This window comes from Anoplopoma fimbria, chromosome 16, assembly GCF_027596085.1.
Source record: "Anoplopoma fimbria isolate UVic2021 breed Golden Eagle Sablefish chromosome 16, Afim_UVic_2022, whole genome shotgun sequence".
Classification (NCBI taxonomy): Eukaryota; Metazoa; Chordata; class Actinopteri; order Perciformes; family Anoplopomatidae; genus Anoplopoma; species Anoplopoma fimbria.
The window spans coordinates 16,629,700-16,701,788 of record NC_072464.1 but is presented as its reverse complement, the minus strand read 5'-3'; the positions used below and the strand labels follow the sequence as shown (position 1 = coordinate 16,701,788).

General features: G+C 39.4%; 4 protein-coding genes across 5 annotated transcripts; 1 reads left to right on the top strand and 3 right to left on the bottom strand.

Moving 5' to 3' along the window:
• Window positions 1-15,414: 15,414 nt before the first annotated feature.
• On the bottom strand, window positions 15,415-18,197 carry c16h3orf38 (chromosome 16 C3orf38 homolog). Its single transcript, XM_054615744.1, has 4 exons — window positions 18,012-18,197; window positions 17,709-17,884; window positions 16,722-16,960; window positions 15,415-16,174 (listed from the first exon to the last, which is right to left on the bottom strand). Exons 1-4 carry the CDS (start codon window positions 18,136-18,138, stop codon window positions 15,811-15,813), a joined length of 906 nt encoding a protein of 301 aa, XP_054471719.1. The 5' UTR covers window positions 18,139-18,197; the 3' UTR covers window positions 15,415-15,810.
• A 1,165-nt stretch (window positions 18,198-19,362) lies between these two features.
• On the top strand, window positions 19,363-26,881 carry zgc:152951 (uncharacterized protein LOC569013 homolog). 2 transcript variants are annotated; one of them, XM_054615895.1, is made up of 11 exons: window positions 19,363-19,541; window positions 21,454-21,693; window positions 21,986-22,103; window positions 23,158-23,310; window positions 23,418-23,603; window positions 24,610-24,683; window positions 24,822-25,019; window positions 25,477-25,614; window positions 25,720-25,809; window positions 25,925-26,068; window positions 26,741-26,881. In XM_054615895.1, the coding sequence occupies exons 2-11, from the start codon at window positions 21,454-21,456 to the stop codon at window positions 26,867-26,869; spliced, it is 1,470 nt and encodes a 489-aa protein (XP_054471870.1). In that variant the 5' UTR covers window positions 19,363-19,541; the 3' UTR covers window positions 26,870-26,881. The 2 variants fall into 2 exon arrangements, with proteins under 2 accessions (XP_054471870.1, XP_054471872.1); XM_054615897.1 differs by lacking the exons at window positions 23,158-23,310; window positions 23,418-23,603.
• Window positions 26,882-30,815: 3,934 nt separating this feature from the next.
• LOC129104945 (zinc finger protein 654-like) lies at window positions 30,816-41,960 on the bottom strand. Its single transcript, XM_054615809.1, has 12 exons — window positions 41,835-41,960; window positions 39,806-39,951; window positions 39,226-39,307; window positions 38,784-38,919; window positions 37,854-38,056; window positions 37,409-37,545; window positions 36,964-37,105; window positions 36,402-36,683; window positions 35,150-36,298; window positions 34,056-34,822; window positions 32,499-33,586; window positions 30,816-32,388 (listed from the first exon to the last, which is right to left on the bottom strand). Exons 1-12 carry the CDS (start codon window positions 41,958-41,960, stop codon window positions 32,384-32,386), a joined length of 4,263 nt encoding a protein of 1,420 aa, XP_054471784.1. The 3' UTR covers window positions 30,816-32,383.
• A 5,640-nt stretch (window positions 41,961-47,600) lies between these two features.
• On the bottom strand, window positions 47,601-48,797 carry htr1fa (5-hydroxytryptamine (serotonin) receptor 1Fa). The gene has a single exon (XM_054615722.1). It carries the CDS (start codon window positions 48,795-48,797, stop codon window positions 47,601-47,603), a length of 1,197 nt encoding a protein of 398 aa, XP_054471697.1.
• Between the last annotated feature and the right edge of the window lie 23,292 nt (window positions 48,798-72,089).

Sequence of the window (72,089 nt, the reverse complement as noted above, 5' to 3'; positions counted from 1 at the left end):
TTGGGACGCAGGCCTGGTTTTTGTTTTTCTCTGACACCTCACGAATGAAACAAGATTTGAGGACAAGAGGGGTCAAAAAAAAACCAATTCAAGTCAACAGAAATTATGACAAGATGAGAGGAGACAACCAAAGACCAGATGAAGAGGCAAAAGGACGACTCTTACGAGTTCACTGACCCTTTAGTAAATGAGATGAGATCAGACACTCCAATGAGACAAAATGAGAAATGACAAAAAAGATTAAAAAAGATTAACCAAGGTGCGATAAATAGAGACAGATACCACAGCAAAAAGAAGACGCCGCGTTGAGGCAAGAGTCTTTTCGTTTTCCTATTAAGCGGACAGAGCCCACAAGAAGCCTGCAGATCCTTATCTGAAAACCACGTCCTGTCCCCCTAATCACTGCAGATGTGATTACTGAATTATCCATCTCCTCTGATCTTTCCGTCTGATCTGGAAAAACTGCACTTCCTCTTCTCCGGGGCACAATTCAACTCCAGTGAACTGCCACCGTTTCCCAGCCTCGCATCTGCACCCCAGCTCTGATCATATCTCTGCAGTTCAGCAAGAGGAACAGCGGAGATCACATAGAGTCAATTGCCTGTCATGATACATTGGTTAAGGGCCGGCCTTGAAGACCGATGGTTGTAGTGTATGTCATGGCTCATAAGCAGCACACGTTTGAATCGGACTCTCGCGGTGCTAAATGGACAGAGGAGAACTAAGCAGTGAGCACGAAAGGCATAAACATTCTTTGCAAGTCCTTAAAGATCATCCATGTAAGACTTGTACTTGAATGAATGAAAATAAACATTGATAATGTACAAAAACACTAGAAGCATTCAAATGTTACATAACATTAAGTATGACAAATGTGCTTTTGGAAAAAAAAAATGGAGATTTCCAGAACAAGGTGAAAAAATGTACAAGAAAAAAATATAACATTTTGAAGGAAATGTTAAAGGCTAATATTACAACATAGAATGTGGTGAATAGGTGAGAACAGTCCTCTTTATGAGTCTATGACCTGAGGTTACAGGTTTCACCACATAACATTATCATTATCAAAAGATTATGAAAGATTTTTAATAGATTAAATGAAACCAGTTACATGATGATGTATAGGTCAAAAGCAGCAGTTGGTACACAGCAGCTACTTTATTTCTTACAGCTGAACTAAAGAGCATAGTCGTGGCATCATAAAGTGATTAAAGCGGCCTTCATGAAAAATATTTCTTTTGCAGCATTTGACCCATACAGACGCCAGTTCTAACCTTACAATATTCAAAAGGATCCTAACTTTTACATCTCTTTTTTTTTCTTGGTTGTTAGTTCTGAAACAACTTTTTTATTTAATTTTTTAAACTTGAGTTACTCTTCAGAAAATACAGCCTGCCTTGGCACAGTATTCAAGCATTCTTTCATTGGAAACTTTGTGGCAGTAATCATTTTTATTGTTTCATTTTAGCACTGCACAAATTCTATAGAATTATAGAGCTACAGCAAAACTCTAAAGCTGTTCTTTACAGCAGCATGAAGAGTTGTGAACAATTTTCTGTCATGACGCTGTGATAAAGAGTGTACATATGTGCCTGACAGGCAGCCTTTCAAAGCACTGGGGCCCGCTGACCTGCTTTGAGGTCCAAAAGTTTGCTTTATTGAATGTTATTCTGCTCAGCTTGATAAAAAAAAATAAAAAAAGGCCACTTTTGTGTTTCAGGAAAATTGATTATGCCACATAGCCCTCCACCTTTCTCATCCTCTGCAGAAGATAGATGCAAAATGATAACAGATAGCCAGTTAATGAAGCATGAATGATTAAAGAGCCCCGCAGGGAGAGGTTGTCAAACATTGCAGACGGTAAACCTTTTTTTATTTGTGTCATCCTCTGTTCACTTTCAGCCGGGGGCAGGAAATACACAGAGATAAGAAAAGAAAGGGAGGGAGATGCTTTGCCACAGGGTGAACTTGAAGTAAACCAGACAAATTAGCAAGAAATAAAATAAAGAGAGTAAGAAACAGGATAAAGGAGAGGTGTATCTCACCGTGAAAGAGCTCTAAGTAAGAGGTTTGGAGCATGACTATTAATTGCACAGGCATATTTAAAATACTCTGAAAGGTGACCTGTTCTAGTATGAAATCAGAATGGCATGAAAACCATAACATTATAATGTTCTCAGTTTAATGCGGGCCATTAGAGCGCCACATTAAACCCCCTACACACTCACATAACCCCACCACACACCTCAGACACACACCTACAGTGACTCAGCTTTGCAACTCTGCAACTTCCTTTCTATTTCATGTCTCTCCCAGCGACCCTCCATCTCTTCCTCCTTCCTTTGATCAGGAACCCTCAGTAAACAGAGGCAGGATTTACATCAGTGGAGGCAAGCTGCTCTCATCACTTTGCTGTGCCAAAGCTTTTTTTTTTTCCTCGGAGCATTTCAGGCACCCAACAAGGAGGAGGATTACATCAGCTCTTAGGGTGCAGCTTTTCTGTCAGCGAGACTTTGACTGTGTCTCAGAGCTAGAAAATAATCCCTAAGTGCTCCTTATTTGACCTCAGATTGATTTGTTGGAAGTAAATCTCGTTGCCGTGCGCACGAAAAGTGAAAGCTCTCTAATGAAAGTGTGAAAACATACTGTTGTTGCTTAGTAATTTAGTTTGAGTCAACCAATCAAACATAAAAAAACAATAAATCACTAAAACCTGTTTAGTGAATGGTGTTTAAGAAATGAATTCAACCCCACTGTGATATGGAGATTTTCAAATAACAGTAGCATTTTATGCTGATGCTGTAGATCAAGCTGTTTTTACAGCCTGTTATGTGACTGTAATTTAATGCCTCTTCAATTTCCTCACCATATAGGATCTTATTCACTTTGAAAACCCATCAAATATCCAGTTTACAGTCATTCTTCACAAGCCATGCTTGTTTAATCTTCTTTGGAAAAATCCTTCTCTTGTATTACTGTTATTGTTTAACTGACCAAAGGTTACTAATCCTACCAGAATTTACTCAGTAACACATTATATCTTGTTTGTTTAATCTGTTCAGAAATAACAATTTGCTTCATTTTAACAGGGCTTTTTAAGATGGCTAATTTAAAAAAACAGAATCTGCTGGAGAGAGTAGAAATGTGCAGGAATAGATTCAGATTATAAATATATTTTCCAAATTACATTTTGTGTGCGAAAGTGACACTTTTAATTTTCAGGATTTTTAAAATATCATTATGACAACTGTTTAATAGCAGCAGAGGGATGAAGCAAATAAAAAAGTGATGACAACGACTCATAAAAAAGAAACTGATAACCAGTCCCTATCACCTAATCAGAATACACCTACAGTATGTTACCTTGATCATATTCTAAAAGAAGGATTTTTGGCTACTCATCTGCGTCGCTGATCCAATCGCCTCTAACACAGATGTGCCCCATTAATGTACAATGTTTAAACAGACTTTTCACATAATGGTGGTCTCCTAATATAAATAATGTAAGTGAACTACCAGTGCTATATAAAGAATGATCAGAATGTGTGCTTAGCAGAGCAGATGGTTGCAATTCTGCCAGCGCTAACTAGCACCGAGCGATTATGTGTGATGATAAGTTGCTTCTCCGTTGAAAGCCTATCATTAGGGCTTTAATTAAAGCAGTAGCCAGGGTGGGTGATACTGCCACAGATTCCTTGTACCCATGGGGGTGGTGTGTGTGTGGGAGGGGGGGACGGACGTCTCACACTCGTTCTCTTTCTGTCAGAGCCACGTGGCGCACATGTGTGCCACATGAATCTCTTTTTCCCTTCGTGTAAGTGGCTTGGTATACACAGACTCAGCAGCATGCACGCACGCACATGGCAGCGTCTTAGACTCGGGGGCAACCAGTGTCGCCTTGTGTGGTCGAGCGTCTAGACTGAGTGGATGCCCGATGGCATTTATAAAGGGGATGGCTGGGGAGATGGCAATGAGGAGTCTAATGAATTAAAGCGGCCTTTCACTGTTGTTTGGACACAAGAGCCTGTCAAAGTCATTGCAAACTATTTTGCCCATTACTGTCCAAAACACCAAGTCCATAGTCCTATTGATAGAATGTGTATTTGAACAGCAGAGACATTCAACCACGTTTTGCAGCCGAGTGTCTGCTGCTCTGTGTCAACCCTGATAGGCAGCTCTATTACAAAAATGACATAAGCACTGCTCTGTGCATTTGACCCGAGTACAAAAAAATAAAAAAATAATAATAATGCCATCCGTACAAAGGACAAGTGGATAGTCTGGGCTCTGTGTGACTGGCCTAGTTTTTGAGGATGCAGATGGATTAATAAAACATAGCTGGGAATAGATGTTGTGCCCCAGACTCGATTTGAGAGTCAGAGGAGGACAAAGTCGCCTTTTAACACTTTTAATGTTTTGGCTCAAGACCCCACACCATCAAGTGTAAACACATAAAGTTTTAGAGCACCCTGGCCCTTGAGGTAATGATCATCATTCAAAGTAATTCTTAAATTATATAATAATTATTGTAGGTTTGCCAAGCACACTATAATTTCCATTAAATAATGACTACTTTCACCTGCTAATGACCAGACTGAAAACAGAAAGTCCCGGAACAAGCAACATGTAGACATGTGACCCAGCATGAAAGATACCATGTGTTTAGAGGGCATTATTCATTTCAAAGGATGTATAACATAATTACATTACCTTCAAGTAAAGTCAATTATCAAAAAAAATTCTGATATTGATATGACACCGTCAAATTAAAGCTGACAGTAAGCACTTTAACCTCAAAGCCATTGTTTCATTACAAATCTAAAGCCATGGAGTTCAGAGCCACATGATAAAATGTGTCTCAGTCCAATCACAGCATTAACCAAGCCAAGTGAAAAAAAAAGCCACTATCTTAAAATAATTGCCTTGGAGAAAGCACATCACTTAATTCTGACCCTCTTTGTGTCTCCCCTCCTTTCTCCGCATCTCACGGTCTCTTAAAGAGCACTTTGAAAGCACCAGGCACCGGGCAGCACCCTTATTAAAAGAATATACAGTTAAATTGAATGCCATCAATATCACTAAACTGCAGAAGCTGTATAAAATGTCAATCAGCGTCCTTGAGAGGCCAGCCATCGACTGCTGCTGGAGGGAGCTGATTTGAATGCTCCTTCACTCTGTTAGTGTCTCAAGATTTATGGAGGCAGGAAGGTCGGCCGACTTTATATCAGACAAATTGAAAGAAAAAACGACTGCAAATAACAGTTCATCTCTTTTACCAAGTGTTGTTTTTTCAGAACATCTAGTGTAGGTGGGAGATCTTTTCACTCAATACCAGCTTTCAGAATTTGTTATTTGTATCTGACCTAGCTAATACAGACAGAAAAATTACTCATAACATTATAGAAAAAAAAAAAATATATATATATATATATATATAGTTATTCATGTATACTTTGCTATCCTCATATATATATATTTAAAAATATAAAAATATTGAATACAATATTATAGTATTATAGTTTTTTTAACAGTGTAAGATAGCATATAAAAAATACAGTATTATATTTTTTATATATATATATAATATATATATATATATATATATTATATATATATATTTATTATATTATATATATATATTTAAAACAATAATATTGAATACAAAATAAGTTTGTTTAACAGTGTAAGATAGCATTAGAAAAAAACATTATTATATTTTTAAATATATACATAGAAAATATATAATAATATTAAAAGTAATAATTATAAATAAAACATTATAGTTTATACGTAAAAAAAAAAAAAAAAAAAAAGAAAGTATAGAAACTGAAATACCTTCTTTGCTAGTGTTGCTAAGTGTATTTGCCTAATTATTTTATGGTTTCGCCGGATATTTGGGATCATTCTTGAAAAGCCTGCTTCCATATGTTGCGTAGCTAAAGGAATGTGATCCCTGAGAGTTCAATGACGGTTTGTGAAAACATGAAGTAAACCTGATCCTTTAGTGAAACAAAGCTTGACTGATGGACGTAATTTCAGACAGTTTGGGTGTGTTAGTCCATTGCAGCAAGCTATCCAAACATCTTGAACTGTTTGAATTAATGCTGTACAGCACAGTAACCACCAGGAGAAAATTAAAATGGATGACCGGGCTATGAAAAACATTCCTTGGTCAAATCACCTCACATGCAGCCTCTGACTCTTAAATTAAAGTCTATGTTAGAATTTAGCTTTGAAGGGTGTTCAACCATGCACATATTCAATGCACATTTAAAGCTTTATGTGCCCCAAAGCCAAAGCCAGAGGAAAGATTTTATTTATTGACATCTCAGGGGAAGTAAACTAAATATCTCATATGTTTTAAATCCAATTGCATGTAATGCAGTCATGATCATCATCTCTGCCATTACCGCTGCTGCCCCCGAAATGAAATCTCAGAGTAATCTCGTCCCCTATTAGCTGTGCATTACATTACAGACTAGGGAATGTGGAGACAACATGTGTGGACTTGTTATGCTCTACTCCTTGACACGCCGGATTCATTCATGGCAATAGCTGCAAAGTTGCAATATCCTATAATTTACCCTGAAGAGACTTTCTGCCTGGGACTCTGTAGGGAGTAGTCAGCCTTCATTTGTTCTGCCTCTTTCTTTAGTTGTCTCTATTTCCCTCTGTCACTTTCTCTGTGACCCTCACTAAATGCAGTACAAACAATTACTGTCTCAAGCCTGGTGATATGAAGCCCAGAAATGTTCCACTAAGTACGATTATGTTCTCCAAATTGCCATGATATTGCTGTGATTTCCTGGATTTAAGCAAAGTGCTTTATATTTACAGTGCACTTTCTGCTCTAAATGAATGAATATTGTAAATTTCCTTTGTGGTGATACTGCTGTGGACTATTATTGCAAATCGCACTTAGCTTGCTGTGCAGGATGGATGGTGACATTAAAAAGAACAGCTATTGTAATCTAAGCACAGTCAGAATACTGTTCAGCAAACTTGTTTCTGGTTTAAGTGTATCTGCTATGCTCCATACATCTATACAGGCTTTTCTTACAGCTTTTTTTATGGACGCTGTCTCTTCTGTTACAAAGAGGAGACTTCTAAAGTATATCTCTATAGCTGAAGCTTCACATTTTCCCTTGTAGCTCCGCACACAAGGATTAAACTAAATAATTCATACGCTACATTTGTACTGAAGGTGTATCATCCCATGAAACGGTTGGTTTGTTCTCCAAACTCGCTAAAATTGTGTTGTCAGCACAGCCACATTGGACCATAAGTGCTTACGTCGGCTTACTGTATACGGCTTCACCCGACTATGAGTCCCCCTCTTGCACAAAACAAACGCTCCCCCATGTGTCCGTTCATCATCACAAATACCTCTCCGTCACAGGAATGGGAAGCACATCACGGGCTGCTTGAGTTATGACCCTGCCTGTGAATACAGAGAAGAAGTGTATGTCCTGCAATGGATATTCAGTGGAAAGAAATAATAATAAGATGGAGACTGTTTTGCTGACACATCTGCAGCGGGTTACCAACTGGCAGCTATGACGATGATGACATATAGACAGCGGCTCCGCGGGGACACTCCCAGCTCCATGGCTTTGCTGGGCTTGGGGCAAGAGATTTCTGCATTTGGGGTTTTCGTCCGGGGAAATCTAGACGAGGTTGATGACGCCTGCGGGCCTCTTGGATGAGGATGGATGAGGACATTGGCTGTCAGCAGTGAAGAGGCCTATCTGGCTCTGTCAGTAGCCCACAAGGGAGAGACAAGACACTTGGGGCCTGGTCTCAATAAGCAAATGTAGTCTTCCTCACATGCATTCCTCATCATCCTCATATTTCATTGGCTGCCATTTGTGGTATTTTGTGTCTCTGAGTTGCTTTCTAACGCCAGAATGTCTTTATTTCTGAGAGAAATTAATCATTCTTCAGTTATTGATTGCTTTAGTGCAGAAGGTGCTTGCTGTTCATCCCTGAACTCTAGTGTCTTTAACAAATCATGTTATTTTTTTTAGTGGAGGTAGGTGGAAGTAGGTGCCAAGGGAGCCACTTTAGATGATTTGGAAGATGGTACTAGAGCCCTGTGTGAGACAGCCATTGATTTTTGCTGTCTTTCTTTGCCTGTCTGTGTTGTTCAGGGCCTTCAGGGCAGCAGTCTGGTATCCCACAACAAACACACTATGGGGGGTGAGCAATCCACAGCCCAATCCACAGGGTGCTTTATCAATCAATACGACCTTCTGCTAGAGCAGTGATTCTTCCCTTCCTCTTTGCCTTCACCCTCCAGCATCTGTAGCCCCGCAGCATACACTGCACTCTGGGTAACGTATAGGCTTTCAGCACCCACAGAGCTAAGGCAATCTCATTATCTGGATATCCTTTAAAAAGATAGCAGTGGGTTAACATAATGATGTGAGGTACTTGTCACGGGATTCAGCGCAGCCAGGAGTATAGTATATTTGCAGCCCACCGGTATGACATTGAATTGTTGAGTCACTCCTTGGTGGACCATTAAAATCAGTCCTAGAAAATCTCAGGAAGAGGGTGAAATAAGAAATGGATTTAATAAACGACCACGGCCGTCTTGGGAATTTTGAGTCCGGAATGTTTTCATTTTCTCCGACTGCGGACTGCTTCAGTAATTGGGTTACGTGGGCTCAGCGAGGAAGTTGTCAAGCTTCAGGGGTTTTTATTTGTGCCTGGTCGTCAAATCACAGCCCAGGGTTGTGACCCTCGAGGCGATGCCCCCGTGAGGCCCTTTAAGGTACAGCTGTCTGATGAGTCAGTCCAGAAGCCACGCTTTCCCAGAAAATCCCAGGTTCTGAGGTGATAGGGTGACAGAAGGCAAGGGGCCACACAGCTTCGTATTACGGGAGGGTTTTACTGCCCCTTGGGTCGGCTTAGCGGCTGCTGAGGAGGAGGAGTAGCAGCTTCACTCAGTACGTCACGCTCAACTTTAAAGGACAACAAAAAACATGACAATGACAGTACTGTGGATGATGCACTCTGTGGACATCAGTGTGTACAGAAACACACACCTGCATTTAGCCACACATTTTGAAACTGTATGTGACGTTAATGTGTTAACCTGGATCAAGTGCTTGTGGTGCTGTGATAAATATTTAAACTGCTTGATGTTTTTGTCTACACAGTTGGCTTCATGTTTGTTGATTAGGGACAGGTTTTCTCTCACCAGTATTGCCACTAAGCTGCTGCGCTTTAGCTGATTGTGCTATATTTGCTGTGAGGAAAGTGTTTGCCTTTGAGCTGGAAAATGTAATGAGTCAAAGGTAATAATATGGTGTGACATTGATTTTTCCTGGCAATATTCAGAAAAGTTTGTAGCACTGCTATAATTACTAGGCCACCCTGATGGAGCCAGATGTTGGGAGTTTACCAGATGTGGTCCACCTGCTGGGATGAGGACTATGACTTATGACCAGCAGGTCAGAACAACTTTCATCTTGCCCCCCGCCTGACACAGAAATATCAGTCATCAGACAGCAGACACAGCTACTTATGACATACAAACATGCGACACAGAGGGTGTGCCCGCATCTGTGCATGTGATCACAAGAAGCTGGATACATGAAACTAATGATTTGTCAACATATATTCATATCTTGATTCTCTCGCAGACTCAGCCAAAGTGCCCGTTTGACCAAAAAATACCACTGTACGCTAATGATATACATCATAATTAATGATTAATAATCTAGCATTAACTGAATTAAAAAAGTACTACAATAATACTGAGTACTGCTTAACGAAACTTTCCCACCCACCAAAATGTAATTATTGTATTTTGAACCATAAATGCAGAATCATGTGGGCCTGCCAATTGTGGAGAACATGCCGAGACAAAGAAATCCTTTTTAAAGATTGTTAAATATTTCACACCGTACACTAAATGAAAGATTGTGTCCAAACAAATATGCGTTTATGCCCGTCCATGCATGTATGTGGGAGTGATTGTGTGTGTATGTGTGTGAGTGTGTAAAGGCAGCTACGGTGGTGGTGGCTTCCTGGGGAATTGAAATTAATGAGTGTAATCAGAAGCAAACAGCGAGCCAGGCAAGGGCAATTAATACAAGCAAGGCGAGCAGAGCTGCTGGTTTGCTCGGCCAGGCATGGCTGCAGCCGAAGAGATGGAGGATTAAGATGCAACCACGGACAAACTGCACAGCTTTTCCACACACAGCAGATGTCCACGGAGGGAAGGCGCTGGGAGTCTGGCACGACACGCATCCGCCAAACCGGCCACTCGTTCAGCCCGGACCAATACAAGCTGACAACCTCCTGGCAGCATTCTGATAACACCATCTTCTCTGTTTAGCTCGAGAGCCAAGGGAAGGCCCTCGCCGGGGGCCCCCGCACCGCATTCGAAAGGGACTCAGTGCAAAGCTGCACAGTGGAGCCACTATGTGTGAGAGAGGGAGAGAGACAGAGGAACCTAAAGAGATAAAAAAAAAAAAAAAAAGAGAGATGGGGGGAGGGAGGGTGTTGAGTGAGAACTCCACTCAAGTACATCTCAATGTGAGGGACATGTTTTACCCCTGCGTTCCCTCCATGTGTTTTTGTGATTGAAAGATCCTTGGCCGCATGCATTCCCTCAAACATGCATATTTGCTTCAGTGTAAATAAACACATTGGACCCAGCTGCCTCCAGAAACAGCTCTGCTTGTTGTTTCCTCTAATTGACGCTAAACAAGAGTGTCACTGCCCAGGATCTTTTCACTCAGCCCCTCGCTTTGTTGCTCTGAATGGCGTTCGTTCCCCCGGCGGTCTCGCATTTCCACTGTTTACGTGAGATAATGATGCATGTGTAAGGATACACCGCCAGGCCAAGAGAGGGCCTGATATGGACTGTGACGGCTGCCTCGTCGGTCCAAACCAATTTGGGTTGAAAAGGAACAATGATGTCAGCTCAAACTTTGGGGAATGTAATAAAGAGTGATGCTCTCTGTGATGCACATATAGAAAGTACAGGCTCAGGCACACTCCCAAAGGTCACGTAAGGTCAAACAAACATAAGGCCAAATCGGATTCTACAGATGCCACAGTGTTGTTGAACTCACTCCCGCTTTGTGTAATGTCCTTAAAATGTCATTTGTTCCACTTTGCTTGCATCTGGAGTCTAAGTAGACCTTTTGCGGGAAATGACCACTACTTTTGGGCAGGAAGTGACCCGACAAATTGTTGTGACGTATTGTCACGATATGGGCACACTCAAAACATCAATACTGTTGTTAGGATCAATTTCAAATGTGAGGGTAATTAACTTGTGTATAAGTACAGCAGTGGAGCAATTCAAATCTCAATGGAATGTCCAATAGGCCTCCGTAACTTAAACAAAAAGTGAAATCATAACAGCATACGATAAGGTCTGAGAGTTGTGGATTGCGACCTCATTCCCTCCTCCTTGCGTTATGTGATTGTTTCTGTGCAGCTTTAGTGTGTACATGTTTATGAAACACTGCTGGGTTGGAGGGCAAATCCAACAAAATGACAAAACAGCTCTGTCAAACTTTGATTGAATTTTCCTCCAACATGTTTTGTCAGCAGGAGAAATATCATAGCCTATTGATTGAGTCCCTTCCTATTCATAAATCCTGTTCTTTATTTTACAGAGAGAGAGAGCAGACTGCGAAGAGCGTTGTGTTCAAATAGTCTCTAACACTTTCACAGGTATCGATAAATTACTGACACTTCAATAACTTGTGAAATACGTTCTCTTGTGCCTATGAAAGGCAACAGTTTAACATGTCCCTCTCTTTGAGAACCCCATTACTTTAATGGAGGACAATTCAAACACGAAGAATTTACAGATTCCCCTCATGCCAGTGGCCAGCAAGAAATTGCCTGGTAACATCAGCTCACTGGGATTGCTCTGAGGAATTGATGAGTTTCCTCACGTAATAGTGTTAAATGGATTTTTACCCCCCACTCTTCTCTTGACGAGGGATCACAGTGTTTCTTCTCTCTGGTGTGGCTTGTCTGCCCTCTTCTGGCCTCAAGCTGTCATGAGGTCAAGTCATTTTGACGCGTCAGACGTTACATTCCTCAAACAAACCCATATGGGTAAATATATAAAGTATCCAGCTTGAAATATATACAAATCTAGCCATGCTTGCAGTCTATTTGGGATAACTTCTATACAATTAACAAACACTATAAAGATGAGACTTATTACGAATTTTTCATAAAACCACTTCAAGGACTCGTTGAACTCCCTGAAAAAACCCTTGGTGCCCCTGGGCCCCACTTTAAACATTACTGCTGGAGACATAAAAAAAAAAAACAATCACTCTAGCATTAATGGATCTGTAAAGCCATCAGATTGTCAGAGAGAGAAAAAATGGCTGTAGCATGAAGTGTTTAATAAAGTAATCTTTGATAACTAATGAGGCTGTTTCTAACATCATATCAGTCACAATAAAGTATAAAGTGGGAAAAAAAACTCCATGGTTCGCCACCCATAAGCTATTTCAAAGAGCCATGGCCCTAAGTTTTAGCATGATCTTTATGACAAACACACTTCCCTATTAGAGGACGGGAAAGAAAAAGTTAAAAAAATAAAAAAGCTCTCGGAGTCAAAACCATCAGCAGACGCAACTGCAGCGGTATTTCTGAAGCCGTGCGTCAGAGCTGCGCCCGTGGCTAAACCACTTATTAAAACGCGGGCAAGCCAAGTGCCATAAAGACAGAAGGCGAGCAGCTTGTTATTATTCTTTCTGAGAGGTGAACAGGCTGAGATCAATGGCTGCAGTGGTTTCCCCCTCACCACAACTATGGCACAGTAAAGCACAAAGGGCCACGTGGCTCCGACCCATACAGTCACAGATATTAACTATTCCTGGGGCCTTTGAAAGCAGCTGCCAAGAATAATTTCCCACATGTAACATTTCCCAACAAAGCCACAGAGTCATTCTAGCATATTCTGTGCCCCACCAGACCCTAAATGTGCCCTGACTACTATGACAGAGTATCAGCGGAAAATCTGACCCAATTTATGATTGAGGAGTCAATTTGAAGCTTGTGAAATGTATTGTAGATTAGTTGTTTAGTTTGGTACAATTAATGGGGCATAAATCATATACAAAGTTAAATGTGGCTAAAAATACCAGTGAGTGAGAAAGAAAAAAGCTGCTTTGGGGGATAAATCCTTATTCTTAAAGCAGGTAGAGTTTGTTGAGGCCTCCCATCAGTTGTTTCTTATCGGTTTTATAGTACACTGAGGTACCGTGTTGATGATGAAGAGGCTGAACCCTCTCCTGCCTCCTTATCACTTCGATCTCTCTGATATTAGTCTTGTGGGGCAGATGAGGTTGAATCTCCTGTACTGCTCTCAGGCCTGCAGTGAGAAGCAGACCTGGAGATGTTTCCACTTCTAACGGCTAAATTACAGAATTTTAGCGGTTCAGAAAAGGGCTGGACAAATACATCTGCATGTCATATGCCATTTTGGCCAGTAAAGAATACAATGGAGGTTTACTTCCTAAACAGATGGTGAATCTGTTTATTTTCATATTAGATGTCTGACCGGCCAGAGTAATCATTCACGTGCGGTGTGGGAGGCTTTCAGACTGTAAAGACACCTGAGATCAAACCTATAGAGAGCATGGAGATGGTGAAAGTAGGAGGTACTGAATACTTGCACAAAAGGCTATGATATGTGCACACAATGTACACATGCTGGTGTATGAGTGGTGAAAGTCACAAAAATTAAATGTAAGTGGGACAAAAATGCCTTCTACATATATAATCTCACTGTGAAAATCAGAACAAACATACAGTACCAGTCAAAAGTTTGGACACACCTTCTCATTCAACTACTTTGAAGAATCTATAATATAAAACATATTCTGGTTTGTTTGCCACATAATTCCATATGTGTTCCTTCATAGTCTGGATGTCTTCAATATTAATCTACAATGTAGAAAAAAATAAATAATAATAAATAAAGAAAAACCATTGAATGAGAAGGTGTGTCCAAACTTTTGACTGGTACTGTATCTCTATCTAGTAAAACATCACGATAAACATAGTGCATTATATCTGTGAGAAAACAGGGAACTTTGTCAGAAAGAAAAAGGGCTCTGTTCATTTTGAGAGGACTTTGGCAAATGATGTGATTATACCAATTTTCTTGTGCATTCAATATAGCATGAGCTCTGAGCCATGGGACTGCACAGCATCTGGCCTCCTTATGATCAAGTTAAGTAATCCGATGTAATCCTTGTTCTGTTTTGGTCGTGGCCAAATGAGACTTACATCAATCACGCAAATTTTGTGCAAAATTACTCTATGGCCCAGGATAAATAGACCACACACAGGAAACAAATAAGCACTTAACAACTAGGCTGTCATTCTCCCCACAGCTGTGCTATCAAAATGTAAAAAGTTATGAGAATTATACTCTATATTGAGGCAGCTATTCTACACTACTAGTGGGAATCACGGATAACTCACATTTATGGCACACTTTGCCAACAATAATGGCAGTGCCACAACACAAATGATTCAGAAACGGTCAAAATCAAGGACACATCACAAAATGTGTCTATTTAACTGTAACGATAACAAAAAAGGAACATTTTAATAAGTGGAATCCAACTGTGTGGTTGAAGATTGCAAACAACTGACTTACCCTTCACTCACTCCTCCCTTTCCAAAAGACAAAAAAAGAAAGGCTCATGCTAGAGCCGGTGCTTGGTTTGTCCATTCAGGGCTACTGTAGAAACGAGGACTCTGTGAAGGCGACCCGCTCCCCATGTAGACATGAAGGACCCATTTTAAGCTAACCAAAACAAAACGATTCTTAAGTTTCAGGTGATTATACACTCAAAAAAACATGGATATGAATATCAAATTACATTTCTGCTCATAGTTTGAAATGCTAGACACTGGTTCTTAAGCCCCAGTATTAAATGTATGAAAAACTATATCCCTATAAAAAATGGCAATAAGAGACAGAACAACACAAGTTTGAAATGCTGATGTATAGAAAGTATATCACTTAAGAGATATTTTGATATTACTTGCAACACCTCAATCTGTTCAGATAATTGACATTGAGTTATATCGACAACAACAGTTTCTGAGCTTGTTTGACCCAATACTGATCAATCACATCTGTAAACATTACGGGCCGACCTTTACTCATCCCATGAAAGCACAGCGGTCTTAGATTATGTTCAAAATTGTAAATTTCCCCGCTGCGGGACTAATAAAGGATTATCTTATCTTATCTTAATTGACTTTGTAGTGTTGAAAACACATGATATTTCTTCTGTTTGCTTGTAGTGGCCTTGTCATTACAGAGCACAAGTGTACACATATGTTTATATAATCTTTATATATATATGATATGATACTTATTTACAAAAGCACATTCAACACTGTATTTACATATTATCTTATTGAAGGCACAAGACACATAAGCAAAACTGTGCATCAAGGTAAAGTATATTTGAAGGAAAACGTTTCCACAACAAGAAGCAGTTGAGACTTCCATTTTTCTGGAAAGTAGAAAAAAACAAAGAGGACCTTTTTTCAAGCTTTGATGTATCTTTATGATACATCAGTGAAGTGCAAAGTACGTTTAGATGTACACCTACCTGTACATCTTGACATGCTAAAAATAAGGGAGGAGAGTGGTTTGACCAGTACAAGTTGCCAGGTCCTGATCTCTGAAAACAACTGCCTGGATAAACCTCAGTGGGCAAGATAGATAAGTAAAAAGAGCATACTCAGTCTAACATTCTGTGTGTTAATAATATAAAAGAAAGAGTGTTATCAACTGCACAGAAGCTGCAATTCAGTTGAGTTGTAACTCAATGCAGGCGCTACCGTCTCTGTCCCACCCAGAGCATCCTGCCCTCTGATCTTCAGGTTGACAGACTTGATCTTCCAGCTGTTGTTTTCCATTGGGGAGCGGATGAGGCCAAATATTTGCTCAAAAATGCCCAGACAGGCTTTGTGTCTGTGGATGGTCCCAGCTACAGCCACCAGAACCAGGCCATGGGGGGAGGCCAGCGTCCTGAGGCCGTGAGGCTGCATATTGGGACTGAGGATGAGGTGCTCTTCCCTGGTCAAGGCTATGAGACGGAGGCTAACCAGTTCAGCCCCCAGAAAATCCTCCATCTGTTCGTTGTCAGCTCTGAAAAAGAGGGACACCGCTCTGTCATCACAGTTTAGCTTGGGGTCATTTTCACCAAGTTAATCGTAACTATTTTAAAACAAAGGTCAAGTTCAAGCCCATATGTGTAGAATTTTCATGTTCTTATCCCATCTTTCAAATTATTCTGACTGCATTTTTGTTTGACGATTGGTGCAACCAAGTCCTTCCCCAGATACAAAACTAAGGCAAACAAAGAGAAGCTAATAATAATAATAATAATAATAATAATAATAATAATAATAATAATAATCAATCCTTTATTAGTCCCACAATGGGGAAATTACAATTCTCTGCATTCAACCCATCCCGGAGGAGCAGTGGGCTGCTAAGAAGCGCCCGGGGAGCAACTTGGGGTTAGGTGTCGTGCTCAAGGACACCTCGGCATGTTGACTGGAGAGGGGTTCGAACCACCAACCTTGCGGTTACGGGACGAGCGCTCCACCTCGTGTGCCACAGCCGCCGCCCCAACAACCACACATCACCAGCAGCTTCATTTAAATCCCTTTACTGTTGATAACATTCTTACCTGGAAACGAGGCGTAGCTTCACATCTGGCCAGAAGTGTTGCGGTCCCCAGTCCTGAGGCGGCTGGCCCAGCGAGGGGTTGTGACTGTTTAATAACTGGAAGAACCACTGGCAGAACTGCTGGCCAAGTACCAGGGGGTCAAAGCCCACCTCAGCCTTCACCTCTGTGGACACTGTCCCCGTGGTCGGCCTCTGTCTGGTCTCATCCGTCTGTCCTGGAATGCTTTCGTCAACCACAGCCTTAGAGAAATGACACATTATTGGTAAACTCAAATACATTGCCAAATTATGCCTTGATTACTTTTTAATAGACCTGTTTCAATAAGGCCAGGTCAAGCCCTACACCCCCGCCCGACCACTTCGCTCTGCTGCCTCGGGGCGACTGGCTGCCCCGTCGCTCAGAGGTCCCTGCGGCCGATCGACCCGGTCACAGCTTTTTCTGTCCTGGCCCCTCAGTGGTGGAATGAACTCCCCACTGACGTCAGGACAGCAGAGTCGCTGCCCATCTTTAGGCGCAGGCTGAAAACTCACCTCTTCAAGAAGTACTACCCTGAGCCTTCCTCTTAGCACTTATTGTATTCGTATTAGTTTGTTGCACTTATTGTATTCGTATTAGTTTGTTGCACTTATTGTATTCATATTAGTTTGTTGCACTTATTGTATTCGTATTAAGTCTGTTGCACTTGTGTATTCTTTTGCTTTGTTTGCACTTTTTTCTATACTTTTGCTCTGGTTTATGCTCTTAGATGCTTGTTTAAGAAAGGAGGTGCACTTATGACTTCTGGTGACTAGTAGTTCTCTTGAATACCTATGTTGAATACACTTATTGTAAGTGGCTTTGGATAAAAGCGTCTGCTAAATGACTGTAATGTAATGTAATGTAATAACAAATGCTGTCAAAAGCTGATTATTGACACCTAAATGGTACCTCCAAATAATCAACCATGTCAACATATACCAGATGGCTGATCTGACCTCCTGTCCATACCTTTCCCGAAGACCAAAGCTCCAGGGTCCTTTTCACCAGCTGGTGTTTCTCGCTGTTGGGGGGCATCACCACACCCTCTTTGGCCAGGTACTTGAATATGAGGTCACGATTAACCTTCTTCCTCTTCAGGAGCTCCTCAGCATGTTTAGTGAAGGACAGGATCGTTTCTCTGGCCTCTATACAAACAGATGAACACAGTATATCCTTATGGGGGAGGTGGAATTATGCACATGTGTTATAATTAATCAAACGTTGAAGTTAACAGTATACTATTTAACTGGTGAAGATGAAAGCATACAATACCTGCAACATTTTCCACAACTATCAGTTTATTCGTCACTGTGTCACTAAGTGAGAGTAAGTCTCCTTTTGACATTGAGTTTAGTATCTTGTTACATCCAGCGCGCTGTGTTTCTGACAGGCCTGACATCTTCCACACCTTCGTTCCAGAGATCTTCCATTTGTGTCCTACTATAAATGTGTCCGTGTAGGAACATGTTTCAGCGGGAATACATTCCGCGCTAAACCTATATCCGGCAAGACGTGAAGCTGCGTTCACGGCTGTAGGAATTAATGGTTGCCTCAGGATGGGGATATTTCATGACTTTTAATAATACATTATTTGTAACGAACAAGCTACAGACATTTACTGTCACCTTTTCAGGGATTCAATGATCATGTATTGTTATTCTGCAACTCAGAGTCAACAGCCACAAATTAGTTTATTCAAATAATAATAACAATAATAATAATAATATATACAGTACCAGTCAAATTTGGACACACCTTATCAATCAATAAAAAATAAAAATAAATAGAAATATATGAATATATATATTCTCTGTCCAAACTTTTGACTGGTACTATATATATATGGAATTATGTAGTACCAGTCAAAAGTTTGGACACACCTTCTCATTCAACTACTTTGAAGAATCTAAAATATAAAACATATTCTGGTTTGTTGAGCATTTTTTTGTTTACCACATAATTCCATATGTGTTTCTTCATAGTTTGGATGTCTTCAATATTAATCTACAATGTAGAAAAAAAAAATAATAATATAGAAAAACCATTGAATGAGAAAATGTGTCCAAACCTTTGACTGGTAGGTGTGTCCAAATATTTTGATATATATATATATATATATATATATATATATATATATATATATATATGGAATTATGTGGTAAACAAACAAATGCTCAACAAACCAGAATATGTTTTATATTTTACATTCTTCAAAGTAGTTGAATGAGAAGGTGTGTCCAAACTTTTGACTGGTACTACAAAGTAGTTGAATGATATATATACTGGTACTACATATATATATATATATATATATATATATATATGTAGTACCAGTCAAAATATAATATATATATATATATATAGAGAGAGAAAATGTGTCCAAACTTTTGACTGGTACTGTATATATATATATATATATATATATATATATATATATATATATATATATATATATATATAATAAGCAGCAAAGGGGAGTTTACAGAGGGGATAATAATGATTGTGCTTTGTAATGGTAATAGATAGATTACTATATATGACTTACAGTAAGGGGCGTTTACGAGGAGCGCTTGAATGCATCATAAGACAAGACCGCTAGCGCCGTTCACATCCCACTAGCATGCGCAGTGATGATGAGGACGACCTGCCAGTGCAGCTGGGTAATTCACCTGCAAGACAAGCGTCATAAACCAGCTCTTCATTAACAGCTATGTTTAATCAACAGGACTGAGCGGAGCAGCTGTGGGGTTTGATATTGCAACGTTGCTGTTGAGCTGAGCAGAGGGAGTGCATCGCTGAAAGGTGACGTACTGTTGTCATCTGCAGACATATCCATAGTGGCTTGTTTACGCCATTATATAGTGCAGCTTGTGCATAGGGCAACGTTGTATCCAGCTAGTGATTGATTTAAGTTATTGCAACAATTATACAATGTTATTCCCCCTGCAGAACTTCATATACAAACCTTTGGGAATGTAACTTTTTATATTCCTCATAAGATAAGTGCATATAACCTTACTGTGACGTATGCATTCTGACTTTTAACAATCTCCTGATATATTGGCTTGGTTTATCTGCAGCCATCCATCATTACAATTAAAACATTTTTTTTTATTTAATACTGACTTGCATAGGAATATAATTGCAAGAAGAAAACAGTAACATATTAAACCAATTGTAAAATTAAAATGTGAAGTCAGTGCTTTTTAATTGTAATATCATACAGTACCAGTCAAAAGTTTGGACACACCTTCTCATTCAATGGTTTTTCTTTATTTTTATTTTTTTCTACATTGTAGATTAACATTGAAGACATCCAAACTATGAAGGAACACATATGGAATTATGTGGTAAACAAACAAATGCTCAACAAACCAGAATATGTTTTATATTTTAGATTCTTCAAAGTAGTTGATTGAGAGGTGTGTCCAAACTTTTGACTGGTACTACATATATATATATATATATATATATATACCATATCAAATAGTATTATAGAGCATTTATTTATATATATACAGTACCAGTCAAAAGTTTGGACACACCTTCTCATTCAATGGTTTTTCTTTCTTTTTTTTTATTTTTTTAAATTTTCTACATTGTAGATTAACATTGAAGACATCCAAACTATGAAGGAACACATATGGAATTATGTGGTAAACAAACAAATGCTCAACAAACCAGAATATGTTTTATATTTTAGATTCTTCAAAGTAGTTCAATGAGAAACGTTTGACTGGTGCTGTATATGGAACGGGCTGCAGGAACTACAACAAAATAGTTGAGTAACCAGGACAACCTTGTACCTTGCCCTGTTGTCGCAAACATAAACATGAGGTGTGGTTTGATTTATCCCCTTCTTCATGACTAATATTGACTGACTGCTGGCGTTAAGCTGTGACACCATGAGTCATGTGCCAACTTCATACAAAATCACTTACTAGAATTTCACATAGTTGAAATCCACATGCCACCTGATTTCAACACCAGGAAATGTGCAATGAGCTGACAGGAACCAGTTATTTCCCAATCAGGCAAAAAATAGTTCCTCAACTCTTAATAATTACCCGTCTATAAGTTATAAAGGACTAAGATATTGCTGGTTTAACTCCCTCAACTTGCCTACTATAAGATGGCATTCAAAGTACAGAATGTTTAAGAACTTAGTTCCTTCAGCGTTATGCAAAAGCCTTTGGAGAATGTTATCCTTCCTCAGGGCACACAGAGCAGATATGAATCAAACCCACGACGCTTCCGCATAACTGCAATCAGCTAATCCGACAAACAGTTTCACCATTGTGTGTGTGAAGGAAATAGAAAACAGTTCCCCTTTTAGGTAGTTAATAATTAAAGACCAGAGATATTTAAGCGTTAGCATGTGGCAGATCTCGTCAAATGAGGGGTTTGGAATAAATCAAAAATTTTAAACCACAGATTTCACTCATCAACTGTCCCAGAAAAAATCATGTGTGTCTATACAAAACCTTAATCTCACATGTATGCAAATAAACGTACGTGTATGCATGCATGAATATACAACACGTACAGTATGCACTTACACATCTAGACTACACACATACAAAGCTTAATATTTCTCTCTTTAAGATCAACATAACTTGCAAAAATCAGAAATAGAACAAGCTCAGCCATTTTTTTCCCCGGACAGCTAAAGCATAAAACTCTTTTCCCTCTTGACTTCTCGTTATTGCTGCAGATGGAGGAGTTCAAGAGCAGTACTCTGGGCCGGGTAACGGTCTACTCTATCCAGGGCTGCCCACACTGTGTGCAGGCTAAAGCCACCCTTGGACGTTTGGGAGTCCCGGTATGTGATGTGGATGTTGGAAGGCATCCAGAGCTAAGAGCCCGGGTGAAGGAGCTGACAGGACGCAGCTCAGTGCCTCAAATCTTCTTCAACAATATTCATGTCGGGGGCAACGACGACCTACAGAAACTGGTGAGAAGGAGTGGAAAAACACCTAAAGATACTACTTCCTCATTTGAACACTAGCAAACTTAGTGTAATGTATATTTTTTGAACGGTGTAAAAACAAAAAATCTAATTGCATGCACTATTATTCAAAAAATTGTTTTTCCTCAAATTTAATGTATATACCTGTGTGTGTGTGTGTGTGTGTGTGTGTGTGTGTGTGTGTGTGTGTGTGTGTGTGTGTGTGTGTGTGTGTGTGTGTGTGTGTGACAATGGAAATAACGTTTAAGCATGTTATTGATCTGCTTCACTCCTTCAGGCTCCTGAGGAGCTTCAAAGGTTGGTGAATCTGGTCATGAAAGAGCCTCTTCCAGCAGATGCTCCACCACTACCAGAGGAGAATCCACCAGAGGACATGGCTGGGGAGAGAGATGGAGGTGAGGGATTTACTGATCCGACACAAAGTAGAACGTTTTTGCTTTTTCCAGATCACTTGGAAACAGAGAATTCTGTAATCGGTGAGGAAATTTGGTGCTGAAAAAGACCTGATTCTGCAGTCTTTGATGCCTTAACCATTTTCTTAATGGACTGTTCATGGTTTGTTTTTATCATTTACAGTGTTTTTTCAGGTGGATTATCTGCTTAATGTTTAGGGTTTATCAGTTTCGGATTGGTTTAGTCTGCTTAAAAATGGGTTGTCAACTGGTGAAAGGAACACACTGAAGGGCAAACTTGTGAGGCATTGGCTTTGATGAACTTTACCTTTATGATAAAACTAATGCTTACATGTGCATGGTGGTAACAGCAGATAGTACCTCATCATATGTGATTATTCATTTCCCTTCTGTGCAAACAAGGACTAACCAAAGGGGCGTGTACGACGCCTTTTGTGGCTATTAAGATATTAATTCAGCGTTGCTAACAAATACTAAATCTATTCCTTCATATTTTACATCATTATGCCCCCTCGGCAGCCTTGGTTATAACCTTCCTGATACCACATTTGACGTGGTTTCAGCAGTACTGGCCACCTTTTGGCTGCTATGAGGTGCAATGTTAATGTGGTAAACACACGCACAAAGTTGTCAATCAAACATTTGGATTCAATGCTGTTTTGTCACAATTTATATTAAAATAAATGCACACACTAAAGATTTTGCCATGTTGAACAGCATTTGTATTATCTTTGACATCCCTTAAACATGTAATATGTTAAAATGGAAACCAAATTAATGTTACTTTCCAGTAATTTTTGCTCATGAATTAAGCAATTTGTTGCTTGCTCCTTCTAGAAAATATGTGAATTAGCAATGCTGAATAAGGAGTAGCTATGACCTGTCTTAATTCAGGTGCTTCCTTTTCCACCAACCAAATATGTTTTTTGCACACATGCTGCACTGCACATATTCTTTCATGCTGGTATGAACATGTGTATTTTTGTGTGTGTGTGTGTTTGTACACGTGTGGCTTGGCATATTCCTGCCCTCACAGAGTTTATGTGTGAGAAAGATGAGTTGGCAGACCTGGTAGGGGACCTCAAACATGGCAGTGTGATTGGCAATCATAGGAGGGGACTCACAATGTACAAAAAGAGCTTCTCATGTGATCAACTGGTTGACTGGCTGCAGAAAGAGAAGGGCATGGGTAAGTAAGGCCGTGGACCTGAAGTGAAACGGGTTTTCAGTGTCAACATACAGAGTAAAGTCAAATCCAGATCCGTCAACTCTTGACTGTTGCCGTGTGTGTGCTAGCCAGGGCCGAGGCCTGTAATACTGGCCAGGCGTTGTTGCAGAAGAAGTACATGGTCATTGTCCGTGGCTGTGGGCAGCAGGATTGCAGTTTTGGAGAAGGGAAAGACACACTGTACAGGCTGCTGGAGGACGACCCTCATTCAGCCCTCAACGCAGGACAGACCGCATCCTGCATTCCCATCCAGGGTAGGTCAGGACCGGATCAGGCTTTGGGACATACATGCATTACATTCCAGGTTCATGTTGCCTGGTGTCCCCCAACGCTCTCTAACCTCCTGTCCTTTCTACGCTGCTGGCTTGGTACATGATGAGCCTTTTGGGTTTGCTTTGGGTTTGTGTATTATGTCAGTGAGCTTAATGCTGGGAAGAACTGAAGTAGGGCTTCATGATATATCTGTTATATGGCCTCTGATGTAAGAAACGTATATCATTACATCAGTACCAATAGCCTTCTGTATGAGGGCTATGATGCAGTTTGAGCATAAAAGTCAATGCTTCAACTTGGAAGTATCTGTATTAAAAAAAAAAAAAAAAAAAATTGCTGTGTTTTATAATATTTTGGTGATTTCAGTTCTGTGATTCGCTAATAAAATATGTCAGAACCCTGAAAACTGAATTGATTCTTATAGCAAATGAAGAAAAGGCCTGAAAATATATATCACTGAAGCCCTGTTTCAAAACCATGTTTCCTTTTCTGCAGGTTTGGTGTCATCCTTTGACAGATTAATTCCTTTCTTAAACGTTTCTTGTTCTGTGGTGGTAAGACGTATTGCCTGGCTCTGTATTGTATTTCTACCTGAATGTTGCACACCTTTTAGAGGCTAACTAACAAAGCTAATCCATGTTGTGCACTACAGAGGTGATTATAATCTCTGCTTCTCTAAGTGTCAGTGTTGTTATGCTTGGCTGTTTTTTTTTTTCTCTCTTGGAGTTATCAGCAATGCTCTCTTTTCTCACAGGTATTTTTTTTCTAATAACAATGTCATTTGTACAACATCAAGGTTAGCCTGAACTTTATGCAGTTTGTTAATTTTTTTTTCCATGGGTTTATTTCACAGCTACTTTAAATATGCTCTTCTGGGGCTATGCTAACAAAGTTGCTCTGAACATTCAGATATTGGTTTTGGTTAAACTCACCAGAAAATACTGTTGAACTTGTCAAACATTAACCATCTTTCTCTCTCTTCCTCAGCTGCTGAACTCTCTTTGCTTGTACGGGAGTTGATTCTGAAATTGTTCTCTGATCATCTCTCTGCTGATGGCAAGGTAATGTCCTCATAAACTCACGGCCTCTGTGTGTTCATCTTTATGTTTGGTTGTTGTTTTTTACTACACGATCTCACTGTACATTAGTATGCCTTAACTAAAGAACAATATGGGTCTGCGTTGTTCTTGTTCCCACAGTCTGTGGACTACAAGGGCATGTCGGGGAACCCTGCCTTTGAGCGTTACTGTGAGCTAGCCATTCAGCTACAGAGGGTGGAGCTGCTTTCGCTGAGTCGGGAGGAGAAGCTGGCCTTCTTCATCAACATCTACAATGCCTTGGTCATCCATGGGTACCTACGCCTGGGGGCCCCAACCAACATGTGGCAAAGATACAGAGTAGGCTGCACTAATAATCCCGTCCTAACAATATTCCATAGAGTCCCAGTAGAGTTTTGTGACGGGTGTTCTTGGACCCCTTAAGGCTGTAAGCTGCATTTCCTGGTTTCTTTATGTACAGCAGTTGTGCATTATCAGAAAAGGTGTCTTTAAGAAAGATCATTAAACTTGTTTGGTAATACTTGTGCTGCAAAAAGTATGTAAAGAAAACAATAATGCTCGGATGATATTTCTATATTGAAGCTGAGGATAGCCATTTTTGGTGCAGATTTACATTAATTACTGAAAACATTATTTTACATCCAGATTGTAATATAAAGATGAAGCATTTTTTACGTAGTGGCATGAATAGTCGTGTTATCTTATTTTTTTGTTGGTCTTTTGATTCAGTCATATGTACTGAAGCAGGAATGGATGATATTGCATTAAAAATATTTTTTTCGTGTCCCATTCATAGTTCTTCAACTACGTGAGCTACCTGATTGGAGGAGAAGTGTTCACATTGCAGGACATTGAGAATGGAGTCCTGAGAGGGAACAGAAAAGGTGTCGCACAGCTTCTGAGGCCCTTCTCCAAAACGGACCCACGACTACAAGTACAAAGACATTCTGTTAAATCACAGCTGAACATTTCACCAATGACACTTGGATGCAAAATAAGTAATGTAATGTTGAATTCCAATTCCCTCGTTGTCCCCTAGGTGGCCCTTCCAGATGCTGAGCCCCTCATTCACTTTGCCTTGAACTGTGGAGCAAAGGGCTGCCCACCAATTAAAACATACACACCACAGGTAAGCAGATTTCAGAAACACTTCTGGGGTATATGTTGGGTATCTACAACATATCTGGTAAATATTAGAAGGCGGAATGGTCAGAAATAACTTCTGGTCTACTCAACCCTATCAGGACATTGACAGCCAGCTCCGCATAGCAGCAGAGGCCTTCTTGGAGAACGACGACGCCTGTTTGGTGGATTCTGGGAAAAGAGAAGTGCGACTCAGTCAGATATTCAAGTGGTACAAAGCTGACTTTGGAGGAACTGATGAAAAGGTAGTTTTGACTCCCGATTACTAACCTTGTGGTCTTATTGACAGACTTAACAGCCGTGGTGAAAGAGGTATTCAGATCTTTAACTTAAAGTAAAAGTGGCAATGCTACGATGTAAAGATACTGTTACAAGTAAAAGTCCTGCATTCATTTATATTTATAAATATACCTGTGCAAAAAGTAAAAGTACCCATTATACAGAATGTCCCATTTAAGAATGATGTATATTATATTACTGGATTATGATAAGCAGCATTACTGTGTAAATCACTTAAGGTTGTAGCTGGTAAAGTCGGGGCTGATTTCATTACTTAATATACAGCTTTACCTATATATATATATATTTCTTGATTTAGATTTTATATTATAATCTGAATGTGCAAAGTGATTAGCAACTGAAATGATCAAATAAATTATATTATGTGCCTCCATATTGTGGGTGAGCCGATGTAGAAATGATCCTAAAATTTAAATATTTAATAACAACTTTTGAGATACTTTAATTAAGGCCAGTACGTGACTTAATCTACTTCACGTCACAGTCCATGATTAAACATTACTGTCCACTGGTGGAATCAGACGGTGATGTGAAAATACTAATCACCTTCCTAACGACAGTCAACCCAACCTTGAAGCTCACTGTGTGTTTTCTCTTGGGCCTTTACTCTCTTGTAGCTGCTGAACTGGGTGGTGGAACACATGGGTGACTCTCCGAAGAAGACCAGCCTGCAGGGGGTCCTTTCTGCTGGGAAGACCAAAGTCAGCTTCCTCCCTTACGACTGGAGCAGCAACAGTTCCCACTGAGCATGCACACACACACACACACACACACACATGCATTCACGTCCAGCTATATGCTATGTCTCTCTGCATCTGTCTGCTTTCTACTGAGCTGCATCTTCTTAAAAAAACAGGTCGGTGATGACGCCGATGTGCTTCCCAAATGCAATCCACTGGTCCTCAACCATGCGAATGGTTCTTATGCAAAACAAAATGTAAGTCCAAGTGGTGAGAGGGGCACATTTGCACTGTACCATCGAATCACACTTCTGCTTTAAGGTCTCACTGTAAGGACCTACACACTTTGTTTGGAAGTTGTATACGACTTGTACATTTAACTTTTATTGGTTTGAAGTCACAGCAGAGAGCCTTCAGTGATCAAATTGCACACTTTGTACCGCAGCAGCATAACTAATAGGATGAGAAACACATTAATCATATTATTGCCTCCTTTAAATAATGTCCCATGTAAAATGTCAAAGTCTGAACATTTCCCAAAATTATTTTAGATTAAATTAACACAGAGCTAACCGATGGAAATCTTTCTACTAATTATAACAACAATCATCGCTATGGCTTCCATGATCTGCAGTCCTAATCTTTAACCACTATGTCAACAACTCAGGGGTCCTGGATTATCGTGATCTTCTCAGTCCAACACAACACTCGTTGAGCATACAGTGGGGGAAATAATTATTTGATCCCTTGCCGATTTTGTAAGTTTGCCCACTGACAAAGAAATGAACGATCTACTTGGTGGAGAAACCGTTGTTGGCAAGCACAGAGGTCAGACGCTTCTTGTAGTTGGTCACCAGGTTTGCGCACATCTCAGGAGGGATTTTGGTCCACTCCTCTTTGTGTGAGGCTGTCGCTTGGCAACCCTAAACTTCAGCTCCCTCCACAGATTTTCTATGGGATTAAGGTCCGGAGACTGGCTGGGCCACTCCATGACCTTAATGTGCTTCTTCTTGAGCCACTCCTTTGTCGCCTTGGCCGTATGTTTTGGGTCATTGTCGTGCTGGAAGACCCATCCACGACCCATTTTCAGTGTCCTGGCTGAGGGAAGGAGGTTGTCGCCCAAGATGTCACGGTACATGGCCCCGTCCATCCTCCCCTCGATGCGGTGAAGTCGTCCTGTCCCCTTAGCAGAGAAACACCCCCAAAGCATAATGTTTCCACCTCCATGCTTGACGGTGGGGATGGTGTTCTTGGGGGTTATAATCAGCATTTCTCTTCCTCCAAACACGGCGAGTCGAGTTGATGCCAAATAGCTCGATTTTGGTCTCATCTGACCACACCTTCTCCCAAGCCTTCTCTGAATCATTCAGGTGTTCTTTGGCAAACTTCAGACGGGCCTGTACATGTGCCTTCTTGAGCAGGGGGACCTTGCGGGCGCTGCAGGATTTTAATCCATTACGGCGTAGTGTGTTACCAATGGTTTTCTTGGTGACTGTGGTCCCAGCTGTCTTGAGATCATTAACAAGTTCCTCCCGTGTAGTTCTGGGCTGATCCCTAACCTTTCTCATGATCATCGATACCCCACGAGGCGAGATCTTGCGTGGAGCCCCAGACCGAGGGCGATTGATGGTCATTTTGTGTTTCTTCCATTTCCGAATAATCGCACCAACAGTTGTCTCCTTCTCACCAAGCTGCTTTCCGATGGTCTTGTAGCCCATTCCAGCCTTGTGCAGGTCTACAAGCTTTTCCCTGACGTCCTTAGACAGCTCTTTGGTCTTGCCCATGGTGGAGAAGTTGGAATCTGATTGATTGATTGATTGATTGATTGATTCTGTGGACAGGTGTCTTTTATACAGGTAACGAGTTGAGATTCAGAGTACTTTCTTAAAGTGAAAGGACTAATCTAACCGGTCTGTGGGAGCCAGAATTCTTGCTGGTTGGTAGGGGCTCAAATACTTATTTCACTCAATCAAATGCAACTTTTATATAATGTGATTTTCTGGATATTTTTTTTTATATTCTGTCTCTCACTGTTAAAATAAACCTACCATAACAATTATAGATCGTTCATTTCTTTGTCAGTGGGCAAACTTACAAAATCGGCAAGGGATCAAATAATTATTTCCCCCGCTGTATATTCAGAGCAGATGGAGAAGGTACAAACACACTGCCTAGACAAGCCATATCGAAACCCTTCGGACTTATAAACCTACTCATTCTTGTTTAGCGGGCTGCAGATTCTCCACAAAGCTAGTCCTTCATTTTAACCCGCAGATGTAAACAAGCTGATGTTGTCTTCTACAGGGAAAGGAAAATAATAGCTGTAGCAGTTTTTACACTTAATGCAAATGGAACATTAATTTATCATCCAACGCCCTGGACAGTAAATACTAAAAAAAAAAAAAAGGCGGATTTAAAGATTATTAAAGAAATGAATGATTTTAGGAAGATTCATTTGCTTTTCTAATCATCTATGAGCCAGGTATCAAGCTCTTTTTAATAGGACAAACACAATGTGGTTAGTCGTATCAGTTTTAATTTCTAACTCCTAGTGATCTTTTGTTTCTTTCCACCTTTATGTGAACCTCACTAGTTGTGAATCCCTCTTTTTGATCCAGGTCTTCCATTTTTAAAGCTGAAAAAGTGCTACTGATGTTTTGTAAAAAAAAAAAAAAAAATATAGGAATATTTTTAATTATCAACATTTTTAGCAAAACTATATCCCTGAGACTTTGCATGTTTATCACCTAATTTGAATGCTGTTGAGATTTATTTGTACTTCTTTCACACACAAAAGAAATGTTCACTGTTGGTCAGTGTCTGTGGAAACTGAAAACAATTCTGTCTTACTTTTCTTTTCTTTTTGAGTTAAATGTAGCAGTTTCTGTGTTGAGTTTGCAGTTTTTTTTGGTGTGTTGAGTTTGTGCCTACAGAGGCTTACCCAACTGTACAGGACTCTTTTCATTTCCTATCCCATCATTGAAACTCAACTTAATCAGTTTTTCCATTTTACCTGGCCTTAAAAATTTGTAAGACTTCCTTTTTTTAACACAAATCTTCCAGTGTGATGGCCACACATTTACTTAATTTATTACTGTATATGATTATAAGGAGTGTGTGGATTAGAGAAAACCCTTTTTTTCTGCAACCTTTATGTTTCCATGATTGAAAGATTTTCTTATCTCAGGTCAAAGAAAAAATGTGAGTAGAAACAATATTGAGTGGCTTGATGTCATTGATGCACTGTATGATGCATGTTGTGCATCAATCTCAGCAAAGCAGTATGCAAAGTCCATATTCTTTTGAAAAGACGTCGTCATGCACATAACTATAACTCTTCTTTGTCCTTAAGCTACAAGCAGCACCAAAATCATACGGTTAAATGAGCATGTATTTAAACTGGAATGCATTTGCTGAACAAGATGCTAGAAACCTCTCCGATCCTGAACGGTGGCCTGTAGCAGGAGTCGCTGCCTCTCTCACTGTCAGTTAGACCCTAATATTGGAATAAATACATGAAATAGATTTAAAACATCACCTCAGCATTAACTAAAGACAGCGAAAGTGCACCCATTTTTCGAGACTCCATTATTGAGTGACAGTTAAACTAAAAGGAAGAAACTTTGTGGGATAAAATGGAAGGAAAAAAAGGGGTTTTGTTTACCTATATTGATCTCTGTACTTTTTCAAAATGACCTCATGTATCAGGTAAATGTGATGCAAAAAGTTTTTTAAACAAGCAATTCTAATATAATCATTCTATTTTCCCCTTTCCTTGGGGTTAGCAATAAAGCAATATGTTTATGAATGGTAAATATGCAATGCTGAACTGAAAAAAATAAAATGAATTTGTCTGCTGTCTCTTTTACTGTATTATCTCATTGCATGTAATATAAATAGTTTGAAGCAGATGACACAAAAGGGAAAAATAACACATTAACCAATACTATAATTATCATTGGCTACGACAGACTTTTAGTTTAATTTGTTTATTCAAACAAATTCAACCACTTTCTTTAAGAAAAATAGATCGGGAATCATCAATACCTTTACAAATCCAATATATTAACATTTGTACATATAAATAAGCAGGTTTAAGTGTGCAGTTCCATAAAAAACATTACATTAAAAGGTTATTAAACAGTTTAAACATATCAAAAGTATATACATAACAGACGACCAATATGAAATACTATGGACAGACATGGTCGTGGAGCTACACTTGGTAAAAAGAAAACATGACATTACAGATTTAATGTTTAGCTTTACTTTAAGTCTAACACTGTGATTCAATCTTGGCACAAATGCAATGTGGAATTATTTCTAAACTGTAGAGATTTATATGGTTTCAGATATTTTGGTCACAGCTTAAATAAGTAAAGGGCTTCCTGTTATCACACCAAGACCAGACAACTAGTTAACAAAGTTAAACCCACTCCTGCTTTAAAACCAAAACATCAGCCCACACAAATTATGCTGAAGACACCTCCTCTTACAGTGTGAAACTTGCTGTATGAGATAAGTGTTCGGAGGGTTTATTTAGAATATTTTTTTAACAAGAAAATGAGATGTGGAGAGAAGAATGAACCATCACATATCTACTGTTATTGTCCTTTAAGCTTTGTATACATCCTCCACAGAGATCCGGGTTGTGCATGGTTCATTAGGAAGACGACAATATTCTAACAAACATGCTAAACAGAGAGGGAGACGCACATTGAGCTCATCTCTGCACCATTTAAATGATTTTTTAAAAACAATATTTCATACAGTTGCAAGGACTGTTTTTGATATACTGCATGTAAATGAAAAAAATGAGGAGAGGACCATTTGGTATAATTCTGAACACCACAGGTCAGAAAGACAGAAATTGTGGGAACTTTTGTCTATGATTAAAAAACAGAGGCTTACAATAGATGTAAGAATTATTTAACTGCACTTGATCTAAAAAAAAAAAAAAAAACTTGATAGTGTCAATAGGTTGAAGAATAATTTAAATACATATTTCAGTTTCATATACCATGTGTTACTATAACTTAACCACAGTATGGTGTGTACAGCAAATGTTTGTCATTAAAAAAAAAAACTGGCTTTCTGCGGCCTTAAATAGGAATACTGTGATTACAAGTTATCTTAAGGCGGTACGTTACAGAGAATGTGTACATGAACAAATGTCCAGGGAGGGCGGTCTTATGTCATTGGATGATAATTGGTTTGTCAGTTTCCAGACATTTTTCTCTGTTACTTTTAAGATTTGGTGAGAAAACAAAATGAGTTTTCTATAACCAATGTTGTTTGAAAAGTCAAATAATACTGCTTTATCATAAATTAAGATAATATATATTCATCACAGTTTTCTGTTTGTTTTACCTTCTTTACAAAGTGCACACTGATGATGTTTTGAGAAAAAAAAAAAAAAGGTTTAACCATTTTGGCACATAATTCCCATTTGTTTACAAACTGGTATTCGGAGCTGTGTCGGAGGATAAGGAAAGGGTTCCAGTGTTCCTTTATGTAGAAAGCTTGCCCTGAGCCAGGTGGCAGAGTACATGGTCACCATAGTAACAGCTCCTCTCACCACTAACCTAAGAAAGAAAAAGAAAAAAACATTGATTATACAGTGGTGAAGTATTAGAGATATCTATACATTAATGGCTCGATAGACTTCATAAATCAGTGCATCAAGTAAACTTACTTTCATCGTCTGAATCAAAGCCGAAGAGCGATGAGCAGGTGTTAAGGGCTTGGTGTTTCTGTAATTCTTCTAAGCTGCTGAAAGAGGAGAGACATTTTTCACAGCGATGCCTGATCTTCTGCACAGAGGTCGCATTATCCGCCGACTGCTGATTTTCAGGGACAACCTCCTTATTTTTCTTATTGCTCCAGTAGACGTATTTCCTCGGAGCGGCCTCCTCGTTGGACCTCCTCTTGCGCATCGAGAGCAGAGACTCGTCCAGGTAGGTGGAGGGCGGCGGCCGGATGAAGGGGGCTTTGACGAAAGTTGCATATACGGGATCTTCGGGTTTGAAGGTTTTGTGCTCAGTGATGTGTGGCTCTCCCAGTGACTTCTGGACTCCCTCGGCCAGAGTGGACAAATCCTCGAGGTCTCGGACGTTCAAGGGGTCCCACTCGACGGGCGTTCTTTTTCGAGAGCTCTTACTTGGAGTTGCTGTAGCAGCGTCAGTGTGGGAAGTGGAAACTTTTCCCTCCAACACTTTGTGTCTCGTCTCACCCTCGTGTCCATTGATGGCGGCTTTGCAGTTGTCCTGAGGCTCATGGCTGACCGTGTCCTCTGAGCAATTGTGAGGTTTAGACGGGTCTTGATTACCGTCTGGGACATTTACTTTGCAAGGCTGGTCTTCAGTTTTGTTCGTTTCTCTGAGATCCTCAAGATTAGAGGCCTCAGCGTGATCGAGGGCCGGACTCTCCCTCTGACCCTTTTTACTCTGAAGCCATATATCTTCAACCTTCAGTCTCTGCTTCCACGGAGCTTCAGGATTTTGCTTCATCTGTCTGCTGGGTCCCAACTCTAGTTCCTCTCTTTGAGGCGCTGGGATGTAGTGTCTCCATTCATGGTCATAGAGACCCTGAAAGCTTGAGAATAGCTTCTCACAGTCTGTGACTGAACATTGAGGTCTGAAGGGCTTGTGAGTGTTGACGTGGTCCTTTAAATCCTGCAGCGTGGAGAAGCGCTGGTTACACTCCAGGTGGTAGCAGAAGTGCTGGAGCGCAGTGTCGTGGAGCTTCATGTGGTCCTTATAATGCTGGAGAAACTGGATCTGCCTGTTTGAGGAAAGCACAGTCAGAAACAGTAAAATCTTGTAAACAATATAGCTTGAAGTAAAGAATCTTTATCAAGACTGAATAAAAAAAAATAAAAATAAAGAATACACATGGTTTGGTGGTCTTTAAAACTGTAAAATCAAAATTGTATCCAAGCTAGGAAGGTGCTTTAATTCCTACTGGTGTCTCATCATCCTAAATATTTTACATTACCTGCTCCACAAGCACTTACTTGTGCTATGTGTCGTTGATTGATTCACAACACAAGTCTATTTCCACTTTCCCTGATTTAGATTGGCACTAATTGTAGACTTGGTAAACTGTACATTCAGACAATGAATGGTATAATGTACAAGCCATCCAATCCCCCACCTCTGTTATAAATAATAGAACATTTACATGTGTAAAGATGTTCACATTACACGCTACATAAGGCGGTCTGTGATGCCTGATGTACTGTACGTCTTACCTGAGGCAAAGGCTGCACTTGTGCTTGGTCCACACAAACGTCTTCTCCAGCACCTTCTCTTCGCTGATGTGGCATTTAATGGCATGCTTGGTTAGTGTGGTGCTAATCCTCAAGAATACTCTATCACAGGACTCTGAGGGGCACAAGTGATACGTGTCCACGTTGTAGCCATTTCCTCCTAAAGGCTTCTCTTTCTCCATCACAGACAGATCTCTTACAATCACCACGCCATCTTTGATGACCACCTGCTCGTCCTTGAAGTTGACCTGTTTGAACATCTTTTCATCGGGGTTCTTGCACTTTTTGTGCAGCACAGATGTCTTCTTGATGAGCGTGCGGAGGTTCCTGATGATACGATCTTCCCTCTTGAGACTTGACACTTTAGTTTTGCCTCCGGATTTCGGCTCGGGGGTTTCTTTCACCGAAATGGAAGTCTGGTTTCCATTCGGAGGCGGGCTTTTACTTTTCAGATCATCTACTATTCCGTTAGCAGCTGGAATGTCCTTAGTGCAGGGCTTCTTATTGGGGGGTTTCTGCTTGCTCATTTCATCAATGTGGTCCAGAATATGCTTTTTGGCAAAGGACAGCTGTTTAAAGCGTTTTCCACAGAGGATGCATTTTAGTTTCCTGCTCTTAAGGTGCGAGAGAGCGTGCCTCATAACATTCAACCCTTTGTAGTCTTTGTGGCAGAAGTTGCAGTGGTAGATCAAGTGGGCATATTGTTGAGTGCGGAGTACTCTGTCCTTCCACGATCGCTTGGCTTTCACCTGGAGAAAAGACAACAAACCATTCAAATAAAGTGCTACGAGTTCAACAAAAAAGGTCAGCAGAATATATACTATATACTATAAATACTATTCCAAAAAGACACTAAACCCTCCCATGTCTTTATTTATATGCAGTGTCAAGTATTTCTTCTTAATAACCGTTTCAAAAGACTGTGTGTATACACAAGCATCCCATTGCAGTAAAGTGTATTCAAAGAAAAATATTAATAATAATAATTAATAAGATAATTTGGAATACATGTGCCCAGTTATTAAGATCCTACATTATACAATTCCTGGAAGGTTAATAACAGAAAAACAGCTGACCTCGGTGTTTACCACTTCTGTTTTCACTGTGGGATGGGGCTCCTGTCCTGTGTCGCCGTTAACCGCATCTTGTGCCAAGGATTCTGGGGGTTGCAGTTTCTCACCATCAGGCTTCTTTGATTTGAGCGAGTAGTTGTGTAGCAGTTCTATTGGACAGTCCAATAACTCTAAGGGTGGACCGTCAAGCTCAGGATCAGCTTCAACAACAGGAGCAGCAGCTTGAGGCGCGTCAGGAAGACCGTCACCAAACTCTGGTTGAGATCCCCTTTGGGTTTGTTCATCGAGACTGCTACCAGAGACCAAGTCAGGGTGTTTCTCAAGTTCATTTTCCCTCTCAAGATCATCCATCTGCTCAAATTGACACTCCTTCTGTTCACTCTTTTGTTCAAGTTCATTCTCCAGTTGAGGCATATCCAGCTCTCTGTCTTCTGTGTCAGTTATCTCCTCAAAACCAGACTCCTCCTCAGTGAGGTATATTACGTTATCAGGGAAGGAGAGTTCCAGTTTCTGTAAAGGCTTCCGTCCCCGTTTTTTCCCTTTACCCTTGACCATCTTGTCTTTGACCTCGACCTTCTCCTCTTTAACGGCCTGCACCTGCTCCAGCCTCGGAAGACCCTGCAACCATCTTTTCTTCCGACCCTTCCTTTTCAAAATTTGGCTCTTCACGCATCTAGACAGGTATTCTCTCTTGCGGTTCAGGGGGGCTTTTACAGAAGCTGAATTTTCGATCTTAGTGTTAATGCGTCTTAGTGAATACACAGGTTTATTGCCATAAGACGTGGATTTGATATTGTATTTGAACTCTGGATCATCACAAAGGTCGGCCTCATCGTCAGACATGGATTGGTTTCCCCTTCGAAGGCTTTTCTTCCATTTTCTCCTCTTCAGAAGAACATTATTTGAAGGGGCGACACACTTTTCTGTCTCTCCGTCCACAGTGCACTGGCAGGAATTTATACCTCGAGTGCATGAGTCATTTACACACGTATTTATTAACAGCTCTTCGCTGTATTCCTTCTCTTCTTCCTCCTTCATCTCACTGAGAACAGCAGCCTTCATGACCTTGTCGCTCATCAACTCCAAGCAGTGTGTCCTGAGGGTCAGAAGGTTCCAAAACTCTGGGTCAAAACAGAGGCGCTGCTTGAGCATCTGGAAAACAAAGATATACCAATTTTAGGCATAGATCATAATGCTAATACATCAAATATATCGTTACATCAGGTAACATATTCCCCTCTTCAACAACACTGACCTGCAGAATATGGAAGCGAACGTTGGTCCGGACAGGGCTGTTTTGGGGATGCGGCTCCTGGTCAGGATGCATGTAAAGCAGGCAGACGGTTCGGTAAGCTTCCAGGGTTCGTTCCTGGCAGAAGACCAGCAGGGCACACGCTCGACATATCTCCAGGTCATGAGGTAGCAGGAAGGCGATGGTCTTGCAGACAAGGGACCGGGTTACACTGTCAGCCTGCATGTCACCCAGCAAGGCCCTGGCACACAGCTCCACACAGACCTGGACTCCTTCAACCCCCAGCTGTCCAAAAACAAACAAGTGATTAAAACAAGGTAAAACGGTAGATGGGAGAATCATATCAGGGTCAAGATGAGAAAAAAACTAATTCGTATTTTTTTTTATATTAATGACACAAACGGAAGCCGTCTATTTGCAGCAGCGTAAAGGATGCTTTCATCTGATCTTCCTCGTCACTTTCTTCACACATTTCTGAGGCAAGCTTCTAACATTGTGCTAAATGTATCATTTATTCTGAGAAACACAACAGGGGGGAAAGAAGATGCTGTGACGTCGGTCGCACCTCTGTGGTGACCAGTTTGATGAAGGGGAAGATGGCTCTGATGTTAGTAGCAGAAGAAGCCAACTGCAAGCACTCGGCCAGGAAACCATGTCTGGAGGGATGGGCCCTTAGATGCAACTTGCTCCAGATGAACACCAGGTCCCTGCAAGAGGCAGCGGAGAACAAGCCAAAGACGTCAGTTATATGTTTTTATTAAACATCAACTGCTCTTATTCCTAAGTTAACAGAGGGGATACTAAACTAAATCGATAACGTCAATATATTTGATCAAATATCAAAACTGTGCATCTTGGCAACAGCTCCCTTTTTTACAGGATGTATCACACACATATTGAGCAAACACTGAGCAAATTACATAACTTTAAAGTAACATCAGCCATGAACTCTGAGGAGGAAAGTCCGATGTAGTATCAGTGTGACGTGCATGCCTGAAGGTCGTTCTTACCAGATGTAGTACATGTCTCCATTGTGTAGCTGCTGGGTAAGGAAAGCTTTACACAGCGACAACAGAAGCTCGTCTTTTTCAACGCTCTCCGTGTTGCAGATGATCTCCACTGCATCACGGCCGTCTATCTCTGCCATCTGTGGAACAAAATACGTAGAGGCACATACATGCATTTAGAAAATACACCAAATGCTAAATAAATCAACAAGGTATACCAGGAATACAAGAATCATTTGATCGACTGGGTGCTCATTATTTCAGCTTCCATTCACCCAAATCATACAGCTTTGACAAATTTCTGTATAATTTCAACACAGATTAGTCAAGTTTTAATGATTCATCATTAGAATAATTAATGTTATTACTGTGCCATCTTTAGGGGAAAACATATTTATCTACAGAGCCCCATAATGCCTCATATCCGTTGCCACTCTTTGTCTCTTACCTCCTTGTGAAGGTGTTCGTGCAGTGAGGCCTTGTAGAGGCAGGTCAGGTAGGCCTGATGGAAGTACAGATGCTTTCCAGCCTCGCGGTTTTCCAGGCAGCTTTTAGCCAGGGCCATTGCCTCTTGCATTCGTTCACAGGCTTGCAGATAGCGAATCCGTAGCTCAAAGAACACTGGCAACTCTGAGCTTAAGTAGTCCTCAACTGCATGGAGGGGGGGGGAATAACATGAGTTAATGGTTATGATATAAGGGTATTTACATATTTGTTGGCTAGGGTAATGCCAAACAATAACACTGATGATTGTCAATACAATTATTTAATGGCCCTTCAATTTTGTTATTCTCGAATATGATTGTGAAGGGTTGGATTTATTGTAAAATCTTAGGCGCATAACTACTAAGCATTACTCAAGCAACATTCTCAGAAACAGCTCATAATCAGCTACTAGTTTTGCTAAAAATATTTTGTCATTACAATACATTTTTAGGAGAAACTGAACAAAGCATTAAAAGCTACTGTAGATTTATCCAAACACTGTAACTGACACATTCCTTTTGGCCATGGCAACCTAGACAGCCTACAAGAAAAAAACCTGTTGAACAAGTCCAAAAAACCCCAGCAGCAACTGAAATCCATTTGTGTTTGAATTGATGTTATGATAGTGATAAGTGAATGATAAACAGGAAGGCAAGTCTATTACACAACCTGTCACACTCACTATCAATCAGCAGTGCTGCTCAGAAAAGGTATGTGCTCACCGTCTCTCTTCGACATGTACCTTTCTGTGGAACTGACTACACTGGTTGTTGACACACCCTCACTGGGTCTTATCAATAGCAAGTCTGGTCAAGAGTGGGGTGACCCAACTGATAATGAGGTAGTCTCTGTGTGTACTCTATCAGCGAAAAGAATATGTCCATGAGCCTACCTTCTTTTAATGGCAAGTCTGCCTCTTTCAGGATTCCTTGCAGCACTAGATTCTCCCATGGGCCTCCTGCTTTGATGATCAGCTTCACATGCTGAAGGTAGATGTTCCTGTGCCTCAGGAGCCGAGAGTGGCACTCCTGCAAAGAGCAGTAAAAAAAACTGGTTAATTTTTCTTTTTTCTTTAAGGACCGATAACAACAATTAGTTAATTGAGATATGTTGGTTCATAATTACATTCTAAAACAATCAAATGTATACGGATAGAGTAGCAGTAGCAAACACAAAGTAGTCATTATTTTGATAAAACATTAAGTAACACTGGCTCTCTGCTGGGTGCTGGTACACTCACAACTGACTAATGGCAGGTACGGCGGCTGGGTGTAATGAAAGTGTGTACAAGAAAACTGAGGATTGAAAAAGTGAGACAGTTTTTTTTTTTCCACCTGAAAGGAATCCAGAATGTCTTTTAAAGGCTCTTCCACAAATTCTTCCTTGCTGAAAAACAGCATCAGTTCAAAAAAGCTCCTGCAAGACAATGAGAGGAACATTAGTTTGCAAAACAAACATCTCACCCCAAGTGAGACTATATCTAAACCCGCTGAATCAGCTCAATAAACCCTTAGCAGTCCTTTTCTAAACACATGCTACTGTCAAAGAATAAATAATGACCACATTGCTGTGCCAATACTTAGCATACTTAATCCAAGCAAATAGCTTTTTAACTGTAAATCTACTGGTTTGCAAAAATGGGCAGAAAAGATAAGCTTAGTATGCTATTGCCGTGGGACAGTGTACACAAAATGTTACGGTCCAGTATTCCCCTGAACAATAAGCAAACAAGGCTACAATGTTCACTACGTAACATGGTTTAGTTTTGTGAGGATAGTTAGCCGATAGCGGCAGGTTTTATCCCGGCATGTTGAGAGCCGTTTTGGAGGCAATTCTTCAAATCATACATATGCTCTGAATTTTGAATTTAGCATCAAAAGCAAAAATATTAGTTACATGTACCAAACTACTTACAAGGCCATACTGCTGAGAACATAATGAATGTGCTGACAGTCATCAGGGAAGGCAGCAGTGGCTTTGGTGAAGCTGCAGAGTGCAGTCCGCAGCACCTTCAGCTGAGGGAGAGGAACTTGCCATTGCCCTGTGTACTCCTCAACCAACTGTGCAGGAAGAACAAAGAAATATGAAATACATTTCAATTAATCACCACAAACATTTTTTAAACACATCTGTTAAATATTTCCTTTCTAAAATACTCAGCACATTCAGACATGGTTTGTTTCAACGTGCTTGAGCACATCACATGCGGATGGTAACGTTACTAAAGAGAGGTAGGGGTTTTCAGTGGAGGCAAATTTTGATTCGACAATAACGGTGATGTCAGTCGACATGAGCAATGTCATAGCGGTGGAAACTGAACACCAAACCATTCAACCATCCATTTTTTTTAACACTAAAGCACACCAAATAAATATGGTAAATGGTAAATGGACTGTACTTGTATAGCGCTTTTCTAGTCTTCCAACCACTCAAAGCCCTTTTTACATTACTAATCAATCACCCATTCATACACTGATGACAGGGGCTACCATGCAAGGTCACCTGCCCATCAGGACCTATCTAATCATTCACACACCGATGGCACAGCCTTCGGGAGCCACTCGGGGTTAAGTGTCTTGCCCAAGGACACATCGACATGGACTGCCGGAGCCAGGGATCAAGCCACCGATCCTCTGATTGGAGGACGACCCTGCTCTCCACTGAGCCACAGTCGAGCAAATAGTTGCCTTCAAAATGAATAAAAGTTCAAAGTCATTGCGGGACCCTTTTTATGCAGTGGGCATAAACTGTAGATAATCATATGGGTGCGGGTGGTATAATCAAGCGTACCTACCTAGTAACAATACAAAGTTAGAAATGTAAAATCTACAGCGTGAATCATAGTGTTCACAGATAAGAATTCAATACTGTGGCAGTACAATTAGTTATTGTAGCATTGTTACAATAACCCCAAACTATCACTTACATAACACTGAGACATAATCAGTGTTTGTAAATTGTTATAGATAGATTTTTTTTAAAGTTAAACTGCAGTGTGATATCTTCTAATGTTTTTAATTCAATTCAGTTTATTTTGTATAGCCCAGAATCACAAATTACAAATTTGCCTCAGAGGGCTTTACAATCTGTACACATGAACCCTCACATTCACAGGAAAAACTCCCCTAAAAAACCCCTTTAACAGGGAGAAAAAAGGAAGAAACCTCTGGGAGAGCGACAGAGGAGGGATCCTTCTCCCAGGATGGACAGAATGCAATAGATGTCATGTGTACAGAATGAACAGCATAACAGAGATACAACACATTCAATGTATATGACATAAATGATTCATACAATAAGACTACTTATAATAACAGCAGCAATTATTATTATTATAGTTGCCACATCTCCATGGCAACCCTGAGGAAAGGTGGGACATCACATGACTGACCTCACACTGAGAACTTTACAGGAAACACAAACTATGACGTCACAGCTCTTGTGTCTTACAGAAAGTTTACCTTTTAGACCAGGCTGATCAATCAAGTTTTTTTTTAATCTTAACTTGTACTTGAGTCTATGTAACCTGCTGTTTCCTTTAAATGTTAAAAAGTTGTAATAATAACCCAATAGTTTAGCTAAACACAGCTGGCTAGTACTGCTATGTTTACCCCCCCACACTGTACATAAGCTCAACTTACACTGCAATAAGTTCACGTTAGCTCTGAAGCTAACTAGCTAAGCTAAGCTATATATCATACATGGGACAGGTATATTTAAAGAAACTCGAGCAGCATGCTACATCAGCTTTATATCTCTATTATTAGTGTTGTTATGACGTGTATTAATAATCCACGTCGTGTTTCTGCCCCAGTCCTAGCTGCACAACAACACCAAAACACAACTAGGCTAGCTAGTCTGGAAGCTAACGTTAGCTTAGCAGCGTTAGCAGTAAACAGACGCCGACCATGGAGACAGTTTTATGAAATAAAGAGTAAAATACCTCACAAAACTCAGAGCAGTAGCTGCTGCTTTTCAGGGACGACTCGTCGCTGCAGTGTCTGTCGCACAACGTGTCCAGGGCCGATTCAAGCCCGTCTGTTTCTAAATCACTTTCGCTGTCCGCCATACTGTCTGCTGGATCTGCTGGATGCCAGGTTTGAAAAGGTAGCGCGAAATACAACCAGCCTGGCAACCCAATAATGACAGTCATTATAAGGTTTTAGGTTATTAACAATACACAGCAATTATTTTCAATCATTTTAAAATATATATAGTTTGAAAAGGTATTTGCGTCATTTTAAAATATCTCCTATCCCCCGAAATTTAACGAAATACAACCAGCCTGGCAACCCAATAATGACAGTCATTATAAGGTTTTAGGTTATTAACAATACACAGCAATTATTTTCAATCATTTTAAAATATATATAGTTATAGTATTGCACAGTGTATTTGTATTGCACTGATTTATTAGTGTTTTGTTTTGTGGTCTACTGGGATGGCAGACAGTCAGTATTACAGTAATAATAAGGTTTTAGGTTATTAACAATACACAGCAATTTTTGACAAATATTTTCAATCATTTTAAATATGTTGTTGCACAGATTTATTAGTGTTTTGTTTTGTGGTCTACTGGGATGGCAGACAGTCAGTTTACAGTAATAATAAGGTTTTATTTTAAATTATTTTCAATCATTTTAAAATAAAGATTAAAAACAATGATTAAAATCATTTTTGACAAATTAGATGAATTGACAGAATGACATTTAAGATTTGAGCTGGAAATTTAACAAAAAGTATTTTAAATAAATTTTTTAATAAGTAAGTTAAGTATTAAGTAAGTAAGAAAAATGGTCTACTGGGAAAATCAGTATTACAGTAATAATAAGGTTTTAGGTTATTAACAATACACAGCAATTATTTTCAATCATTTTAAAATATCTGTTAAGGATTAAAAACAATGATTAAAATCATTTTTGACAAATTAGATAAATTGACAGAATAACATTTAAGATTTGAGCTGGAAATTTAACAAAAACTGACAGAATATTTATAGTTATAGTATTGCACAGTGTATTTGTATTGCTCAGATTTATTAGTGTTTTGTTTTGTGGTCTACTGGGATGGCAGACAGTCAGTATTACAGTAATAATAAGGTTTTAGGTTATTAACAATACAGTAATAATAAGGTTTTAGGTTATTAACAATACACAGCAATTATTTCAATCATTTTAAATATGTCTTAAAGATTAAAAACAATGATTAAAATCATTTTTGACAAATTAGATAAATTGACAGAATGACATTTAAGATTTGAGCTGGAAATTTAATCTTGAACAAAAACTGTGAATATAATGCTGACTGTTATGGATGGAAGCCCATTTCTGTCAGTGAAAAAGAAAATAGAATGGAAACTTAGCCTTGATAAAAAATTTAAAAATCCACACAGTAAATCATAATTATAAGATAAAATAAGATAATCCTTTATTAGTCTTGTAGCGGGGAAATGTACAGGATTACAGCAGCATAGATATAGTGCAAACAAGGTACATAGTAGAAAAAACAAACAAGTATTTTAAATAAGTAAGTAAGTAACAAAAATAAAAAATCCACAATAACTAAACATTTTTTTTTATAAATACAGACAGAATAATTATAGTTATAGTATTGCACAGTGTATTTGTATTGCACAGATTTATTAGTGTTTTGTTTTGTGGTCTACTGGGATGGCAGACAGTCAGTATTACAGTAATAATAAGGTTTTAAGTTATTAACAAAACACAGCAAACAATTATTTCCAATCATTTTAAATATGTCTTAAAGATTAAAACAATGATCAAAACATTTTTGACAAATCAGATAAATTGACAGAATGACATTCAAGATTTGAGCCGGAAATTTAATCTTGAACAAAAACTATGGATTTAATACTGACTGTTATGTATGGAAGCCCATTTATGTCAGTGTAAAAGAAAAAAGGATGATAACTTAGCCTTGATAAAAAAAAAAATCCACACGGTAAATCATAATTATAAAGATAAAGATAAAGATAAAGATAAAGAGGTTTTTTTTGTCATTGTAGTGATACAACGAAATTCCGTTTGGTAGCCCTCAGCCAGCCAGCAGCAGCGAACAACAAACACAATGAGATAAAAAAGTCATAATTATGAGATAAAAAGTCATAATTACAGTACCAGTCAAAAGTTTGGACACACCTTCTCATTCAACTACTTTGAAGAATCTAAAATATAAAACATATTCTGATTTGTTGAGCATTTGTTTGTTTACCACATAATTCCATATGTGTTCCTTCATAGTTTGGATGTCTTTAATATTAATCTACAATGTAGAAAAAAAATAAAAAAAATAAATAAAACCATTGAATAAGAAGGTGTGTCCAAACTTTTGACTGGTACTGTATATATATAATAATATGTAACTTATGTGCATGAAAGAGGGAAAATCCTACTGGGAACGTTATAACGAATCTAAATATCTGACGTGAAAAGGGTCAACTGTAAGTTGTTTGTAACAGGATGTTTAGTTTTGAGGTAAATCAACGTACAACAAATGTATGTCATGCCAGCTCTTGAGTCAGTATAATAGCTAATTGTACAATAAAATATTAAATAAAACCGGGTGAAATAATGACCCTGTTATATCTCCTTTTAGTTACTTAGTACTACAATAAATCCAGAGAAGTACATAAACATGCTCATGTTTCCTGTGTTGTCATAAACTGCCTCACAATAACATCAAATATAGTGATTATCCTCCTTTACCACTTTAAAGTATTACATTTCTTTATAAAATCAGAAAACTAAGAGACCTATTTTATAAATTAAAAGAAGAAAAAGTGACTTTTTATCTCATAACTATGACTTTTTATCTCATTATTATGACTTTTTATCTCATTATTATGACTTACCGTGTGGATTTTGTTTTTCATCAAGGCTAAGTTTTCTTTTTTTTTTCACTGGCGGAAATGGGTTTCCATATTTATGGCACAACAAATAGGACATCAAGATTGATGAGACAAGACTTTTGTGCAAACTTAAGTTTATTTTTATTAATGGGATGGCAATTAAATGTTCATAAAAAATGGTTGACATCTTATACTACTAAATTTGGTCTTTGAAAGCACTTTCATGCTGATCAGCTTAGAAGGCTATTGGCAAATTGATTATTGTATAAACAAAAGTCTTTCCAGTAAAATTTACAAGCAGGTATTTTAAAACTTGAACAAACTAAATCGAGAAGAGGGAAGTTTGTCTTACTTTTGCATATTGTTCTTCTGTAAAAAGATGGTTTCTAATGCTCTCTCTCATTTATTGCCAAATGTCCAAAGGCCCCCTCATTAACAGTTAACAATGGTGCATGTAATTTACTGTTGGTAAGCAATAATTTATGCCAAAATCATGTAACCCTTGAATGCATTAACCACTTTTTTAAGGGCCTGGCTGATTCAGCGAGAGGTATCCTCTTCTCTTTTGTAGGAGAAAGAGACAACGCTTTGACTTGTGCCTGATCTCTGATGTTGGAAGTTAAAGGGAATTCAGGCATTTAGTTTCTGGTTTTATGTTCTCTTTTAGAATATCCATCCATCCATCCATTTTCCGTAACCTGCTTATCCAGTTAAGGGTCGCAGGGCTGCTGGAGCTGATCTCAGCTGTCAATGGAAGGCAGGGTTCACCCTGGACAGGTCGCCAGTCTGTCACAGGGCTGACATATAGAGACAAACAACCACTCACGCTCACACCCACACCTACGGGCAATTTAGAGTCTTCAATTAACCTTAGCTGCATGTCTTTGGGAGGAAGCCAGAGAACCCGGAGAGAACCCACGCTGACACAGGGAGAACATGCAAACTCCACACAGAAGGTCCTCTTGCTGTGAGGCGACAGTGCTAACCACTACACCACTGTGCAGCGCTCTTTTAGAATATGTCTTGTTTATTTATGAAACAAGCAAACACACATTCCACATGAAACATAGTCTATGTGACACATGAATGCTTTTGATTTATTGCATTCCTTAAATTAGTTCGATTAATGAGGCCAAATGAACAATTCCATTTATCCAGATTCATGAATCTCTGTGTTGAAGCCAGAGGTTGAAGCAACTGATGCAGTTCATCACAGCCATCTGGAAAGACTGCAGTATTTCTGACAGCCACATGGGGGCGCCATCATATCAGAATATGGAAAATATCTTCAAATATTTAACAGTAGGCAGACTGGAATTTGGTGTTGCAGTAGCTATATAATATCAACATTAATTTAAACATAAATCGTATCAGTGAGTTATCTTTCATGTTATTCCTGCTATTATTCTCTCCATACACACACTGTACTCATAGCACCCACCTACCAAATCTTCACTCAGAAAATGATTAGTAACTCAGTGAAGAACAGGGACACATCATTCATATGTGGGCTGTTTATTATTGATTATTGTAACAGTGAGAGACAAAGACAGAAACAGTATACAAATACTGGTCATACTGTCAGATGTACAGTATGTGCATGTATGAGACACTTTATCTGGCATACAGTACACCCTCACACATGACTCATCCACAATATTCCATCAACATATCGTGTGCCCTCTCGGAGCCAGTAAAGAAATAGTAGGTTTATTCCAAGTACTTGAGTGGGATTCATGATAATGAGGATTTCTGCACTGGTGGTCCTTTAATCTATTGACCTAATGGTGGCTATGGCGTGGGAGTCAGTGGGTGTTAATGGCTCCAGGACATTTAAATAAATACCCGAAGAATTAACTTAAAGGAACATAAAGGTTGTGCAAAACACAAATTAAATTGGCAGTGTCGTATTGAACACGTAGCCCGAACACCTTAAGCCCTCTCCAAAAGTTGCCCTTTTGTACTGAAAGGTGAGATAGGCTCCATTTCTATATTGGTCCCCAAGTATTTTTTCTTTTATAATTCAGAATGTGTTATTAATGGTATGATTTGGTCCTAGTTCATAAAACATTTTATTCACATTTAAGGTATTCTTAGCTGTTAATCTTAAACATTTAAAACATGGTAAATTAAGTTCAACTGTGTGAAATTAATGAAAGGCAGTCAATAACTTTGGGTTTTGGGATTGTCAAATGGATTAAGCCAGTATCATTGCCATTACCTGACAGAAAGCTTCAACAATCTACAAATATATAATTCATATTTCTTGTGTTTTGCTGAATATATATCCCATTCAACAACAATTTCTGTTAACAATCAGTGAGTCAGATAAAAGTCACCCTCTATAACGCCATGGCCACAGGAAATCACAACTTGGTATGCTGTGGTATTTTACACATGTTAGCCAGCAGATTAGATAGAAGGCCATTTGAGAGAAAAGCCTTAATGGTCAGCTATTTCTAGGCCCTTTAATGGGGTTGATCAGTAATGTTCAGAACCCTGGCCTCAAAAAGGTCAGCGATGGCCCATTTTCTAAAAACCAACATGTCAGTGTCCTTTCAAACACACCAATTAACATCAAGGGAATCGCAGGCTGTTCTATTAATACCAGGACTTGGATTTCAGTCTGGAACTTTGCTGCAAAGTTCACGGTTCTACGGGTGCCATTTAGGCCGTTGGAGTGCCTGGTGGAGCGTCTGGAAATGGGTGCCAATCATTATCGTCTCCCAGGAGTTGATTGAGTCAGCATTCAGTCAGTAGCCCAAGCCTTTAGTTTTTCCCATCCTGGTTACATGTGCAAGTGTGGTGGTATATGGGTATGAAAGTGCATAATTGTAACCATCAGAGGTAATGACTGCACCTAACCAGTCTTTGGAAAGCTTTTTTGAAGTCTTCATTAAAGATGGTGTAGATGAGGGGGTTGATAAGCGAGTTGAGGTAGCCCAGCCATGTCAGAAAGTCAGCCATCTCCATCGAAGTACTGCAAGAACCGCAGGTGTTGACAATCACTTCCTTGACAAAAAACGGCAACCAACAGATGACAAAGGCCCCTATTATCAACCCCAACGTTGATGCCGCTTTGCGCTCCCGTGAGCCCGAGATCCGTGGCCCTTGGTAAAACTGGCTCCTACGTGACTCACTCCGTGACTCCGTTCGGCGCTTCTTGCTCTGGAAAGCCTTTACCGATGCACGCACCCGTTCACGAGGAGGCTCCTCAGTCGAGGGTTCAGAGAAAGACTTTTCTGGTGGACTTATGGGCTCCGGACTTCGAGGTCCGCCATCGTCGGCACCTTCTCCAGCAGGGTAGGATGATGGGATCATGCTCCCGTTGGTCATACATGAGTGACGGCTTGCCCGGCTGGCTTCTCTCCGCATATACAGGGTCTGAGCAGCCCGGTAGATTTTGTAGTAGAGGATGAGGATGAGCATCAGGGGAATGTAGAATGCTCCAAGGGTGGAGTACAAGGTGAAGGCCATGTGATGGTGCATCATGATGCACTGGTCTTCCTGCTCTGAATCCCCACTGAAGTGCCGCCAGATTAGAGGAGGAAGTGAGATGAGGATGGACAAGAGCCACACCACGGCCACCATGGCTCCGGCCCTGGCCCCTGTGCGTTTGCGAGAGTACTCCACTGCATCAGTGATGGCTCTGTAACGGTCGATGGCGATGGCAGCCAGGTGCAGGATGGAGCATGTGCAACAGGTGATATCCACACTCAACCAGATGGTGCATACCACCTGACCCATGAGCCAGGTCTCTTTCTGGATGTACATAATACTGAAGGGCATGACCAGCACAGCCACCAGCAGGTCGGTCACTGCTAATGAGCAGATGAGGTAGTTGGCTGGGTGGTGCAACTTGCGCGTGACTGCTATAGCTGTGATCACCAGGCAGTTGAAGAATGTAGTCAGGATGGCCAGTACAGACAGGGTCATCGTGAGCAGGATCTTACTAGAAGGGAGTTTAGTGGTCTCCAGGGTGTCATTACCACTGCAGCTCATGGCAAACACCCCGTCGGTGCAATTGGGGAAATCCATTCTGCAAGCAGAATAGACAAGGAGTTGTGCATTAGACATAACAGGAGATTAGGGACATTTTATTTTCCAAATTTTATTTTCAGGAGACGACAAATCATTTGGAGTCAAAAAATGTTTTGCTTTAATTGCTGTGAATATTATTTTATTTGTCATCGTGCTGGTTATAATCTGGCATGGAATTTAATTAGTCAGTCAGCATTTTAACGCAATAAAAAGATTGTACTATTATTCCCACATTCTCTCCAACAGTCGAAGCCATGATTTTGCTTTCTGCACTTCATACATAAAACCTGCCAAGGTCGATAAAAGGAAAGTTTTCACTCAAAATGTGCTTGAGAGATAATGGACTTAAAAGGTGTCCAAGGTCTTAAAACCTTAAATGGTTGTAAATGCTTTGACATTTTTTATTTCAACTTGACCTCAAAAACTTGCCAAAACTAGCAATCCACTCCTACCTGTCTAGGCTCTAACGTGTTGCATCAAGTTGGTTCAGTGTGCAGCAGACCATCTGCTCGGCCATCACATCACCTCTGTCATTCATCAACACCTGTGAGAGGGAGGGAACAAAAGAGAGCTTTTGAAGAAGGTACAACGACAAAGTAAAAGGAACAGCCAAGGACGCGTACGCCTACACAGCAGATGCAGTGAATGGTTTCTTAGAAGCTAATGTTTTAATGCCTGTATTAATTCAAACTAACTTGAACAGCTTTCTGGATCATAGGCTCTTATTTTGAGCTGATCAATTGAGTATTTACCAATGTGACTTCTCCTCTTCCGATTCGAGTCAGTCTTACATAGCTCATTGCCTTGCTTATTAATATGATTATCCTGAAAAACTAATGTTGTTTCAGAGGCCTTTCAAACTCAAAACAATTCAAATTCGGTGGAATTATTGGCATGTGAACATACTGACACTTAAAGGCATACAACATCAGACAGAAATATTTTGAGTTGCCTCTTTCAATCCAAAAATATCAGTCACTGTATATTGGGAATATATGTATATTTGTTGACCATAAATTTAGCAACAATCACTATGATTAAATCAATAAACTCAGGTACGACTGTCATTGCAGCTCTCCTTCTCTCTCACGTTACCCTGAAGACATGAGTGGGAACTGTTGCTATAGAAACGACGAGTAGCACAGTACTTTTACTTAGTGTGGCGATGGAGCAAAGGCAGTCTGACTTTCAGGTCTCTGCGGAGACTGTTCGATTCCCAGAGTGTCTCCACCGGCCCGTGTGTGGGTGAGCGGTATGGCAAAGGTACATGACAGCTCAATGAGATAAGAGATTTCAGTTCACTTAACCTTGACAGATGGAATAGTGCCAGCTAATACAATTCACCATGAAAACTTTCAGAGCCCCTTCTTGTCAAAAAAGGTTCCATAGAGCCAAAGATACCTTTTTTACTGTTGGACCATTATAGATAAACCCTACTTGTACAATATACTACTCTTTTTTAAAAGATACCAGGTAGCATCAGATGGAGGTGAAATTGTGGCATCATTAAACAGTGTAAATGTGGAGTGGCTGTGCAGAGGCATACGATGAGTGTTGTTTCACTACTTTATTCAAGGTGTGGGCACTGCCATCCCTTAGCCAGCCTGAGTCACCTTGGTGTTCTTTTCTTAGTGTGCTGGCTTTACTGTATATAAAAAAACTGCAGTTTACAAAGCATACAGACACAAAGAAACCAATAGATTATTAAAGATCCATAGCTCCGTGTTTATAAGTTTTATTCCTTTAACCACAAATTATGTATACTTAGTATTTTTTCCTGCACACATCATTTTTCTGCTTTTCCAGCTCAACATTAACAGTGCCAGAGCTACATTTGAAAAACAGCAGCTTTGGCCTCATAGCAAATGTTTTCAAATAGATTTTCAGGGTCGGCGCAAGAAAATGACCTTCTTAAGTGCAGTTTCACCAAACTCTTTAATAAATCTCTTTTCTGAGAAGAGTCAGGCAAAGTTCCAAACTGCTACATTGGCTGCAAAATAAAAAATACAAATGGTTTCACAGCTATTCGAGCAAATTGCTTTGCTGGGGCTATTTGTTTCTTTACAACTGTGATTTGAGTCTTTAAAGACAATAAAATTGTCTTTGTCCGTGTTGTGATGCAATTATACTCTCCTTCCCATTTACCCTTGAATGCATTTGGAAGAAAACTTAACAGATTACTGTGCTCAGATAGGTAGATGATAATTACTGTTGCACTCTGTCACTGCGCTGATGTATTCTCAGCTGCGTATCTGAAAATATTTTTTTATTTGTGCACAAATGTGTATTTAGATAAACAGTATGGTGCATAGTGGGCGTGTTTTTAAGAGTGCGTGTCTGAGCATCCATGTATGTGCAATGATTGACAGCATGCCTTAACAGTGTCAGCCTGTATTTAAGTGCACAAAGAAAATCATCTGCTTTTGTCTCAAAATGTTCAAAAACAGGCTTTCTGTTCAAGGCCATCTGAAGATAAACTCCAGTAAGCCAGAGTGAATCTGCTCTCTGATTTATTCGGAACAAAACGCAGTGCCCTTGCATGAATTCAGCAAACACGGCAAACATCTTCATTCACTGACTGATGGCCACATTGTATTCAAATTATAGAGTAACTTTCATATTTGTTTTTTTTATGGAGTTACTACAGTACATTATTTTCTCTATTTATTATCTACCCATTATTGAGAGGGTTATACGAGAACAAACACACCCGGATACTAAGAGTTGTTTGTTATGGAGCTGTGAAACCAAGCTACAGAAATATAATATGATGACTCTTCTGTAGTCTGCAAGTAACAGATTCAGGTTGTGCAGATAACAAGGAGGCTGACAAAGCAGCAGCATGTTACAAAATGTTCCCCTCCACATTCAGGGATGAAGATATAGAGATTAGTTTAATCCATTGTCAACCAGTTCCTCTCTCACTCGCAGCTCAAACACAAATGCAAGCAACCTTAAGACATTCTGTACAGATACACTGTATGCACACACATGCACACACCATCTTCACTCTAATTTCAAAAGGTTTGCAGTCACCAAAATGAATCTCATCCCCCTGACATTGAATCTCTCCCTCACTCTCTCTCTCTCTCTCTCCTCTTACGTGAACAGGGAAGCTGGAGTAAAATCTCTGAAACAGTTTGGCCCAGGCAGGACATCAAGCTGCCAAGCATTGTTGTGAAGGAGGAGAGTTGTGAAAAACCTGACTGACAGCTCTGGAAAGATGCAAATACATGACTAATTGCAGCACCACAAGACAGCACAACAGCTCTCATTTCCACCTGCTTTATCGATTTAATTTGGTGGTGGAGGTAAATGACAAAGTTGGCAAGAAGTATTACTGTAAAGAGATACCCTCTAAGGAGATGAAATACTATTTTTGTCTTCTCTTGATATTAAAGTGGAAAGAAATGTCATACATCAGTGAAGGTAAAGATATATTAATAAAGAACAAACAAAAAATAGTGACCACTATTTAGGATTATAATGACAAGTGACTAAAAGACAATAAAGTGTTCTATGTGCTAATTTATAGTCGTTCCTGCATTTAACAAAAGGGTTGATATCATTCATTCCCATTACCCTGAATGGGCTAAACTGCTGTCATGTCCACTTTGCAGCAGTAACTGTTCTCCGTCATTGACCTGTGTTCTCGTTTCAAGCCTGACTGGATCACCTCATGCATGTCACAGCTGGTGTTTTACTGCTCAAGCGGATAGCTCCATGCAGATGGAAGTAGCTGAATTTAATGGGACTGGTTCAAGCGCTCGCCAGATCGAAAATGAGACAGAGCTGGTGCAATCCTTTATTTTGGTTTTAATTTGCTCACCTAACATGTATCGGGATGTTGTGAACAGTATATACTAATGGAGGCGATAATAGGTCCCATAAAGTGGATTATTTTGCTGGTGTCAGTGTCTGAGTTGTCTTAACCAGCTTGAATTGCTATAAATTATATATATGTAAGCTGCACACATTTGGATGTTTTTATATTTACCTATTGACTGTCACTTTCAGTGATATCTGGTGATGAATTATATAGTTTTAAGACACATCAGTGCATCAAATCGAATGCTAGTTTTAACTTATCCTTAGCCTGACTGTGTGTAAATATTTGGTATTTAACTGTAAAGATTACTTAAATCATCAGCATCATCAGCGTATGAGCTCTTGAGGCTTTTAGTCACATATTGGACCATGATTGGCCAAACTAGATGTGAGGTCACAAAATCATACACGTCTTACACTCATATTAAAGTGAGAAGAATTCCTTCCAGTGTCAAAAGTCTGCACATTCATTATTCTGCACGGTGAATAAGCAAAACATATTTTTGAGTGGAGAGGGACTTAGCTGAAACTTTCGATTGTCTATCATTATCCTACAGTGCTGAAAATGATCAATTGGTTTATCTTGTCTAGCATCTGTTGGTCTGTACATCTGGTCGGCACCAACACTCAATATCTGACATGAATGACCTTTTAAGATGGAAGCTCCCTGGAATTTAACGCAGTATCGACTTGAACTTCACTATTGTTTACTTGTTGGCTGATACTGATATAGATTGATACATTAGCTTGAACTGTCTCATTTAAAGCCACACACTGTACAATGTAGCCATTAACAAGAATCTACACCATGAATGACTGATAGGCCTGCATTATACATTTAGGAACTTGGTGATATTTAATACAGCTTATGTACAGAAACTCTAACCATGTCTCAGTGCTCTGCTGCTGTCAGATCACGTGTGTTTATGTATGGAGGGAAATAAGCACATTTACGGAGGAGCATGAATGCTGGAAAGTGGAGAGATTTATTATTAATTATTATTTTGAGCTTGAGTCACATTAATTTATCTTTTAGGGTTAACCCACTCTGTCAAAGCACTTCCATGTAGACGCAAAACATGATGGCAGAATTCATCCTTGTCTTGTATGCCTCAATCACTACTTTAGTACCAGTAACACAATGAGCACTGAAAAGGCCTGTGTCACACTGCAAAGCGAACTTGAGATTGATTTTCTCGTTGAGTAATGAGGACAGGTTTCTCTTCTTAAAACTTTATAGTAAAACCTTTACAAAGTAACTTTGTTCAACACAGCTTATACTTTTTGTGAATTCACTGGCAGGTACACAGACTTTAGCACGTCGTAGGCCTACAGCAATTAGATAATGTGAAAAAAAACTCTCTGATTAGACATTCTCTATAATTATATATAGGAAAAAGAATCCGCCAAAGCCATTATCTAGTGAGAGGTGAATTAGAGACATTTTAAACCATTATTGGATCCATATTAACAAAACAGGTTTAGTTCGACTGGCAATACGTGCTCTGGGGTTCTTGCGACCCTGGACACACACAGTTGCATGGAAATGACTTTTCGTTTCTACATCACTGAGCAACTTCAAAACACGACTGGTCAGTCACACCACCAATCAACTCTCTGTGACCTCATCCAAGTCGCCAGGTTACATGTGGGAATCAGCTGTGTGTCGTCAGTGCCATCTCGTAGATAGACTTCTGCTGCCATCCATATGTCGTATAATGGAGACCTATTGTGCCTATTTCAAATGTGTATTTTTTATTTCAAATTCATAAGGATTTAGTACATGCTTTAACTGGTAGTTGTTGTCATTGTGCCAATAAATGTGACTGTCAATGGGAAACTGTCGCTATAAAAAGGAAAGGATACTTAAAAATAAAGGTTTCTATAATGAAATGAAAATATACTCAAATACAACTATTGCATATATGAATGAACACATATGTATATGTACATATATTTTGATGTACATATGTATATGTACATATATTTCGGTTCACAGCCGAGTGTGAAGCGGTCGGGATGAGAGTCAGTACCTCCAAGTCTGAGGCCATGGTTCTCTTCCGGAAAACGGTGGATTGCACCCTCTGGGTTGGGAGTGAGTCACTGCCCCAAGCGAGGGAGTTCAAGTATCTCGGGATCTTATTCACGAGTGAGGGTAAAATGGAGCGGGAGATGGACAGGCGGTTCGGTGCAGCGTCAGCAGGGATGCGGGCGTTGTACCGGACCGCTTTGGTGAAGAAGGAGCTGAGCCGTAAGGCAAAGCTCTCGATTTACCAGTCCATCTACGTTCCAACCCTCACCTATGGTCATGAGCTTTGGGTAGTGACCGAAAGAATGAGATCGCGAATACAAGCGGCCGAAATGAGCTTCCTTCGTAGGGTGGCTGGGCTCAGCCTTAGAGATAGGGTGAGGAGCTCAGACATCCGGAGGGAGCTCGGAGTAGAGCCGCTGCTCCTTCGCGGAAAGGGGCCAGCTGAGGTGGCTCGGGCATCTGATCAGGATGCCTCCTGGACGCCTCCCTTTAGAGGTTTTCCAGGCATGTCCAACTGGTAAGAGGCCCCGGGGTAGACCCAGAACACGCTGGAGAGATTATATATCTCGTCTGGCCTGGGAACGCCTCGGGGTTCCCCAGGAGGAGCTGGAAAGTGCTGCTGGGGAGAAGGACGTCTGGAGGACCCTCCTTAGCTTGCTGATGCTGGACCCTAGGTGTGCGCTAGGTGTGCTGAACAACGCGACCCCGATTACCCCCGGATAAGCGGAGGAAAATGGATCGGATCGGGATGGATGGATGGACATATTTAATTTGAATAAACAAGGATTTATTTTTTGTCAGCAATTACTGTGAGCATCCGGAGTTGAAGCAGAAACATAACTTTCACTAGAAAGTGTGCAGCTCGGAGTGAACCCAAAAGAGGCCAGTGTGGTATGGGTTGGTTTGCATTTTTTACATAATGTAAATTAAGATGATTTCTCCTGAAACCTACGTCCTATCCTATCCTATGATGTGAGTCTTTACACAGTGTACAGCAGAGCCTTTTCACTAAAGGACACACATCAGAATGAAATATGGTAAAACAGGTTGGCATGATATAAATCATTTTTCTGGAAATAATAATATATTTTTTCATGTTATTATAAAAAGCCTCTTAATAATATATCATTTGGAGATAAAGTGTGGGTTGTCAAAAGACCAAACTTGTCAGAAGGCTGAAATTGGAGTCACACATCTATGATATTTACTTCAAAGAAACCAGTTTGTCTACAGTAGCTGCCAAGAAAAAGCAGAGGTCGTTATCTCTCACCGAATAAGGGTTTAAGAGCCACAAGATATTTTGGGTATTTATTATTGTTATTGTTATGTAAATAATGGCTTGATCCCAAAATGTAAGAGCTGTTGGGGTCACTAATTATGTTCAAGTGGAAAGCTATGGTCTTAATGAATTAAAATACCCCTGGAGAAGAAGCAAGATTACTTCCTGAAGTGAATATCTGCAGCCAAAAAATATTAAATGAGCAAATTGTTTGCCTCTCTTAATTGCATGGCCCCTTCACACTGAGAACTATCAACCCAAGCTGCCAGATAAACAGCAGCCACATATCAGCTAATTAAGTTGTTTGGTCTAATATGTTGGCAAAATATGCCACCAGCTCTTCAGAAACATATCTGATCAAACCTGTTCACCAGCTAGCTGCTAACTTTTTTGTCTGATGTTCAGTACTGGGCTGGCAGCATTGAGGACGGTTTATCAGATCTTGATGCTCAAAACAGCTGCAAGCAAGAGATTTGTTTTCCTACAGTGTTTGCTTTAGGAAACTAAGGCATGGTTTGCAAATGTGTGGTTTAGAGTACTCCAAGTATTTCTAAGTATCTGGAGAGGCCCTTAAACATTGGAAAGTAATCGCCAACTGGACGCAATAAACTTTTTTGAACTTGCCACAAAAACCAATGTCTTTCCCAAACATGACTGAAACCTAACAACAGGTGGGATGCAGGACACCAAATATCTCCCATGTGAAAGTCCTGTGAAAGTACCATTCAGCCTCAATGACTTCTTCCCCATTACCTTTGTGTCACATTTCCATGAATGTAAAAAAAGAAAGGAATTGTGTTTCCTCAAAAATGCTACTGTCTGTATCTGAACTGTCTGTAGCTATTGATTCATGTATAAAAAATACCTGTATTCACATCTTTATTATACTGGTCACGTCTTATAGAGGAAGGACATTTGTAGTCTGCTAAATAATATAGTATTATGATGATTTAACTGTCAATCATGTCAATTTTGCATAAAATAATAATAAAACCTGCTTTGTATTTCAAACCCAGCTTCAACTGTAGCTTTTAATGGCCTGGGTGGGAATGCAGAAGTGAAAATAGAAAAGGAGGTTAGTGGAAAAATACCATAGGCTACAAATCATAACTGCTCATGTATATAATAGGAGTAGGCCCAGATTGAAATATATTTAATTTGTAATGTCAATTTAAAAATGCTATCAAAGATATTAACAAAAATCTGAAATCTCCCTTTGACATTAGCATGCACTTCTTAGACTGTCCCTCACTTCAGCCCATCAGGTGTCAAGTCTACTGTCAAGTCACACACAGTGTCAGGTTTCAATGTATCTGATCAGGAGGTAAAATAAAACCTTTGGAACATCAGTCAAGGTTTTGTTTTTTTCCCACATTGCACACATGGGAACATCTGCATCATGGAAAGCACCGTACAGACAACAAGAGAGAGAGAGAGAGAGAGAGAGAGAGAGAGAGAGAGAGAGAGAGAGGGAGACTGACACTCAACGAGTGTCATGAAAAAGCTCCTAAAAGTGGTGAGTGACAATACTCAGTGTTTTCAGTACAACTACTAGTACAGTCATTTGATTCATTCATTTATGTATTCATTCATTCATTCATTCATCCAACATTTGTTGTTCAAATAATCTTTAATGAAACCGATAGTACAATTACAACAAAATTAATAAACCCCCCACAATTTTGTTTTTAAGAGAAAACAAGCAGAAGAACAACAGAACTCAGTTAAAACCAGAGCGTACTTTGTACTTATGGTTTTAAATGGACTTACAATTGTGTTAAGTTTTAATGTGTTAAAACGCAAACAGCAGTTAAGTGCTTGATAAATAAGTAGAAACCAATTATTAGAGCTGCCCACATAACCTTTCCATAAATGTTGCAATGATGAGTAGAATAATCGGTTATAAATCCATGTTAATATACTCATTAATGCAGCTTTAAGTCAATCAATATGTATGTATTAACCTTATTTAAATCTTAAAATAAACAACGTTTATTTTCTGGAAACATCAACCAGTGAGTTTGTACATCAACCGTTCAGTCAGTAACATGAATATGTATGTTAACTCAATCATGTGTGAGGATTCTAAAAGATTTGTTACGTATTTATTTGCACTTGCTAAGCATTTTGCTCCATTTAACAATGTCCTATGCATTATGTGAAAATAAAACATAATGAACCTAAATACTAAGTTTATAATCAGTGCACCTCACGCGTAGTTCCTCAAAACAGCAGGGGCTACTATCCTCTGCCAATATTCACTTATTTCCACAACAGCTTCTTTATAATGAGGGCACCTTAGTGTAAATGGACTGGGTGGAGGCAATGAAGCAAATGTCTAAACTGATGGGAGGTCCATGTACATAACAAACATAATTCATGCGTAAATGCAATTTAAATGACTTTTAATTGCATGTCTTCTTTTATCTCACTACTGCCACCGTCTTCTGCTTTATAGCACCATCAAACAAACATCAAGACTATAAGGGAGATAGTGGGAATTTGTTAATTGAAAAGGTTGCTGTTCTGCAGCGACATCTGATGTCTTAGAAGCAAGGTTGTCCTTGAATGCATAAACAGCACTGCCATCAATAACATAACTTTGTTACATTTATATGGCGTGTTCACTATGCTGCATCAGAGTTTGCTTGGAAACCCATCTATTCAGTAAGTCTCCTTACAGTGCTTTAGTGCAGATCAAGGTTATACAGCTCTGGCACACTCTGTGCATGTGATTGTTCAAGGTGGATCTATGAGAGAAGTCGTAAGGAGACCTTTGTGCAGGTATTTCCGCCTTAGCATGTTTTATTAACATGTTCATCGAAATACATTATAAAACCTTCTGAAAAGGTAAATGATGTTACTGAATGTTCTTCTGACATGCTGCTGTCTTGAGCTGTGTGCGTTCCACTGTTGGAAACAGATGTGTGATTAAAACCTGCGAGGTGAGAGAAAAGGCTTTGAGTGCAGCAGCATGAAGCTTCGTAATTTAAATTTGCTTGAGAGTAACTTAGCTGCAGGGGTTGAATACATTACACATTACCAATGTAATAGGTTATCAAGTGTTGAGATTAAAGGCTTTCAAAACTATTTTATTCAGCAGGTCTATTAGCCTTTACTCAGCTCACCACTTGCAGCTGATAATAAACATTGAAAATGCTGAACATAGATTATGGTCTGGCATGGGGGCACCTTTTTTACGCTACATTACACATACACAGATTCATACAGATTTTTCTAGTTCCATAATTGTTAAAAACTAGCAGTGATTATTGATAACTGACTATAGTTTTCACAAAAAGAAATGCAGATAACAGAGTTTTTAAAAGTGCATTTAAAACTTGCTTTTCTATATTGCTTAAAGTTCAAATATTTTGTCAGTTTACTGCATAATTAATGGATTTTGTACACTTTGAGATGTAGGAATCATTCAAACCTTGTTATATTTTATATCCCTCTCATTTATGTACCTAACTCTGTTGTTTATATGTATAATATTATTGTGTGTTAGTGACACTTACTTGTGGGTTTCCACACTTGAAACCAGTCATAATTTAAACCAATTACAGTTTAATCTAACATGATTGTGCCAATGATATTAGATTAGTCCAAATGTAAAAAAGACAAACAGGAAAACAGATAATGGAAGATTCTTTTAAGCCCACCCTTGAGTGACCGAACCCTTTATGGTCAGTAATAAAATGTCCTAATCGTTAAATGATGTCAGGCAGCAAGCTCCCATTACTTTATACTTTAACTTTAAACTTAATAGATATGGAAATGCTTCCCTAATCTAATGCTATCAAGTCTATTTTATCATCTAACTTAAACCAAACTATTATTAGTTTAACAAAATCTTGATCAATATGGCATCAATACTTTGGAATTTCTGTTGGTGACGTTTGGGTTCGAGTAGATACATACATACGAACAACATATAACAAATAAACATATAAACATATAACAAATAAACATATAAACATATAACAAATAAACAATATATTTTTCTTTTTTTAGATTTGCTGTTGTTCATCATTAGTTTGGAGTAGCATTTACAGACATTTATTCAAAGAAGTGTAAAATAAAAAGCGTTTTGCCATTACAAACCTACCAGAACATTCTTATTTACTCTTGAGACAATGGGTTTCCAGGTCGCTTCTGAGGATGTACTGCATGAGTGTGAGGCATTTCAAGTGTAGATTAAGAGAGCAATAAAATTGGGTCTATAAAGTTCAGGGAACAAATGTACAGGGGATACACTTTGGCAGAAAACAAAATAGAAGACTGTTTGGGGAACACTAGACTCAATTTCAATCTATATCTTTATCCTTGTGTGTCTTCCAAACAAACAAACACCTTTCCCCCAAGAAAACACCGATACAAGCATTTTGTTCATACGTAGTATGCAGTAAATAATTCAAAAGTAGAAAGAGACTGATGTGGTGAACATTGTAAGAAAATTCACAGTTACCACAATGACATAAACACAAGTCACACACAAATACTCATACAGGCATTATCCTGCCTGCATTAACAACCCTCCCACACACAAAGCTTTGAAAGTAACTGGAAACAGTCGTTAAAGTCACTGCAAGTCCTGATGGGATGAGTAATGGACAAGTGCTGCACAATCAAATCCAGGTTTTTTAAACACTCGTACACGTTCAAGTCAGTTTGGTTACTAAAACTGAGCGCATCGCTTTTGCCACATGACATCAAGTGCTGCTCATTTATCAAGTATTCAGAATAAATCCAATGCTGTTACCCTCCATGATCGATGAAGAACTGGTGGATTGATTTCTTTTGGTGCCAGTCCAAAGCTGGAACTAAGCTGAAATGGGACCACAAGCAGAGGAAGTTTATAATTGGAAGTCATTCCTAACCCACAATGCATAAAGCCACTATGCAATTTGCATTCAAGCCTGTTGGCACAAATGTGCTGTCTGAATCCCAAATTCACCGAGAATATAACCAAACATATTAGCTTTGATCTTTGACTCATCCCACGCATATTGACGATAAGAATGCAATGTTTTGTGGTCTTGGAAATGGCACTGCTTGCTAAAAAATCAGCACAAACATAAAAGTAATCAAGAGGGAAAAATCTATGTTTTCATCAAACATCACACAGCAGGCTGTTATCTGAGAGGGGGAAATGAGCACAGTTTTGTGTTCAATAATGAATGCAAATGGGTGGGGATTTTAACCACCATCTTTCACAGATGTCAAGTTTTTGATAATGGCAGACAGTCTGAGATGAGTTCTTTGTGTGGATCTTATTTTAATAACCATTTTACATAAAAGCATATGTAGGCAGAATAAATTATGTACTACTCTGACAAATTCAGTTTTTGCCATCCAAGCAGCTTTAAGGATGGTGATGTTGGTTGGTCAATCTGTCCGTCCTTCAAATGGTACAGAAAAAAAGTGCATCCACAGCCACTTTTTGTTTGGTTGCGGTGGTGATCTATTTTTATTAAATATATCAGAACTTGACAGATGGGAAATCAATTGCAGGATGAAAATATAGAAGGCAAAAACTCCACTGTTTTATTCTTGCTAGCATCTTGGACATGTTTTTAATCACAGGGTGTTACATCGGAAAGCCTAGTCTGTGAAAGCAATACACAATAAATCCTGATTAGTGGGTTTAATTAGAGGCAGAATAAGTATGATTTTCCTAAAACGCTTTGTATAAACTCATACAAAATAACTCTGCAGAGGCCTGGACAGATCCTAAGCAAAAATAAACAAACATATCAAGACAAGCGGGCATGAAGTCGTTCTACAATAAAAGTGAATCTGGGGTGGCTTTCAACAAGCACCGTAACCCCTGTTGAGCCGGAGGGGAGGGGCCAACCTTGAATGTTGGGTTTACAAACTGCAACTGACAAATCCTACTCGTTCTACCTTTAATGTCACAGGATTTGTTAATAATAATAATACAAGGAGGGATAGCCTTATATTTAAAGAGAAACATCCCAATGATACATTGGAATGAGCTCGAACAAGAAAGACAGCATAAGTCATTACAGCAAGTGCCCCAATACCATTTTCACCATGTTACAAAGTGACTAAAGTGACAAATCCTCGTAGTATCCATATTAATGACGGAAACAAAATTGGTGACAAAGTCCATGTCCTGAAAATGTCAGGGTTAATGGATGGGTGGAAAAAATATTGTACTTCAACATGGGACACGGCAGTAAGATTGGCGTTCCCAACAGACAGTCAAAGTTGGTAAAGTAGCATGAGGTCCCCTAACATTAACAAAGTAGTCGTTTAACCCAAACCAAAACCTTATACTTAAAAAAACAGAAACAAAGTAATGATTTACTTGGGAACACAAAACTAACAAGATTAGTGAGATGCTACCACGCTACCAATATACAGTGGTCCTAAACAGGATAAGCAAGTATAGAAGGGATGGATGGATGGATAGATGGATGGATATAAATAACCAAATGATCTTCCCTCCATTCCACCCTCAAGACAAATTTTAAGGCTGTAAGACGAACACAAATGCAAGTACAGTATGTTCCCCATTCCATCAAACACTGTTGTTTTGCGAAATTGAATGGACATCTCAGCCTCTAGGCGCCGCTACTGGGGCTTTAAGGCTTTTACTTTTGTTCCATTAGGAGTCAGTTTCCTTCTCCAGGCCACGGGGAGAAACCATCTCTCAGACAGGACCCACTCTATTAGATGTGTCCCCTACAGGTTTGTCAAAGTTAGGTGATTGTTCAACTTAAAAAAGTCAGTTACTGTATTATCCAAAAAATCCTTTCTGCTAGCAGGACAACAGCAGGCAAAAAAGGTGTTGTCTCCATCTGTCTCTCATTCTGTTGCTGTGTGTGCTGCCTCACGAACACACAGTTACACCAGCAAGAATCCCTATGGTAGTGTCGGTATGTTTGCTCTATGCTGTCTTGGTTTTGAAGACCCCGCGAATGCCTTCAAACATCCACAAAGAGCGTTGTCTAGCATTTGCATACTGTTGCCGGCTAACGTTTGCATGAGAACCTTTAATTTAAATTCTTACTTGTCATGGATTGGTGACAATTAATTAAACATTGATTCCTGAAGGCTTAGGCCTTCAAAGGTAGCTGAGAATCATTTATGCAGTTACTTTCACAATCCGCAGTGCTAGCAGACACATTAGGGAAAAGGAGAGCTCTATTTTCATTGTCTGACATGAATAGGTGAGATGTGTCCTGACTTTTGCGATTGCGGCTCTCGCCTCTGTGACATGACAGTGAAAAGCTGTACATCAGATATCTGTCTGGGCTTTGTTAGTAGCCAAGGAAACACAGACAGACACCAAGAGCTTACTTAAAACCTCAAGGAGGCAAGAAGAAAAATGTGCTTGTCTCATCAATCTAATTTACGTGACAGGACCATCAGTACATTTCAGCCACCCATACTGCTTTTGTCCTAATGAAATTATATGATGAGGTAAAGACAGCTCTGTCACAGTAAAGGACAAACTGACATTTAAGAGTGAAAGTCAGCAAATAAAACACTCTCATCCAGTCAAAGAACATAAGACCCTCTGCTTTGAGGTTGGTGGCATTCTTTGATATTATCGTGAGTGCTAAAAGCTACCATCGGTATATAAAAAGAAACTGGGAGCCTAATTAGGAATATGGAGATGTATAGGCTGTCCAAGTAGCCTAGCAGCCATGCATGTAAACTACAGATATTATAAACCTTTTAGTGTTATTTCAGATCAATTAACTTCCTGTTCACCACTTAGATCAAACAGGCTATAAACAAAACAAATGTTTGAAGTTCACGAAATTCACCTCTCAGGATTTCTCAAATTCACATTTTGCATCTCTCACTTTAAGGTAAAATGATGTGCATTTATTGATGTCATATGCACTGTTATATGAAGTTCTGAGAAATGTATTTCTTGGACTGTAATGCACCCTGGGAGAATTAGAGGAGTGGAGAGCTTTTGTAAATCCCTGTGTTTCTGTGTTTACTGTTGTACCCTTGCTTTTTAATTTGCTGTTGCTTAACTGTGTTAAATTCTCCTCGTGTTTCATTTAATTATTGTTGTTATTGCTTCTCTTTGCTTTTGCCTCTATTTTTCTAGCTTGCTTTCAAACCTTTTTAATGAATATGTAAAGCATTTTTTTTATTATTATTCATTTAATTTGATCATATTTCATATTTTGTTGCTAAATCCAAAATTCAGAACATAAATATAGCTGCAAAAAAAACGACTTGCTACATAAAGATATAGTGGAATCATGCCGTCCTGAACGCAGTATAAAGTCCCTCTCCCTCCGTGTGTTGTAATCTGAGTTTCTCTGTGCTGTGTCTACGTAGCCAGTCTGGACGCGCGTGCACGTTCAAGTTCACGTGAATCTATGTGTTTGACCCACGGCATCGTCAAGGAGGCATAACGGCATCCCTCACCTTTCCCACCAGGTAAACGCTGTCCTTACAGTTACACTGTCCTTCAGCCATTGTCATGTTGAGAGCTGTGAGGCACTCCCTCAAACATATATATATATAAGATATGCTCTGAATTGCAACTTTTCACCTTTAAAGCTGTAAAAGTAGTGTAGTGTTGCTTAAGGTGTAAACTTGCAAATGTCCCTGTATAAAATGACCACTAATATTGTTTCATTACAATTGACATCAAATGTGCTAGTTTAGGAGATATTAAGGTTTTGTAATCTTCTAATGAGAATACAATGAAACTTGAATAAAAATAAGAATAAGGCAAACAACGTGCATTTATCTTAATAGTAACAGGTACATACACTCTTGTCTCCGCATGTTTCTTGAATATAATTAATGGATTGGTATCAGCACCAATACTGTCATCTCAATAGTTAAGAAGTAGTGTGTAGCTAGCGTCTCAAATGAAACATAAAAGAATGATCCAGTGCTAATAAAATAATTACTGCTTTCAGATTGGTACTTGGTATCAGTAAATAGTATGATCATCAGTATCATTTGGGGATAAGTGGGTGTGGTGGAACTCCATGAATAAAGTCCACTTGATAGGGTGCTACAGGATGAGCTACACTGAATCCTTGATCCTCCGTGGCCTTATATCATCAGGAGCCACAATGTGTCCTTGATTTGACTCTGCTACCATCACAGTGTCCATTATATTAATTTCAAGGTAACTCTACCACTGTAATTAAGTACCACAAGTAAATATGTCTCCTTGGCCAAAAAGAGCACAGTTCTTTTTCTTCTTCTTCTTCTTCTTCTCACTCACAACCTCTGTCTCAGGCTCCGTCACCACCTCATCAGGCTCCGCCTCCTCCAGTTTCACCATCTTCAATATTTCAAGTCATTAAATTAAAGGGTCCAAATATTATGTCCTCAACTACAAAGAACTTGCTGGCTTTATTGTAGATACATTTGCAGTTCGGACATGCAAGGGCCAGCCCAGTATCCTGGGAGTTTTGTCCATCGTTACATAAAATACCACTGTGCAATGCAGGATGGTGTTTCCTTTCTGTTGCGAGGTGCAGGGGTGTGGGGTGTGTTCAACATTCATGCAAAAAACAGTTCACATCCGTCAAACACCTGCAGTTTCTTCTGTCCTGGCAATGTACATGGAAAAGCCTGCAAGTCACTCACTCCTGTGATTCCCTCACTGTCTCTTCATCAAACCAACCCAGTCCCACTGTATCTTGCACAAATGCTGCAACACGCACACACACACACCCTTGCAAGCCCTCCCTGCTCTCCCTTTCTCATAATATCTCTATGGAACACACCATCCTTCTTGATCAAACTTCATCTAATGTTGTAGGTTTGATCTTCCATGGTCGGTCCACGAGAGCTCCCCAAGTGGACCTGCTGCTGGTCAAAGAACCATTTCATTGCGGCAAAACAGATTCCCAGGTGGATTCCAGAGGGTCCTCTGTTCGCTTCCTTTCGATAAAGTCAAAGTTGAACTTGATTTTGAGCAGATACGGTATACTGGACATGCCCAAACACACATGCAGCCACTGCACTGGAGAGCCTTTGCTTTCAGTTCAACCTTCCAGAAGAGGAATCTCCTAATCGTTGCTCCCTATTGGTGAGACAGGTCTGGGAAAAAATCCTGTCAATAGCCAGTCTATACTAATCAGTATATGCATGTGCCATATCTGATTTTCTGATTCCACCCCTCTGATTATCATGAACAGTAATCAAGAAAAACACTAATTGGATTGGACACGTTGACACATTCTCTATAAAGAAACAGATGTATTGCTGCATTTGACCAAAGTCTATGGGATCATGTAGCCCTGACTTTATCTCATGACATGCATGAAAATAGTTACGCTCAGCACAAAGGTGGAGGCAAAGTGGGGGCTCTTTTTTGGGGGGTCATAAATGTACAGAGGCAATGTGATTAATGCAATGTTTGAAAGCACAAGATGACACAAATGCATCAATTAAAGCTGATGTGCAAATATCACATATCTCAATAATGTCTAGAAACTATACTTCCCAATTTCGGTGCATCAATTCAGAAACTGCATGACAGCTGATCTGTCAATTAATGTGCAACCTGCAAAAATAATAACTTACCCGGCTACCGTTGCAGAGATTAGATGGCTGAAGAAACCAGGCAGCGGGCGAACATCATTACATCCCCTGTTAATGTCCATTCACGGCTCAGCGACGTTCACGTCGACACCCGGTTACTGTGTCGACGGAGAGGAGCGCGCACAGACGGGTACGCGCCGCTTGGCCATAGACAGATCTCAGGGAGGTGCGTCAGTTGAGGCGGAGGAGGTGGGAAGACAAGGGATAAGAGTAATAAAGGCTAATAAGAAGACAAAGGTTTTCTCTAGAAAGTCAATATGACATTTTGAATCATATTTCATAAGATACACCAAAGTGTTTCATTGTGACCCTTTTCTAATCTTTCACTATGAGTTGTTCATGAAGCCTAATTTGGGATCCCATATGGTGGAAAGATATGACACAAAAGAGGAGATGTAATACAGTTTAATACAGTATATGTAGTCAAACACTAATATAAGTGTAGTATTTTATCAAACTTTGAAAACTAATCGTTTGAAAAAAAAAATGAATCCATTTATAATGTCATTCCTGATGCAAGTTAATGCTTTTTTGTTATACATTTATTGAGTATTTACATATGAAAATTATAAATCATGAGTGTATAATTTGTGTTATAGTGAGTTGTAAGCAATACAGTGTACTTTTATGAGAGTTATGACTACCTCGGGATCGTCCTAAACATTTTTATAGTATAGAATATGGAGTATAATTCAATCCACTCCTCTCCTTAATGTGTAACCATGGAGAGAGGAATTACATACTCCAAACCTTTACCAAGTGTTCCACTCAGTCGGACAAGATCTATTGACGAACCCCTCAATGTCCTTGTGTGATGCAAATGTGTGGTAGGTCAGGCGGGATGCAGGTTGGTTTCATATTTGTGTTGAACATGAGAGGGCTATGAAATGCCCTATAGAAGAGGCTGTGTGCATTTATAGCAAAAGTACACAATGTACTTAAATGTGCACCTTGCTCACTTTAACAAGTTAGTTCGCAGTATCACAGTAACGCATTCTCACAGGGAGAGTGTGAAGTCTGTGCAGGTTTCATGCAGAGGCAACGAAAAGGTTCATTAAAGAGTTGGAACAAGTATGAAGGCACTAAAAAATGCTTTAATGTAAAAAGAACTGGTTGATGTAATTTGGGTTATATTAGGGGTTTGGATGATGGTCATAATTAGGGACTGGTTATAAAATGTGCTGGCTCCAGTGTTGGAGTTGGAGGTGTTGTGTTGTATTTTCCATCAATCTCTCAACTCACCTCCCTCTAGCGCTGCAGCTCTCTGCTGTTTATATAGCTCGGTGTTATGTAAATGTGCAGTCACTTTGTTTCATGTAAGAAATCACTGATTGATGTTCAGATTCCCTTGACTGACTGCTAGGATGTGCTGTAGATTGGTTTTAGTGGGCTGTGGAGATGAAAATGTGGACAGTTGGGTGTGATGTGTGGGCTGATGTGCATTGAGAATTGACAAGAGAGAGGCCAAAACTGATCCAGCAGACAATATTTGAATCATACTGTGTTAAAGGGTTGGCCAACCTTCGTTTATCCTTTGTGAAATCGGTATTTTTCTTCACATTCTTTGAAACGCGAAATGTGAACCTTGACGGGAGATTTTTTTTCCATGTTTAATCTATTAAAAAAACACATTAAGGCTTAAAAAAATTACATAAATTGGTTATTAAGCCCCACACTTTCTGCACTACAGTCACTTATCTTGGCTACAATGACGAAGCAGTATGATGGCTGCTGCCTACAATAACACTTCAGTGAGGCTCATATTAGTCACTAAGAACAAAATGTCTGCTGCCAAATGATTTTAAAAAAGTAAATTTAATCAAGTATTGACAGAGTGAAATATCGTACCATGACATGGGGTGACTCTTGGACAGTTGTTACATTTCCTTAGAGATAAGTCTTAATATGAAACTGTAAAGTTTGAATGGCTCTTTGAGGACTGAGGTTGAACAAAAAGCGAGACCAAGTTAGAGAAGTCCTAAAGTCTACTTCATAGAATGACAAGGTGTGTCACTCAAAACAAATGCCTGCAGCCAAACCAAATCATTACAGCAGTGCACCAGCTTATAACAAACCTCAATTAAGAAAAAGAAAATCATGGATGCTTCCTTCCTAAAATAAATCTACAGTTGCTCTCGGGCTCCTCATCTCGTAGCTACAGTGGGTGGTAAGAGCCCTTATGTTCCCTTGGAGGATTTTGCTTGAGTAACTCTGGGAAGTCACAACACAATCATGAGTGACATTTCCTCTTTCCCTATAAAATGATGACAGCTGCACATAAAGTAAATTAGTCAGCCATTGTTTTAATAAGATCACAGACAATGGAACCTGTGGGAAAAGCCATGTGTGAGATGGATGTGATGAGAATTGTTTTCATTCATGCAGCACTATCTGCCAGCAAATACATTAATTTGTCCCTCATTACATATACAGTTAATGAATAAAAGCTGATATAATGACTTAAATTTTCCCTTGTGTGTTAAATATATTGTTAGTATACAATGAACACATTATCTGTAAACACATCACAATGAAATAATAGCTCGGTTTTCTCATATGTGGTATTATGTTCATAAAGCTAAGAGTATATTTAATGTGGACTTAACTATTATAAACCAAATGGTTTAAGATTTGTACTTTTATCCATTAAGATAACTGCATTGATAATAAGCTGCAATCCATAACCATATGCATATTCAAACATTTAAATTGTAATCAGCCAACCAAGCATGGGCCACTTCATAAGGACAACCTCAACTTCAGCAGGAGTATTTAGAGCAAAGCATCACTTTGTGTTCTCCATGCTCCGACATAGAGGCATATAAAAAAACAATATAATAGTGAAACATAATCAGCTTTATCTTTTGTTTAGATGCCGTGCAGATATTATAGGAATATTGTGTTTCTATAAAAAAAACTCTCAGTATAATAATGAAATGTAGACAAACTGAAAGAAGCCTTAAAGAATTTACATAATTTTGTGAAGTTGGACCAAAATTCACTTTCCAGTATATTAACTGACGAACGCAGACATTCACAGTCTGTAGGGAAAGGTGCAGTAAAAGACTGAAAAGTATGAAAGATTTCTGTACAGTCAGGATTTTTGGATATAACTTCCCCCACAAGGATGTACACCTGCACGTCTCTCCCTGGATGATAAAGTCCAAGTAATCAGACTGGGGGTTGTCAAAGTGGTTTAAAAATGACTTAATAACTAAAGAAATGCCAAAAAAAGAAAATTGATGTGGAAGCTAAAAAGCGCGTGTGTCTCCAACCCTCTCCTCTGAGGTCTATAACATGCAGTTGTCAAAAGTAAACATTAATATCATGCTTCATGAGCTCATGGAATGGAAAGAGAGACATTTTGCACAGTCAGTGCTGGAGAGTGGATTGAACGCCCTGCCAGTCACTTCGGAGAGGGATCTTGATCCATCAGCGTATTCATGACATGTCTAACTGATTTCCTGTCACCTCAGAAACTGTAGTTCCATCCATCACTGCAGGGTACCAAAAGTCTTCACCTCCAAACTGCCTCTAGTCATCTTCCTGTCTCTACTGCGACTTATTGCTACGACATGCTGAAGGTTCATACTCACACCAAGGTTTCACTCTGTAATACAAAGAGACATAATTAGGATGTGTTAATGCAGAATGACTGTCACACTCGTTGTTGCTAATTAGCAATGACTGGTTTTTTTCTTATCTTGTCACTTTTGAAGATGAAACAGACAAATTAATTTATTAACTATGATCACAGTTGAGTCATGCATGTGTGCTTGTCACTGCCTTGAACTCCCTAATGAGCAAGGTCAATGCTGTCTTACTTATTAACATTTACACATTGCATGTAAATCACAAGACCTATTCACTATTCATGTGTTTTCTCCAACTAAATATAGATTGTAATATGTAAAAAAAAAAAAAGCAGCGAATAGAAGGATTGATTTCTTGTCTACTCCTACTACTGTAAATCCTATTTTTTACTAACTCCTCTATGACATCATGTAAATTATGTAACAAGGTCCGCAGGTCTGCCACACAAACTCTGCAGGTATTTTGAAAGACTATGGTGTGTTGTCTGCTGTTCATTTAGCTAAAATAGAATTTAGATAGCTCAGAATAACAGGGGGTTACATCAGTATGGCCTTCTCACTGAGAATCTGATGTTTTATTCAGTGGTGTTTTTGTGGCCACACAATGTGATTGCATTGTTGCAAAGATTTGGAACAGAGGGAGACAAAAAAAAAACTGAGGAATTGTCTCAAAATGCAAAGCTATTTAGCATAATAGAGATTATAGAGAACATTTTTGGTAATTAAGCTGGTTTCACAAATTACCCGCTATTATAAGAGATAGCAAATATCCCCAATGGCAAGCCTTCCTGTATGTAGGTAAAACATATTCTTATCTACTCACCGTTGAAACGGACAGTGTGATGAACGATGCATTCATCACACTGAGTGAGTGTGATGAATGTACTGCGGAAACCCGTCAAACTTGAAATATAAGCATGTGATGGTCTCAAATAGCACATGCAGTCTCCATTCCTTAAAATGCAAATGACAGGTCCTTGGAACTAACACAAGACTGACCTTTGCTCACAGGACTTTCATTTCTGTGGACAACAGGAGAACAAGCTTAAAAAGAGAACGTTAACATGTTGTCCTCAGGAACTTGACACTGTGAGTCCTAACCACTAATTCACAATGTCAGACTTCTCACAGATGTAGATCTTACACAACCTCTAAGCAACACTGACTAAGTGAAGCCTCTGTGTACATGTTTGATATCAGTTTCATCAAAGTGTTGATTTATCTTTCATTCCTCTGGGTTTGTAGGTATTTGATGCAGAGTTGGAGTCGGGTGGATTCATAGTGTCAGATCAGTAAAAGATGCTTTAGTTGTGATGACACCCCTGCAGAGATACCGGTCTCTTGTGTGTCACAACACGGCTCTGGTGGTGATTAGGGCTCATTTGAATCATCGGAGTGCTTCTGCGAGAGTGTGCCTCGTGTCAAATCAGATCCACATGCTGATTTAAAAAGAAAAAAAAGCCTGAGGGGACACCCATTCTCTGAACGTAGAGTTGTTTCACTTCTTCCTCTCTGTTTGTAGACACACTTAAACTCCCGCTGCGTGGCTTGAATGACTTCAACTGCCAGTCCTCCACAAGAGCAGTAAATTGGAGGTTTGCGGATGAAAGATAACTTTTTAAGAAAGCATTTAGATGTAATTTTCCTGTTAACTGCAGTCCATTATTCCAACATCAAAATCAGCTATTTCACCGCCTACACAATTGCAAATCAAAAGCAACACAAATCATTTCAAGCAAATGTTCCTTCCAGAGAGTGGGAACAGTGGTGAAGGACAACCTCGGGTCACACTTGTATACAGGTGAGAGTATTGTGTTCTCCAACGTCAGCTATTAGTCATAAAGAGAGAACAACCCGTTCTCACTCACCACGCGTCACATACCGATGGATGGTCAATGCCGCTCTACGCCTGATACCGACACAAGGGAGGCACCCTTTAGCGTCTGTTAGAGACTCCAATGTAAACCAATCTATGTCGGTATTAG

What these genes read in the sequence shown, in the direction of transcription:
- LOC129104945 (XM_054615809.1), bottom strand. Translation starts at nt 41,960, where the DNA reads ATGGCGGACAGCGAAAGTGATTTAGAAACAGACGGGCTTGAATCGGCC. An exon ending in AGACTTGCCATTAAAAGAAG is followed by an intron (nt 38,057 to 38,783) that starts GTAGGCTCATGG and finishes CCCTCCATGCAG; the next exon opens with TTGAGGACTACTTAAGCTCA. An exon ending in ACGAACACCTTCACAAGGAG is followed by an intron (nt 37,546 to 37,853) that starts GTAAGAGACAAA and finishes TTTGTTCCACAG; the next exon opens with ATGGCAGAGATAGACGGCCG.
- htr1fa (XM_054615722.1), bottom strand. Translation starts at nt 48,797, where the DNA reads ATGGATTTCCCCAATTGCACCGACGGGGTGTTTGCCATGAGCTGCAGT.
- zgc:152951 (XM_054615895.1), top strand. Translation starts at nt 21,454, where the DNA reads ATGGAGGAGTTCAAGAGCAGTACTCTGGGCCGGGTAACGGTCTACTCT. An exon ending in GCAGAAAGAGAAGGGCATGG is followed by an intron (nt 23,311 to 23,417) that starts GTAAGTAAGGCC and finishes TGTGTGTGCTAG; the next exon opens with CCAGGGCCGAGGCCTGTAAT. An exon ending in ATCTCTCTGCTGATGGCAAG is followed by an intron (nt 24,684 to 24,821) that starts GTAATGTCCTCA and finishes TTGTTCCCACAG; the next exon opens with TCTGTGGACTACAAGGGCAT.
- c16h3orf38 (XM_054615744.1), bottom strand. Translation starts at nt 18,138, where the DNA reads ATGTCAGGCCTGTCAGAAACACAGCGCGCTGGATGTAACAAGATACTA. An exon ending in AGCTTTGGTCTTCGGGAAAG is followed by an intron (nt 16,961 to 17,708) that starts GTATGGACAGGA and finishes CATTTCTCTAAG; the next exon opens with GCTGTGGTTGACGAAAGCAT. An exon ending in AAGCTACGCCTCGTTTCCAG is followed by an intron (nt 16,175 to 16,721) that starts GTAAGAATGTTA and finishes CCTCTTTTTCAG; the next exon opens with AGCTGACAACGAACAGATGG.